The following is a 70,869-nucleotide window of genomic DNA, read 5'->3' on the forward strand; positions in this document are numbered from 1 at the left end:
CCTCCCCTCCACCCCCCAACCCCAAACCACCTCCACCTCCACCCCCAACCCACTACCACCCCCACCCCCCCCCCCCCCCCACCCCCCCCCCCACCCCCACCTCCTCCTCCACCCCCACCCCCACCCCCACCTCCTCCTCCACCCCCACCCCCACCCCCACCTCCTCCTCCACCTCCTCCTCCACCTCCACCGGCACAGGGACAGCCTAGCCCTCGTACAGTCACACGGCGTTGGGGCACTGACCGGGGGCAGGGGCGCCCCACTGTATAGGAAGTCGGGGTTCCAGCCTCGGGGCTCGCTGATGCCGTCTTCGTAGGCGGGCGGCAGCCACCGGGCCAGGGCCGTGTTGGCGGCGCCCCAGCGGGGGTGGTCTCTGAGACAGAGGAGCCCGGTGGGTGGGGATGGGCGGGCAGAGGGGGGCAGGCAGCAGGTGCACCCACAAGCCACCCTCAAGGGAAGCCTCGGGCAGGCTCCCGGACCCGGCTCAGCGGCCTGCAGTCCACCTGCAGGCGTCGGGTGAGGAGGTACCTGTTGTTGCAGGCGCCCGTGATGAGCCGGTACTTGTCGGCCAGGCAGGTGTCCGGGCACCGCGGGGGCAGCATGGGGGGCAGGCACCCCGACACGTTGGCGATGGCGCTCAGCAGCTCCTCCGACAGAGCATCTGGGAACCACGTCAGAGTAAGCCCTCCTGAGGCCACGGCCCCTGACCCCGCACCGCGTGTGCTCCGGGACCTGGGCCCCTGACCCCGCACCGCGTGTGCTCCGGGACCTGGGCCCCTGTGAGCCCTCCTGAGGCCACGGCCCCTGACCCCGCACCGCGTGTGCTCCGGGGCCTGGGCCCCTGACCCCGCACCGCGTGTGCTCCGGGGCCTGGGCCCCTGTGAGCCCTCCTGAGGCCACGGCCCCTGACCCCGCACCGCGTGTGCTCCGGGCCTGGGCCCCTGTGAGCCCTCCTGAGGCCATGGCCCCTGACCCCGCACCGCGTGTGCTCCGGGCCTGGGCCCCTGACCCCGCACCGCGTGTGCTCCGAGGCCACGGCCCCTGACCCCGCACCGCGTGTGCTCCGAGGCCACGGCCCCTGACCCCGCACCGCGTGTGCTCCGGGGCCTGGGCCCCTGACCCCGCACCGCGTGTGCTCCGGGCCTGGGCCCCTGTGAGCCCTCCTGAGGCCATGGCCCCTGACCCCGCACCGCGTGTGCTCCGAGGCCACGGCCCCTGACCCCACACCGCGTGTGCTCCGGGCCTGGGCCCCTGTGAGCCCTCCTGAGGCCATAGCCCCTGACCCTGCACCGCGTGTGCTCCGGGGCCACGGCCCCTGACCCCGCACCGCGTGTGCTCCGGGGCCTGGGTCCCACGTAAAAATCCTCTGGCTCAACCACCGAGAGCATCCCCAAAGACAGGCTTTTACATTTTAGTTTCTCCGATCTTTCGGAAAAGCCGTTCTCAAGAGCTCTGGGCCAGGGAAGGCGGGGTCTCGGGTGACCCCGGCCTCGCTGGGCACGTCTTCGGTGGCACACGGCCCAGCTGAGGCCTGTGTCCGGCCACGGGTGCTTCAGTGGGCGGCGACCCCAGTAGCTGCCCTCCCTGCCTGAGTCCTGCCATCCCGGGCCGTGTCCTCTGACCGGAGGGTGTGTCCACCCACGACCCCCCACCCCCTGCTCCTTCCTGTCGATGTCGGTGAACCCAGAAAAGCAGGCTCTTTCGTTTTCGTGGGGTTTTCTTTTACCAGCTCTACTGCTGTTTATTCACAAATTAGTCTAGCTGGTTCTCCAAATCCAATTGAATAGCAGAGCAATCGTTCATCCTCAGACGAAGAGACACTAAATATCATGTGTCACCAACTGCTGGGCTCGTCCTGCGTGAGTGGGAGTCACGCCTCCCTGGGGCAGCGAGGCAGACCCCGGGGACCCCCACCGGCCCTGAGGAAGGTGTCTCCTGGCTGGCCCTCCCGGGGGCCGGGACCCCGAGGGCGGCTCACCCGCCGGAGGCTGTGACGGCCGCAGGGGCGGCCTTTGGTGTTCCGCCCGTTCGGAGGACTCCGTGGTCTCTGCCACTCGGAGAACAGCCGAGCGTGCCGGCTCAGGGCGTTTGGGAAAAGACGGAAGCTGAGACGGAGACACGATTTCTCTCTTCCTGAGGTTTCTGGGGCACAAAGGGGAGGTGTGAGGCCACTGCTTCCTGCCCAGCTGGCGTTCCCAGTGGTCGAGCGTCGACCTAGGAAGCAGGAGGTCACGGTTCCATTCCCGGTCAGGGCACGTGCCCTGGCTGTGGCTCAGTCGCAGAGCAGAGGCAGCCGATCGATTACTCTCTTTCATCGTGGATGTTTCTCTCTCTCTCCCTCTCCCTTCCGCCCTGAAAAAAAGGTTTAAAAAAGAGAGAGAACATGGGCAGATTCAGACCCAAGGCCCCCGCGAGCTGCAGCTTATCCCAGCAGCCACCACGGGAGGGGGCGTGGCACCTGTAACCCTGTCTCCGCAGCCGCCCACCCGGCAAGACTTCCAACCCCCCTCCCTCACCCCCACCCCCACGCCGGGATCGGTCACCCGTCACCGGTCAGGCAATGACTGTGCTTGGCTCTGTTTTGCCAGAGAAAGACCAGGAGACTGAACACTGCCAAACAGAGACTCGGGCCAGTTTTGGGGGAGGCGGTGAGATAAACTTGGGAGACAGGCGGAGGAGTCACAGACCAGCACGCGGACGCGGGCAGGGCGGGTCCCCTCCGTGGACTCGGACGCACCTCTCCCTGCTGCCGTGGACGGCCGTGTCCCCTGGGCGCCCGCTCTCCTCCGGAAGGCCGGGCGCGTGCGAGCCCTCGGGCTTCCCTGCGGAACCAGAGCCCCCTCAGCGCGGCACCCCCGGCCGGCCAGCCTCTCGTGGGGCCAGCGCAGGCTGCGGCGGCTGTGGCCGCCTGCCCCTGGGCCTGCTGTCTCCCCACCCTAACCCGTGGCAGCTCCTGGCGGGCAGAGGCCGGCGCGGGCACAGGAGGGCCCTGCTCTGGCCGCACGTGGGTGCTGTGCCTTTCTCTCACCCGCCGGCCGCTATGATTCTGTCGCCTTGTCTGAGTAGTTTCGTTACCTGAACCAGCAATACAGAAAATCCAGGTAGTAATTGTCTCTTTCAACGTGTGCTTTTCTTTTTCTTTTCTTTTTTTAAATCCTCACCGGAGGATTTTTTCCCCCCATTGATTTTTAGAGGGAGTGGAAGAGAGAGGGAAAGAAAGAAATATTAATGGGCCCTGGCCAGGGAGGAGTCTGCACCCAAGGCATGTGCCCGTAAGAATCGAACCCAGAACACTCGGGCCACAGGCCGACGCTCCATCCACTGAGCCACACCAGCTAGGGCGTGACTGGGCTTTTAACAGAAGATAAATCTCTCCGATGCACCTGCAGTTCCCATGAAGAGTCCCCTTTTTTATCTTTTAGTCCGTGCAGTGGTCAGGAAGTGCCACGCTCTGGGGTTTGTCTCCACATTCACAGGTTGACATCCCCACACCCCGTGTGAGGGTGGGAGGAGGGGGGGCCCTGACACAGGGCCCCCGGGCCCCCTGTGGCAGCTGTGGACCAGGATGCGGCCCTCGGCAGACCCCGGATCCATGGTTGGGCTTCAGCTGCCAGAGCTGCCAGAATGAGCCCCTGCTTGTTGGGAGCCCCAGGGCACGCGGCCCAGACCCAGGGAAACAACGTGCAAACGTATTTCTGGGTTAAAATGAGGCTCCAATGAAGGTACAAAGTCCAAGGAACTGGGATGAATTTGCCAACTTTCTTAAGATACAACCCTTCCTTCTGGCCACTCCTCCTCTGCTGGCCACGCCTCCCCATGCTGGCCACGCCTCTCCCTGTTGGCCATGCCTCCCAATGCTTGCCACGCCTCCCCTCTGCAGGCCACGCCTCCCCTGCAGGTCACGCCTTTCCCTGATGGCCACGTCTCTCTTTCCTGCTGTTCATCTGTATCTTCTTTTCTTTTTTTTCTTTTTCCTTTTTTAATGTATTTTATTGATTATTTTACAGAGAGGAAGGGAGAGGGATAGAGTGTTAGAAACATAGATGAGAGAGAAACATTGATCAGCTGCCTCCTGCACCCCCCCCCACTGGGGATGTGCCCACAACCAAGGTACATGCCCTTGACCAGAATCGAACCCGGGACCCTTCAATCCACAGGCTGATGCTCTATCCCTGAGCCACACCGGTTTTGGCTGTATCTTTTCTTTCATCAGCCAGGACTTTCTGCTTGAGTCACCACATCTGGTGACGTAACACCCTGATTCCCCACAGGCACCACAGAAGTCACTTAACAGAAGGACCTCATGGCAAAGGACAAGCAGGTGCTCCCAGAGAAACACTGCTGCTCCGCGTAGCTGAGCAGGTACAGGGGCACGTCTGCCGTGTGCTCCTGGGTAAACAGTTCTTTCCCAGAAAGAGCTGTTTTCATTCCCTTCACCTCAAGAACGGCTCTTCTCTCTCTGGGAGAGGGACAGAACCCCAGCGTCTCCACCTGCCCCTGAGCCGCCGCGCCTTCTGCTCTGGCATTGAGGGCGGGGGACTCTGTCAGTCCTCAGACCCATGCAGCTGTCACTTACCCCAGAAGGCCTGGCCCCTCAGGAAGGGGCCGAGGCCGAGGCTGCAGAGCAGGAGGCTGCAGGCCACGGCCAGTGTGGTGGCCGGCGCCCTCATTCTACAACCAAACGGAGAGGCAGGCGGTCAGGGCTGGGGCCCAGGAGCCGCCTTTGGGGGCAGCTTGTCGTCAGGCCCTCTGTCGGCTGACGCTCCCTGTCCCTCCACGGCCACAGGTTTCCAGAGGCTGGCGTGGCTGCGAGGCCCCGAACCCCTCCTGGAGCGGGCAGACCGCCGCCCTGCTGGGCTGAGCCCCCAGGTGCCCTCGCCACTGAGGGCGAACCTGGCAGACTGGCAGCTGCGTCAGCACAGCTCAGGGACCCTTGCCCCGCTGCATGCTGGCTCCATTGTGTCAGTTCCTGGGAGGAGGCACTGGAGCAAACCATCCGCGTCCCAGAGCAGCTCCGTGAGGGAAGTGGCCGTGAGGACCTTGGCCACCATAACCCCAGAGGCCCATGGTTGTCTCTCCTGCTCCTGTGACGACCTCGGCACCACAAAGAAGACCAAGTGCCATCATGCACGCCCCACACCCACGTCCTCCTCATCTCGCTTCCTGGCGCTGCTTGGATGGGCTGTGTCTGGTCCCAAGTTACCTGACCACCCCCCCTCAGCAGAGGTTGGAGGTCACGGAAGCCCACAGTCAGCGGGGCTCGGTGAGCGCCCCACACTGGCCCAAACCCCAGCCTCCCCTGGACCCCGCACCGGTTCCCGTGGCCCATTTCTCCCGGGAAAAGGAAGCAGCATGCTTACAACCTGACCATCTGTCTCCTCTTCCCAGCCGGAGACGAGTGTGAGCCCAGAGCTCCCGTGGCCGCTGTCCGAACCACGAACTCAGCTGCGCCCCTATAAGCTGGCTTCCCGCTCCGGCACCTGCTCAAGTGGCCGAATCGAGTGGCCGTCCCTGGGGTGACCGGAGGTCCGGGCGGCGTCTGTGGGCCCGGAGAGGCGGAGCCGAGAGAGGAACACGCACTGAGGACGAGAAGCAGCTGGCGTCGGCCCACAGCACCTGCGACTCCTCTCTGCCTTCCTGAGCAGATGCTAACGGAGGAGACGACTCGGATGCTCACTCCGCTGGCTGAGCAGCTGCCCGGGGACCAGACTGAGGACGGGCCAAGCTGGTGGTACCTCCTCAGTGTCCCGGCCTCAGTCTCCCCTCCCAGGGCAGTGAGGCTCCCTGGAAAGGCTGTCTGCCCCGTTCCCACCTCCTCTCAGGTTTCCTATGAGATCGCTCCCTCCTCCTCTCGTTCCCTCCTTTCCAGGAGTTTGTGGAGCGGCAGGAGGGAGAGGCGAGGTGACATTCTAAAACAGGACACAGACCCCACCCTCACACCCAGGCCCCAATCTCAGACCCAGGGCCCAATCTCAGACCCAGGGCCCAATCTCAGACCCAGGGCCCAATCTCAGACCCAGGGCCCAATCTCACACCCAGGCCCCACCCTCACACCCAGGCCCCAATCTCAGACCCAGGGCCCAATCTCAGACCCAGGGCCCAATCTCAGACCACAGGCCCCAGTCTCACACCCAGGCCCCACCCTCACACCCAGGCCCCACCCTCACACCCAGGCCCCAATCTCAGACCACAGGCCTCAATCTCAGACCACAGGCTGGGCAGCATAACAATGTCTCCATCCAGGTCCCTCCACAGGGGACAGTGAGCTTGGAGGGAGCTACCCACCCCCCTCAAGCCCAGGGGGTTACACTTGTGCTGCTGATAAAACCGTGAAAAATCAGCCAGAATCAGAACTTGGGTTTTCCCTTGTAATTGGACCCTTTAATGGGCCTGCTCTGGTCTGGGGAATGTTTGGTCCCAGGGGCAGCGCTGAGGGGTCTGTGGAGGAGGGACACCGGCCCTTGGGGAGGAGCAGGCACCCGGGGGCTGGTCACCCTGGGGGGACGTTGGGTTAGAAAGACAACACTGAGGTCTGAGAGGAGACGCAGGCGGCGGGCGGGGCCAGAGGGGGCAGGCTGGGCTCGGGCCTCCCATGGCGTCACCACCCCTCAGGCCGGCCCCCCAGGGAGCAGGGAGGGAGGGCAGGGCCCCAGGTCCCAGCCAAGCCTCAGTCCTGGAGATCTTGCTGCCAGACGCCCCGCGGGGAGGGGGTTGGAGGAGGGACAGGCACCAGGAGCCCCTTCTTGACCTGAGTTAGATGCTGGGAGTGTTACCCACAGGTTCTCCTATCAAAACTCAATTTAAGCCCGGCCAGCGTGGCTCAGGGTTGAGCGTTAACTTATGAACCAGGATGACCTATGAACCAGGAGGTCGCGGTTCAATTCTAGGTCAGGGCACATGCCCGGGTTGCAGGCTTCATTCAAAGTGTGGGGCATGCAGGAGGCAGCCTATCAATGGTTCTCTTCCATCACTGATGTTTCTAGCTCTCTCTCCCTCTCCCTTCCTCTCCAAAATCAATAAAAATATATTTTAAAAAAATATTTGCTTTAAAAACAACATCATCACAGGAGCTCACGGTCTGACGACCCTCCCAGGCCCGTCTTCAGAGGGGAGGAAGGCGAGAGCTGGAGTATGGGGAGGGGCACACGCCACCTCAGCCCCCTCAGCAGCCCGGAGCCCTGCCCGCTGAGCCAGGTGAGTGACAGCCCACGAGCCCGCCTTCCGTGTCCATCCTGGGACCCCCTAGGGCTTCCTGCCCGTCACCGGGACATCCTGGCATCAGCACTGACGTGTCTGCTGATGTAAGTGGCTTGTTGCTTCGGCACAAGTGCCCACAGCCAGGCACACACGCAGCCTCCGCCCACACAGGGCACCCATGTGCACGCCCCGCACACGGGACACGGTCCGTGGTCAGGTGGCAGCAGGGTGTCCTGTGACGGCCAGGTTCTGGGTGCCGCTGGACCATGACCAGCCTCTGCAGTCCACTGGGCCCTGGAGCCCGCCGCATGCTCAGAGGTTCAGAGCATCAGCAGTGGCCGCGGAGAGAGCTGGAATACCGGGGTCCCGGCCCCAACCTTGCACATCGTTCGCTGCCTGTTTTTGTTTTGTTTTTAATTGATTTCAGAGAGGAAAGGAGAGGGAGAGTCAAAGATGGGAATTATGGACCGGCTGCCTCCTGCACACCCCGCACTGGGGATCGAGCCTGCAACCGAGGTACGTGCCCTTGACTGGAATCGAACCTGAGACCCCTCAGTTCACACTCCGAGGCTCCATCTACTGAGCCACCCCAGCCAGGGCTCACTCGCTTATAAAGATTCAGGCAATCCACCTCAGGGCGCCACCTGGGGGTCGGACCACAACAAGCTGCCTTTCCCCGGAAGTAGCGACACCAGGCGGGCTCTGCACTCGCAGGCTCGTCCGGGATCTGAGGACCTCGCTCCCGTCTCGTGTGCTCAGAGACCAGGTCTGGTGAGGTAGGAACGAAGCACCACAGGACTTCCTGAGATGCCGTGCTGTGACCACGTCGCAGGGATGCGCTGGAAGAGGAAAACGTGTATACGTGAGTGCATCTAGACCATCTCCCAGAGGGTGCTGGGGTGGCAAAGCCTCCCCCGGGTGGGGTGTCCATTCCTGGGGGTGACAGTCCCAGGGCGGGGTGACTAGCAGGAGCACAGCTAAGAGCCACGCGGAAGCAGGCACCACCTTAATCCACGCAGTCGATTAGGCGGATCAGCCTCGCTGGAAGCTTCCAGAGGCTTCCGACCACGAGAGCCATTCACAGGCTCACTGAAGCCAGGCGCCCGTGACGCTCTGGGCTGGTCTGATCTACTTGCAAAATGAGAAAACAAAACAACCTCTCCTTTTTGTACTACCACCACTGTGTTCCAGAACACTCTGTCTCTTCCCAGAAACCAGGGGCCCAGGTGAGTGAGCACAGATTTGTCCACCTTTGGCTGCTCCCAGGAAGTGCTGGTGGCATTTGATAGGATGCTAATCAGGGCTTAACTCATCCAGCCCTGAGGTCCCACACCCAGGCCCCTGGCACGCAGGATTCCTGCCCAGTAAATTCTTCTTCTAAAAAAAGGTATGCCCTGACTGGTGTGGCTCAGTGGATAGAGCGTCGGCCTGCGGACTGAAGGGTCCCAGGTTCGATTCCGGTCAAGGGTATGTACATTGGTTGTGGGCACATCCCCAGTGGGGGGTATGCATGAGGCAGCTGATGGATGTTTCTCTCTCATTGGTGTTTCTAACTCTCTATACCTCTCCCTTCCTCTCTGTAAAAAATCAATAAAATATATATATTTTAAAAAGGTAAACTATATACTTTTTCCATCACCCTTCTACACTCTCTAAAAATCAATGGGAAAATATTCTCAGAGGAGGATTAACCAAAATAAATAAACAAACATAAAGAGGAGAACGTATTCTTAGCGGCAAAGCAATGGGCTCCTTCCAGGAGAAACCAGTGTCCAGCTGGTTCAAGAGCAAACAGCCGAGGGTCCTGGCGGCCTCCTCTGGGCGGATGAGATCCCACCTGCGGCTCCCAAGCCTCCGGCTGGGTTCCCGTCTCGCCCAGCTCCCAGCACAGAGCCTGGCTCCCAGCGGGCGCTCAAACACGCAGCACTCCCCGAGGACGTGGTTTTAGCACCACAGGGTCCCTATCCTCCAGGGAAGCCTCCCAGCTGGGAACCCGGCCCCTCCCGGCAGCGGCTCCCCCAGCATTCCCACCCACAGGCAGAGGCGGACCGGAGTAACGTCAGGACCAAAACCAGACGGAATCTCCTTCGTCAGAACCTCGTGAGGCTGTGCTGAGCCTCACAGCGAACCTGTCCCGACTCACCTGGGTCTCAGCGCCCCAGGGTGACGGTCTGAGGGGTAATTTCACGTAGTGAAAACGGAAGGTAATTAAAACGGATGGAGCCATTTGTTGAAGTATAATTACCTGAAACCATTAAGGATAATAATATTCAACAGGAAGTATAATTACCTGAATCATTAAGGATAATAACATTCCACAGGACAAAATTATGTTTTACCATGAACCGTTATGCTGATTTGTAAAATGGATACTGAAGTGTACCTATTATAAAAATATTAAGATGCAATTTTATCCAAACCCTAAATAGCTAATCGTCAACATAAAATTCTCAGTAGAAAAGCCAAAAAAAAAGAAAAAAAAAAAAAAAGAACTCTCTCCCTCTTAGTCCCAGAATGCATACCGTCCATTCGATAAATACTGGTACCATCCATTCGATAAATCTTACTGGCTCAACGGGTATGTATAGGGTGTCCCAAAACACACACACTCTGAATAAGTATTCCTCCCAATGGGCTAGACCCAAAAAGAAAGAAACAGCCATTCAGCCACCAGAGAGAAGTGTGTGTGCGTTTGGGGGGACCCCCTGCAGGCACTGGCGTGGACCTGGCTCCATCACAGCTCCGTCAGAGAGAAGGGGCGAGTCCCACTCGCTCACAGGCAGCACGGTGGGGAAGGCTGTGGCCAGGCCGTCTGCGGGCAGTGCCTACCGAGACAAGTCTGGGGAATTAGCCCGGATCTAAGCCATGGCGTCCCAGACAGCGCCGGGTTCCGCAGGAGAGGGGTGGACAGATGTGGACAGGGAGGGCCGGGCTGTGACAGGGACTGGGACCAGCTGGGCTCGGCTGTGGGGCAGAGGCCAGGGCGGGTGAACGTGGAGGCAGAAGAAGCAGCACGTGCATCGGGAGTGTGACTCAGCCATGACCTGGATGGTGGCCTGAGCCGTGTGGGTGATGCTGGCATCCTGACATATGAAGCCCTGGAAAACCCGGTTTCAGGATTGAGACTGTGATGCTGGTTTTGGAATGGGAGCTCATCGGTCAAGCAGGAGGCAGGTCACTCAGGTTGTAATCATACCATCAAGGCTCTCCTATGTTTGTAGCAGTGCAATTCACCACAGCTAAGATCTGGAAACAGCCCAAGTGCCCATCAGCAGACGAGTGGGTTAAGAACGGTGGTACATCTACACCATGGAATACTTCGCTGCTGTAAAAAAGAAAACTCTCACTATTTGCAACAGCGTGTATGGACCTGGAGAGCACTATGCTGAGCGCAATAATCCAGTCGGAGAAAGATAAATATCACATGGTCTCACTCATTGGTGGAATCGAATGGACAACATAAACTGATGAAAAATAGATCCGGAGACTTAGAAGCATGGAACAGACTGTCAAACTTCAGAGGGAAGGGACGGGGAGAGGGGAGTAAGGGATCAACCAAAGGACTTGTATGCAGGAATATACGCATAACCAATGGACACAGACATAGGGGGGTGGGGGCATGTGCAGGGGGAGAGAGCAGGTGGGGAGAGGTCAATGGGAGAAAAAGGAGACATATGTAAAACTTCCAACAATAACTATTAAATATATACATAGACACATGTACTTTAAAAAAGAAAAAGGAAAGAGAGACTGCAGGCTACAGAAAATAAAGAAAAATTAAAGAAACAAAACCCCTAAAGGAGCACCAACCCCATCCTGCAGCCGCCTGGCGAGCAGCGCCCCCTGGCGGCGCGCCCCGGGATCCACGTTGGCGCAGGAAGCGGGCTCCGGGCCTCGCAGTGTCTGTCTTTGTGGAAAGCAGAGTGACTGCGACCACTCACCCCGGGCTCATCCCGGCGGGATAACCCTGCGCCTCTCCACTGTGATCACAGGATGACAGGCAAGACTGAGCTCCGGTGCATGTGCTGGCGGAGGGCGCCCTTTCAAACCCCGGCAGCGCTTTCTGCCGCTGTGACCATGACCTGACCATGACCGTGGCTGTGGCCGCGGGCTCTGCTCCCTCGGCCACCAGCTGCTTCCGATGCCCACCTCCCCCGCCCCCCCACACCTCCACGTCCTCCGGGTGAGCCAGGCCGCAGAGCACTGTAAGCAGCGGACGCGGCTTTAGGAGATTTAGGTTTAGATGCAGGTGGGAATGGATGGGAGAGGCACTGCTGTGCACAGGTGTGTGTGCGTGTGTGTGTGACTGCTACACCTAGCTGAGTGTGTGTGTGTGTGACCTCTGCACCTGAGTGTGTGTGACCTCTGCACCTGAGTGTGTGTGTGTGTGACCTCTGCACCTGAGTGTGTGTGTGTGTGTGTGAGACCTCTGCACCTGAGTGTGTGTGTGTGACCTCTGCACCTGAGTGTGTGTGTGTGAGACCTCTGCACCTGTGTGTGTGTGTGTGTGTGAGACCTCTGCACCTGTGTGTGTGTGTGTGACACCTCTGCACCTGAGTGTGTGTGTGTGTGTGTGTGAGACCTCTGCACCTGAGTGTGTGTGTGACCTCTGCACCTGAGTGTGTGTGTGTGTGTGAGAGACCTCTGCACCTGAGTGTGTGTGTGTGTGACCTCTGCACCTGAGTGTGTGTGTGTGTGTGTGAGACCTCTGCACCTGAGTGTGTGTGTGTGTGTGTGTGTGTGACCTCTGCACCTGAGTGTGTGTGTGTGAGACCTCTGCACCTGAGTGTGTGTGTGTGTGTGTGTGTGAGACCTCTGCACCTGAGTGTGTGTGTGTGTGACCTCTGCACCTGAGTGTGTGTGTGTGAGACCTCTGCACCTGAGTGTGTGTGTGAGAGACCTCTGCACCTGAGTGTGTGTGTGTGTGACCTCTGCACCTGAGTGTGTGTGTGAGAGACCTCTGCACCTGAGTGTGTGTGTGTGTGTGTGTGTGTGTGTGAGACCTCTGCACCTGAGTGTGTGTGTGTGTGTGAGACCTCTGCACCTGAGTGTGTGTGTGTGTGACCTCTGCACCTGAGTGTGTGTGTGTGACCTCTGCACCTGAGTGTGTGTGTGTGTGACCTCTGCACCTGAGTGTGTGTGTGTGTGACCTCTGCACCTGAGTGTGTGTGTGTGTGTGACCTCTGCACCTGAGTGTGTGTGTGTGTGAACTCTGCACCTGAGTGTGTGTGTGTGTGAACTCTGCACCTAGCTGAGAAGCATCACGGCAAACAGGAATTTATAAAAAGCTTCCCACCTGCTGAGTCTGAACATTTCTCCGTTGGCAGGTCACTCAGGGACCTGGGGTCCGCTCACGGGCCCCACGGTGTTTGCAGGCCCCCCCCCCCCCCGCCCCCAAACGAGACCCCGCCCACCGCCGCAGCTCCCCCACAGCAGAGCCAGCCCACCGCCCACCGCCTCCTGGCTCAGCTCCCCAGACCCCGCCCTGCGCCCCTCAGCCTGCGGCGGTGGGCGGGGTCTCGGTTGGGGGCGGGGCTGGTGGACTGACGGGGCTTGGGGGAGGGGTGGGGGGAGGGAGCGGGGCGGGCCTGCAAACACCGTGGGGCCCAGGTCCCTGAGTGACCTGCCAACGGAGAAATGTCCAGACTCAGCAGGTGGGAAGCTTTTTATAAATTCCTGTTTGCCGTGATGCTTCTCAGCTAGGTGCAGAGTTCACACACACACACACACTCAGGTGCAGAGGTCACACACACACACTCACACTCAGGTGCAGAGGTCACACACACACACTCACACTCAGGTGCAGAGGTCTCACACACACACACTCAGGTGCAGAGGTCTCACACACACACACACTCAGGTGCAGAGGTCTCACACACACACACACACTCAGGTGCAGAGGTCACACACACACACACTCAGATGCAGAGGTCTCACACACACACACACACACACACACACTTAGGTGCAGAGGTCTCACACACACACACTCAGGTGCAGAGGTCACACACACACACACTCAGGTGCAGAGGTCACACACACACACACACTCAGGTGCAGAGGTCACACACACACACACTCAGGTGCAGAGGTCACACACACACACACTCAGGTGCAGAGGTCACACACACACACACACTCAGGTGCAGAGGTCACACACACACACACTCAGGTGCAGAGGTCTCTCTCTCTCTCTCTCTCACACACACACACACACACACACACACAGGGCTCTGTAATGCGTTTTCCAAGTGGAGATAAGTCGACAGGAAATGCTCAATAAGCCCCAGGGCCCCTTGGCTGCTCTCCCTGGGACTCTGTGAAAGAAGATGGTTTCGTGTAGAACCGTGTCCTGTGCCTGTCTGACTCCTTTACAGAAAGAGAAACCTGAACCTGGCAAGTTAAAAAATCAAGAAACTTACATCTTCCATAAAAGATCTACTTATTAGGCAAACCCAATCTCCAGCTTCAGAGAAGACTTGTGCATACAGTTGGATTAATGGGGCAGAAACATCCATATTAGGAAAAGTGATTTGAACTGCACAGCCACACTGATTGGGCCTGAATCAGCTGTAGATTCTGACAAAATGTTTCTGGCCTTTAAACCTTTTTCAAGACTCGATGTTCAATGTGCAATGCAGTGCAAAGAGCAGATGGCCTTTGTGACTCCTCCCAGCCGGAAATAGAAGTGCTGTGCTGTTCTGCACGGCTGACGCACATTCTACTGTGTGCAGGACGAGAGGGAAGCAGAGGAATGCTGTCTGTGCGTTAAAAAGAAGAGGGTCTGGGGAGAGCTGGGTTGGGACATTACAGTAGTAAGTTATCATTTATTAAGCAAAAACATCCACTCGGCACAATGCACGGCCTTTAGGGCATATTGTCACAAACCCTAGAAACCACCTCAGAAAGGCATTATTAGCCACTTTACACATAATAAAGAAGTGAGTCTTTATTACCCATGATTATAGATTTTTCACAAGCACATTTAAAAATATATATTTTATTGATTTTTTACAGAGAAGAAGGGAGAGGGATAGAGAATTAGAAACATCGATGAGAGAGAAACATCGATCAGCTGCCTCCTGCACACATCCTACTGGGGATGGGTCCGCAACCAAGGTACATGTCCTTGACCGGAATCGAACCCAGGACCTTTTAGTCCACAGACTGACACTCCATCCACTGAGCCACACCGGTTTCGGCACAAGCACATTTTAAAGTAATTTTTTAAAAGGCAATCTAATAAAGAACCCCCAAAGTAACACATTTCGCTATTCCATGGTGTACAACTTTCTTGCCTAAAATTAAATGGTGTTGACTAAAACCTCTCAGTTTAACTGCATGAATATGTGAAAACTTTTTGTTGCAAACACCACGGAAAAGGTGTACCGCTTCCCACAGCGCAGGACCTGGCACAGGCCTCGTGCTGCCACCTGCTGGCGCCGCCGTTACACGGCGGCCCGCTGGGAGCCCACGGCCGCCCGCTGGCCCCCTGGCGCTCCCCCGCTCTCCCGGCCTGAGCACCTCGCCGGGCCTGGGGCCGCCTGCAGGAGGGTAGTGTCACCTCCTGGGCGGATGAGGGACGAGAACAAGAATGTCAGCTTGGTGTTGAACACATTCTGGGCTGCACGTGAGGGATCGTTTTGGATATTTCCGGATCTGCCCACTCCGGTGTTGGCAACACTGTGCGCCTGACTTTGGGAAAAGGAAAAAAATCTATCATCGAAAATGAGGCGGACACTCAACTCAAAGGGGCAGCCGCGAGGACAGAGCGAGAGGGCAGAGGCGGGGAGGGGGGACCCAGAACCCGGGGCGCTGGCTCCACCGGGGCGCCGCCCCTTCATCCCATCAGAGTCCTGGGAGCGGAAGCGGGTGCCTGGCGGCCAGACCGGAGCACCGCGGCGGCTGCGTTTGGGCGGGAAGAGGGGCCGGGGAGCGCAGCCCGACCCACTTCCCTTCCTCCCAGGAAAAGCACCAGAAACTGGCGGGGCTCTGGGTGCTTCGCCGTAACCTGTCCCGGACTTCACCTCGGGCTCCCCGGGCTCCCCGCGCCCCCGCTCGGAGGAGGACGGGCCGCGTGCACAGTCCGGGGCGGAGGCTCTGTCAGGCCGCCTCTGGCAGCAGCGCCGCCCGCAGCCTCCGGAGGCCGGCGAGGACTGTCAGCTGTCGCTCGGGCGGCATGAAATACCGCGAGACGTGAGCACTGTCCGCGTTCACAGGGTCACCGCCCACTTCCGGCACCGCAGGTCTCGCGACACCCGAGACACCGGGAGAGGCGGCGCCAGAGGCACACGTACCGGTAGTCGGGCGGGACCAGCCTGACGGCGAGGGCGAGGGCGGCTGTGGCTGGCACAATGCCGTCCGCCTTCTCAGTCACCTCCTTCCCCGACAGCATTCCCGCCGTCATCATGGTAACTCGGCGGCCAGTTCGGTGCTGGTGGTGGAGCTGCCCCGGACTTCCCTTCGTCCGCCGTGGACGCCCCGGCACGGCCCGGGCGTTGGGGGCGGGGCCTGAGCGTGCGGGGTGGCTGGTGGAGCTTCCGGGGCGGGGCCTGAAGCTTGGGGCGGGCCAGGAGGCGGGGGGCGTGGCGCGGTGCTGCTCTTCCCCAGTTACAACCCCCCACCCCCTTGCCCTTCGCTCTGGGCCCTCGGACGAGAAGGGATGGACATAGCTCATGGCCAGCTTACCTGCCCCGGCTGCGTGGTCTTGCGGGGCCCGGCGTGCGGGAGAGCGGCCACACTAGGCCTGAAGGCTTGGGGCTCTGAGTCCATGAGGCCAGATCAGGACAGGGCGTGGATCTGAGCACAGGGGCCATCTGACCCTGGGCGGAGGACCTGACCCCCCGTGGAGCTGAGCAGACCTGGGCTCGCAGCACTGTTGGGAGGCTGAATATAGGGCAGAAGGAAAAGGGAGTCTTGCCAGTAGGGATGGCTCAGATTTCTCAAGGCCTGAAGTGCTAGAGGCTTGAAATAGGGGTTCTGAGGGGGAGTAACCAAATGCATCTCCTGAACTAGCCCCTGACTTCCTCCTCCCTCCTGGGACCATGGCCCTTGGGTTCCACTCACCTCATAGTGTGCCAGGCCACAAACCCGAGGGCCGTCGGGGAGGCCACCCCTCTGTGCTCCAGCATTAGACCCCGAATTCCTCCTCAGTGGTCCTGGTTCCCTTCTTCCCTTCCCTCTGCTCCCCCCTCTTCTGTGAGCCTGGGGTCAGGGCCCCTCTGGACGCCTTGCTCAGTAGCCCCAGAAGTAGGTTCTCAGGAGTGAGGGGCCGTTGACTCCCCTCTGACCCTGGGGACCTGAGGCCGGGCCCCTGAGGGAGCTGATGGTGACGAGTGCCCAATGTGTGTCCACAGCAGACAGACTGGACGGAGCCCTGGCTCCTCGGCCTGGTTGTCTTCCATGCGCTCTGCCTTCTGCTCACGTGTGTGTCCTCCCGGCGATACAAACTGCAGGTCGGGCACTTCCTGTGCCTCGGTGAGTGGAATGGACAGCGCGGCGTGATGTGCCTGTGTTCTCGGCATGTAGTGTGTTCCATGGACCCAGCCCTCCTGTTTTAGGCTCTGCTCTTAGTCGCAGGGCTTGCCCTGATTTCGCTCTTGGGAACTCTGCAGATAAAGTAAATTTGGATGTTGTATTTGAAAGGAATCTACCGAGCACCTACCTTACCAGGGAGGGGGTCAGTACCAGTTACACAAGACGGGTTAGGGTTAGTGAGATGCTGATTCTTCACGAGTTTCTCTCCATCTCGAGCACCGTGCTGCTCGCTCTGGCAGGGAGGCTGCACACTGGGAAGGACTCGGGTACAAATCAGCATCCCTGCGGCTGGATTCCTGCTGCCCGGCTTGGCCCCCAACGCTGCTGCCCCCTGTTGTCGGAATCCCGAGGATGGGACTCAACGGCTCTAGGCCCTGCTGCCCCGTGGACCATTGGCCTGACCTGTGCCGGGGCATGTAGGAAACTGGGCAAATAGCCAGCAGGCGGCTCTTGGTTTTTGGGCAGAAGACTGGATTCTCATGGCTGCGTGTTGCTGACCAGCTCTGTGTGTTTCCCCCGAGACCTGGAGGCTGACGTGTGTGGGCCTGGTTTCCTCTGGGTGAAGGGTTTCCTGGGTTTTAGTTTTATGATTGTTGTCTTACATTGTATCTAAAGGAGGAATGCCATTTATCTTGCTATCTTGTGTGTTTGCACTGAACATGGTCTGTAGAGGATGTGTCCACATGATGAGCTGTCAGTCACGCTCAGTTTCTCTTGCAGTGACCTTGGTCTATTGTGCTGAGTACATCAATGAAGTGGCCGCCATGAACTGGAGGTGAGCTGGTCAGGGCGGTGGCTGTCCGGCTTCTGCTTTCTGGAAAGAGCCCCCACATGCAGCACAGCAGCCCCGCTTGGAGCGCTCCTTACGATTCCTGCTGGCGGTGCCAGCTGAAGACTGGGTGGTGCTGGACATGCCTTGAGGGAGAGAGAGGTCAGGGGCTGTTAAGTGACGTTAGCAGCAGAGTAAGGAAGTGGAGTGATAGTGTGGGTGTGCATGGGCTGCGTGGAGAGCACAGAAGCCTCTCCCCTCCCGGGCCACCCCTCATGGAAGGGGGTGGGGGGTCTGCCTTCGGGACCTAAGACCTCCAGAAGCCTCACACTAAGTAGGGAACGGCATTTAAAACATTGTTTCGCTACACCAAGTGATTTTTTAAATTTTCCTAAAACAGGTCCTTTTCGAAATACCAGTATTTCGACTCGAGGGGGATGTTCATTTCGCTGGTGTTTTCAGCGCCATTGCTCCTCAACGCCATGATCATTGTGGTGCGTACTTACCACGGCTGCATCCTCGCTTTCCCTGTGCGTGTCCCAGTGTGATCACTCTCCAAACCCCTGCTTTCAGGTCCTGTGGGTCCGGAAGACGCTGGCTGTGATGGCCGACCTCAAGGCCCTACAGCAGAAGGCGAAGGAGAGGAGGAAGAGGAGGAAGGAGGAGTAGCCGCCAGGTTCCTGGAGCTGTCCCGCCGTGTCCGAGTGCGTCCCGCTGCCATCCTGAGAACTAAGTGCTGGCGTGGCGGGCCCGTCCCACAGCCACTGTCGTTTGGAAAGATGGCTTCCTCAAGGCGCTGTTATGTCTCAGCTGATTGTGCTCAGGCTCAGGCTGTCTTTGCCAGTTGGTTACTATTACTAACCTGGGGCTCCTGCAAGACTTACGATGTGTGATAATCCCTCACAAGTCACAGCATCCAGGACATCCTCTCAGTCGCCATGATGGATACGCTCTGACCAGTGACAGTGGGTCCTGAGGCTCCGGCACAAAGCCCCTGTGCCGGCGGAGGTGGGCCTCTTGGAGCCAGCCGTCGGAGGAGCCGCATTGCCATCTGGGAGCTGGCCCAGCCGCAGCACGAGCTGAAAGTCCCTGTCGCTACATCGCGGTGCTGGTGGGAAAGGCGCCGGCGTTGGTGGGCCAGGGTTCTCCTTCGCGAGCCACTGAGTCCTCACAGCCCCTGGTATGAAGCTAAGTGTCCATACGTCTCGGCCCCTCTCCACACACTCCGTGGGGATAAGTCCCCCACGGTGCCTCCAGCGCTGGGTACCTGGGTGATTGACAGCTGGTGCCCTTCAGCATGGTGTTACGTCATACTCGAGGATTTGAAACAAAAAACGTACACACAGCAGCCGCCCACGCTATAGACACATCCTACCAAGCATTTAAAGCAAACACCTGTGGGCTGTGTCCTGGAGCCTCCAGTTACACTGAACAGAATCGCTGAGCTAAGCAGTTCGCAGTGTGTCTATGATTAGTGTTAACTCCATGTAAATCCGTCAGACTGACTCACACACATGGGCACCATCACATGTCAACGCTTTCCTGGGCCCCTGGTTGTCTCCCAGCACGTGTGGCCCAGGTGTGTGATACTGAGTGGTCATGAGGGGTGGGCCCCAGGACAGCGCTAAGCATCCTCCGTCCTCCCCAGGTGACCTGACCCAGAACGACAGCAGTGCCAAGGCAGAAATGAGGAGGAACCATGAACGAGACCTGGGAAGTGAGGTCCAGCATCCTGGACCCTCCCATGAGGCCGGGCCTGGGAACGCCAGCTCTGTCCTGGGACGAAGCAGACCAGGCCCCCTTTGCTGCTGCTTTACGGCTTGATTCCTGGTCAGGGCACTGCCCTGGGTTTTGGGCTCAATTCCTAGTGGGAGGCATGCAGGAGGCAGCTGATCAATGATTCTCTCATTGATGCTTCTGTCTTCCATTTCGGACATCAATAAAGATATATTTTTTTAAAAATAATTTATACTTTGCATATATTATAAGGATTCAGTTTTGAAATCTGTTTAGTAGACATTTGTGGACTCTTGTCCTTTAAATTTTTTGTAGCATAACATTCAGCCTCCATCACCCTAACCCTAACCCTAACCCTTCTGTAGTGAAGCTGATATCGGCTTGAGCTGGGCTGGTGCCTGGGGAGAGGTGATGAGATGTTCACTCCCTGGAGTCGGCCCTGAGCAGAGGGACTAAGACTCCTGGGACTTGGGCTCTTTTCCCCAGCCCCAGGGTGAGGGGAGCCCGGTGAGAGTGGCTGCACAGGGTCCCGCCCCCTCCCTCCCTGGTGACTCACTATTGGCTCCAATAGGAACCAGAACAGGAGGCAGGGCTGGCGGGACCCTGTGCTGCTGTGACTGTGATGGAGGAGCGTGTTCTGGCCGCACCATCATCCCATAGGAAGAGCAGATTGAAGGAAAGGGCCCTAGGACACGGGCTGGTCCTCGTGATCCTGCTGTTTTAGGAACCCCGTCCTCGGGCACAGACTGTCACCTCAGACTCCGAGAGGCCAGACACAAGTTTTCAGGACAGCGAGCAGTGAGCTGAGTGATGCCAAAGAAAAATGCTGTATCGTTTGGGATTTCCCCCAGATTCAACTTCAGGAACTAAATCAGTGGGGCCTGTGCCCCAATATCCCGACTGAGAAAACCTCGGTGTCCAGGACATGAACAGTAGGTGGCGCCCAAGCCGCAGTTTCCAAAGAAAACACATCAGTGACTGCGTCCCACTGGCGTGGTTTCACCTGCTTCAGACTTCCCAGCAGCATCTCCACGTGCGGAGGACCTCTGTCTGAGGGCACAGCCTGCCCGCCCAGGGGCCACCCCTTCGGGGAGAGGGCTGGGGCCTGCAGCCTCTCCTCCCCACGGCTCCGCTGCTCAGCCGCTCGTGGTCCCATCCTATGGAGTTTCCTTGTCATTTTTCATGAAATGCCTGCAAAGCCTTTCCTTCCACTTGTAGAAAAGCCACCTCACAGCCCAGTGCTGGGGAGACACGGCTGTGAGGCCGGAGGGGGTGCAGGTCCACAGGCACCCGCATCCCTGAACCCGCTCCTGTGCAAGTCCCGGGGGCAAGCCCTGGACAGCCCACAGGTCTCGAGGTGGGGGAGACACATGCAGTTTCATTGACTTCCATGAATGTTGGTTATTTAAACTAATTTTTGGCTCGTGCTAAATACAGGTCCTTTGCTGGGACAGGTGTGGGGTGAGGCGAGGATCTCCCATGGCAACGGGCCACGCGGATAAGCAGGCAGCATCTTCCCCCGAGAACGTGGGCTCACCTCCAGGTACCAGGGAGGACGCAGCCCCCAGGTGCCAGGGAGGGTGCAGGCTTACAGAGAATGCAGCAGCAGGCGTTGTATCTGGAGTCTGTCTCCCGCCCGACCTTCTGGCCGCCTGGCCCCACCGAGAGGAGTGTGGGGACGTAACAACCTCTTGACGAGCAAGCTCCTCGCTCAAAAGAAAGCAGACCCACCGCTCTGTCCTGCCTCTTTATAGCTGCAGCGGCCGAGCAGCCCAAGCAGCCAGCATGTGGCACTAATCTAGGCTATTATGGCTCCATCACTGACCTGCTCATGGCAACATCTGACAACGCCCGCCCCCTCTGTGCAAACATGTGGATTGGTTCCAGAGAGTCCCTCCCAGGCCCTGGGCCCAGAGAGGCGTTACTGTTCCGCCGAGCACCAAATGCTAGAGGACTTACTAAGTTCCCGGCGTGCTGCCACACATGCCTGGGTATGGCGAGCTGTGGCAAAGGGGTTCCGTAGTTCCCGGAAGGAAGGAAGCTGTCCCATGCCTGGCCCGTGGACGGTGTCCGAGGTCCCAGGACGGTGTCTGCTCCGGCTTCTGGGCGGGGTCCTCACTGCCGTTGGCCTGTGGAGTCTCGTGGACTGTCATGGAGGATGCTTGAAGTACCCTCCCTCCCAGTCTGCAGCTCAGGGTAGGAACACGCCCTCGACACTCAGCACACCCTTGTCCCAGTCCCCATTCACACCGTTAGCTGTCACTGCTTCTGTGACCAGCACCGACCGGCTGTCAGTGGCCTGATGTGGTCACAGCCGAGGCCCACGAAGCCACCAGGACATCTTGACACCTCCTTGCCCCCCATCCCTATGGGCATGCTTGGTCCCAGACCACAGTCACCTCCCCCTCGCCTCCACCTGACCCCTTACCTGACCTCTGGCACTCGTCGCCTGTGAACAGCGTTGGTCTCTGGGCCTAAAGCAGCAAAGGGTCCTTTTGTTCACGTGACGCACGCAGGTCAGGGTGGCCCTCTCCACATGGTCATCGCCCACTCCTGGTCCCAGCCTATCTGAGCCTGGCCTCCACCCACACAGAGGGAGGTCCATCTCCGTGCCTGGGACGCCCTCCGCTGTTCAGAACAGGCAGGGCACCGCTCCCACCCCAGGGTGCCTATAATTGCCTGTAGCTGTCCTTCTGACTCTGCATGGCGTAGGGTGGACGGGAAGGGAAAAGACTGTCCGGGCATGCCCCAGAGCCAACCTCCCATGGTCCCTCCCCTGCCAGCTGCACCTTGGTTCGAAGGGCGTCTGTGGAGTGAGCAGGATCCCTCCGGCAGGTGGGTCCCTCAGCCTGGCCTGTGGGCGGGGGTAGGGGTGAGGAAGATTGGGCTGAAACCAGCTCTCCGACATCCCCTGAGGAGTCCCAGAGTGTGAGAAGGTGGTTCTTGGGTGACGCACCCCAGAATTGGGCTCCCTCCTCTTTGGTTCCGGTATATCGCCGGAGAACCGCCACTGCCATGTCACCGCAGCTCAGCAGCTCCTGCTTGAGCATCTGCCCCCTGACGGTCAGTGCACATCATAGCCACCAGTCAGACGGTCAGATGGTCGCTTAGCCTTTTGTATATATAGATACGCACAGCCCATGGACATGCACAATGTGGGGCAGAAGACCTAGGGGTGAGTGGGTAAGGGCTGGGGGGAGAGGGGGGAGGGAAGGGAGACCTCTGTAATACTATCAACAGTAATTTATATACAAAAGAAAAACAATAAACAAAAAAAACCCTGTGCCTTAAACTGTGCACGCTAGAAAACGCAGGGGCGTGAGGGCCGGGGGGGGCGGGGGGGGGGTTGGTTCACTTTCCACGAAGACAGATGTGCTTGGCCCGGAGCCCACGTTACCACTGCGAACGGCGGCCGTATTGATCGCCAGCCGCGTGGTTTCTGAGAGCCGAGATGGCACCCGAGGTATGCGTGCCTCCAATTGCCTGCAGGTGTGCTGTGCTGCACACATTAGAGGTGCATTTCAGAGTCATTTTGAACAGATTACCTCATTGATGTGGGCGAAAGGTTGCCAGGAAGTGCGGGCTGCGGGGCCAAACCCACCCGATGCACATAGGCCTCCCTGCGGGTCTTCCGAGGCGGCCCGGCTGGAATTTTGATTGGAACATCTCTTAGCGCATCTGTGACCCCCTATTTGCCGGCCCCCAGGTCAGCTCCAATTCCCCTCTTAAAGATGATTTTTGCCATATTTACACGAGAAAAGATGCCACGGCTGCCGTCCGTCCATCTGTGTGAAGACGCACAGGTATGGGGTGATGCTGTGCTTTCCACACTAAGAAGATGATTCTAAGAACTTACGTCCTTAGGTTCTGAGGTTTTGCTGTTTCTAAGGGAAACATAGGCGAGTGCCCCAAGAACGCCACTTCCTCCAAACTTAACTTTGGGGGCTCTGTGAGCTCAGGAGGCAGTGCTTCTGTGCTAAGGAAGAGCAGTTACTCCCAGAGACCCCTGCGTCCTCTGTGAAAAACGTGGGCATCAGCACCCGCACGTACAGGCTGCAGCTCAGAGCTGCTTTGTGAGTACAGAATTCTCCATGTGTTTGATCATTAGGAATAAAATGCAAATTCTTTCGGGATTGAAGCCGAGACATCGTGACCATCCCTCACGGCCGGTGAGACCTGCCTCCCACGATGCCTGCGAGCCCTCGGGCCTCAGAAGTCGCTCTGTGGCCTGGCTACACCGTGGAATACTCCGCTGACCAGTGCAACAGCACGGAGGGACCGGAGAGCACGATGCTGAGAGGAGCCAGCCAGTCTGAGAAAGACAAGTATCACACGACCTCACTCATAGGTGGAATCTAATGAACAAAATAAACTGATGAACGAAACGAACCCACAGACACGAACCTCAGAGGGTAGGCGGGGAGGGTGGTGGGAAGAGACCCGCCGTGACCATGTGTGCACAGATGCCTCCCTCTCGGACACAGACGCCGGGGGGTGAGGGCCTGGGGGGTGGGGGGCGTAGAGGTTAACAGGGTAGGAGGAGGACGTAGGTAACACTTTCAACAACAAAGATTAGGAAGAAGGAGTCGCAGAATCAGAGGTATGGAAGGGGAGTGGACTGATGGTTCTCGGGGAAAAGGGGAGTGGGCGATGCGGGAAGAGGCTGAACATAAACTGTGCACCTATGGATGAGGACAATGGGGGGTGGGGAAAGGACAGAGGGTGGGATGGGAACCTGTGGAGGGGTGCAATTGAAGGGGGGAGAGGAACACATTTGTAATAATCTGAACAATAAAGATTTATTATATTTGGGGGGGAGAGGGGGAAGGAGTCGCCCTAACTTTCTGAGCAGTTTTCTCAACTGTGACATTTACTGCAAAGCGCTGCTGCCCCCGCTGCCCATGGCTGTCAGAGCGGGCAGGAGCTCACAGGGCTTGGCCGGGGGCCTGGGGCTGCTCTCTGCCCGGACCGCCTTCTACCTGGACAGTCAGGAGGCTCTGCCAGCCCTGCCCCCCTCCACCCCTCCCTTCCTGGCACCTTTCACCTCCACCGGTGTCAGAGTCAGAAATACAAATGACATGTGTTTTATTTCACACGTTTCACGTGTATTGTTCAGTCTCCCCATCACCACGGGTCTTGTAATTACCGAGCGCAGCCTTAGAGGAAGATGCCGGCCAGAGAGCGGGGAGCAGAGCAGAGCCCAGTCTGCTGCACAAGGAGCCGTGCAACGGGGCGGGAAAGGCAGCCAGTGTGTGAGTATGTGAGTGTCGGGGGGCATGGGAGGGACAGTGAGTCAGAAACCTCAAGAAAAGACGGGGGAGGGGTGACAAAACTGGCAATGTTTTACCCCGTCGCCATGGAAACTGCAGAGCCTTTTCAGCGCATTTGGGGATTTACCTCCAGCATCGTATCACTCACGCTCTGACCTGTGAGGACGAAGGAACCCAGGCCGGTGACCCCAGTGCTCCCCCCAAAGGAGAGGTCCCCCCCCTCCCACCGCGTCCGAGCGTGGCCCGGCCTCCTGGGGCTGAAGTGAATTTAAACTCTTTACACAAACCACACACAAATGTAAGCGACAGGCGACCTGTCATTTCTCCACAACTGTGCAAGCAACAGTCAGGCTGCCGAGCCCGCCCAGACGCCAAGGCCCTAGGCACAAACCCCAAGGCCCCATAAATGCCACTGCCCCCCGTTCCCAGTTCCTTAATTATTGATTTGTTCCATCCTCCCCCGAGAATATTTTTCCATTGATTTTTTAAAATATATTTTATTGATTTTTCACATAGAGGAAGAGAGAGGATAGTGAGTCAGAAACATTGATGAGAGAGAATCATCAATCAGCTGCCTCTTGCACACCCCTACTGGGGATGTGCCCGCAACCAAGGTACATGCCCTTGACCGGAATCAAATCTGGGACCTTTCATGGATAGGCTCTATCCACTGAGTCAAACTGGTTTTGGCTCCATTGATTTTTAGAGAGAATGGAAGAGAGAGGGTAAGAGAGAAGCATGGATATGAGAGACACACATGGATTGGTTGCCTCCTGCACACACCCGACCAGGGCCTGGACCAGGGTGCATGCCCTTGACCGGGATCTAACTGGAGCCTCCGGTCTGCAGGCCGACGCTCATCCACAGAGCCACACCGGCTGGGCTCCTTCAGGCTTTCTCACGTGTGTTTTCAAACCGAAAGGCCGTTCTCCCTACAGTGTCTGAGCAGAGGGGTTGGGTCTGGACAGATGGGAGCTGGGACCTTCCATTACGACTCAGCTCAGATTTGGAAATGCATTATTTATCAGGGGCATGCTCGCCGGGTCGTCACAATATATCTTATTGGGTTAAAGCCGTTTGACCTTTACAGACGAGTTGATTCATTTCTGTATAAATGAATCAGCCACAACCCAGGATTCATCTTATTACATAACTTTGTTAAAAAATCAGAACTCATTTCCCCTCCTCTCAGTTCTAGTTTGTTTTCGTCGGAAACATGGAAAATGAGCAACGGCGAAGGTCGGGACCAGAAAGTGACCTCCCATACGTCATGGATGCCCCTCCCGGATCCAACTCAGACGACACGGGCAGAGGGCAGGGGGGAGCTCCGATGTAATTCTAGTCACGGGCCTCCAGACCGAAGGGGGACGCTCACGGGTGAGAGGCACATTCAACGCAGTCGCTGCTCAGCGGGTGGCGAGGTGACTGGGTCCCACGTTTCCACGTGAAGTGGGCATGTCACCGGGAAGGGAGGACTCAGGCCAGGCTGCTGCCACCTGATGAAGCGCAGATCGAAGTGCATTAAACCGGTCCTGGCCAGTATGCTCAGTGGGTAGACCGCTGGCCTGCGGCCCAAAGGGTCCCGGGAGAGGATGTGGGTCTGAGGGCGGGACTCGCGAAGGTGCCGCCTAAGAGCCTGTGGACGGTCCGTCCGCCAGGCTCCGCGCCCTCTGGAGGCCCCCTGGCCGCCTCATCTGGCGGACGTGTTCCTTCACCAGGTGGGGCCTTTCGGGGAAGCGCCTTCCGCCGTGGGGCAGCTCAGCGTGGGGCCCTCCAGCCCGGCTGCACACTGGCCCTGTGTCCTCACCCATCACTCACCCCTGTGTCCGGAGGGGGCGGGACCTGCCTGCCTCTTGGAGGTTAAGTTTGCTCTAAATTTCCTACCTCTTCACGAGGGCTGCCCACCAGTTCGGGCAAACAGGGGCGGCTGTGTGCTACAGTCACACACGTGCTGGGCCACGGCTCTCCTGGCCACGGAGCCAGTCCCGCCCCTCAGCCAGTCCAGACTCAGGCCTGTCAGCTCGAAGCGTGAGCCTCGGTGGAGATTTCCGAGGTAACAGAGCGACTCCTCCTCCCAAAGACGATTTAAAACACGGGGGAAAGGAACACACAAAACAGGAAACCGTCCTTGGCATGGTGACCTCGCCAGTGACTTTACACGGAACCTCGTTCTGCCGAGTGTGTTACAGGAACCGTCTCACAGACCTGCACACGTTCCCACGGTGACCCCGGCACAGAGCCCCCAGGAGAGGACCGAGGAGCGGGATGGTTTGTTTCCTGCCCGTGTTCTGAGGCAGCTTCCCGATTGGATGCGTTTGAGGGTTCCTGTTCCCAGTTGGTCAGCACCTCCTGGGTCAGAGCCAGCAGGCCCAGGGGAGGGCGGACACTAAGGACAGGATTTGGTTTATTCTGTTAAAGGACGGTGTCCCCCCTCCTCCCACCGACTGCCCAGCCTCTGGCCTTCGCCCAGAGGCCAGTGAACCAGATGACCCATGAAACTGCCCCTTCCTGAGCCCCAGAGGACCAGAATCCTCACCAACTCCACCCACAGCCAAGGGAACACACCGCTTCTAATCAGTATGCAAATGAGTCTTCCACTTAAAAGGGCTCTTTCAAACCTTTCATCAAATGCAAAATTTCTAATCGTTTTCAGGAAAGCAAAACAGCCCAGGCCTGACGAAGCCCAGACTCCGCATGCACCGTGATTGCTTCCAGAGCCCAGCGCTCCAGCTGTCTGGGTGCAGAGGGAAGATCTTTGGGGAAAAGAAAAAAGAAAGAATCGAGCCACAGCCCCCCTCCTGCGTGGGATCCCTGCCCCAGGGCACGGTGCCCACTGAGCCTGGCCTCCTGCCTCCCACAGAGGGGGTGGGGGGACGGAGGGGGAAGGGCAGGGAGACAGGTCAGGTGCCTGTGCAGCAGGTGACTCCACCTCTGTTCTCAGCGGTGGTGCCAGAGCAGCGGGTGTCCCAGCTCTGAGTGCCGTCCTCCCAGCACCTGCCTGTCCTTCAGGCCTGTGTGGACCCCCCTCTACTGACACCGCTTTTTCAGCCCCCGGAAGGGCACGCTTGGCCCCTCGACCCCCATCGCCCACGAATCACAGGTGTAGAAGGTGTGCTCCTGCATCTCATCCAGGCTCCAACTCCTCGAGGGACAGACGCCTGTGGGCCACCCTGATCTCTCTCCTGCTTTAGAAACATCAGCTGAACCAGCTATCATGTGCTATCATTCCATTCTACCAAGCCACTCGACATGTGGGATTTAAGAGCAAGAAAGCTGCCTTTAGGAAGGAAGGAAGGGAGGAAGAGAGGGAGGGAGGGAGGGAGGGAGGCAGAGAGAGAGCAAGCCAGCCCCAACCTGGGTACAACATGATCAGGAGCCATCGAGGGAAAGGAGCCAAACCCCTGCAGAGCGCGAGACAAGGAACGGCTCCCGCAGAGACCAGAACAGGTCGGAGCTAGAGGGTTTGAGTGACACCACAAACGAGTTCCACGTAAAACAACGTCATGGCAGCCCTGAGGCCCAATCTCTGCCCTGGAGACCCTCCGGCCGCAGCCATGCAGGAGGGAGCTCAGAGGCGAGGGGAAGGGGCTGGCATTACATGGCTCACCTGACAGGCGACGCGTTGCACCGCCCTCCGGTCAGAGCAGGAGACGAGGCGTTAGGGGAGGGCTCAGGCTTCCGCGTATTTTTGCAGAAATCAGGGTGGGGAGGGCTGTTATAGAGGCACACGCTGCAACATGGGTTTGTACCTTCAATACCTTCTCTTCTTGTGAAGAACGTATGTTCACTCTAGAAAAACAGGAAAATCGTTTTCCTGAAACTACTGCACATATTTTAGCGAATCCTAGTACATATCGTCACATGGCCATTTAAAGGCTCATCTCGGACATTCCGCCAATAGACACACGGCTGCTATGGCCTCTCCTCACCAGCCGGGGACAGGCCACCCTGTTATTCCAAAGTGAGGTGGAGGCGAGCAAGGTCATGGAGGTGAACAAGGCCACGGAGGACCGGACCGTTCTCTCAGCACAGATGAAGACTCCATCACTGTGGTGCTGTCAATAGAAGCAGACTGACGTCCAAAGTAAAACCAATGAAAAGCCTGTCCCCATGCAGGTCAGCGTTTTCCCAAAGATGCCAGGATTGGCGAGTAACCAGGTAGGGAACCCCAACCCAGGGCTCTGCCTCGATGCTCAGAGGGTCTGGAGCCTCCAGGCCACAGGGTGGAGGTCTGAGCGAAGCTGTGTGGGCACAAACCTCCGTGTCTGTCTGCTCCTGCCAGATCCCCTCTTCCTCGGCTTCACTGCAGTCCGGCACAAGGTCAGGAGGCACTCTTCCCTGCGGCCTTGTGGCTGCAGTCTGCCTCATTCACCTCAGACCGGGGAAATGTCGGTCCTCGGGCCACGAAGGCGCCCTGTCCTCCAGCTGGCCAGGCCTCGTTGCAGGGAGTGCTGGGTTTCTCGTGAGCCTCTGGCTGAGGCCTCGGGATAAATAGCTGATCAGCGTGGCCGGGGTATTTTTGCCTCTCCAGCTGGGCACTGATGAATGCTGTGCCAGCTGCCTGTGCCCAGGACGTGCAAACGACGTGGCCACGAGCAGAGCGGAGTCAGACGCTGTGAGAGCTCACTCAGAGGCTCCACGTCGGCAGATGTGACACTGACGACAGCGACGGAAACGCGGCTGAGCCGGGCACAGACGGATGGACACTGTGCTGAGTCAGCGGAGCTGTGAACCACGCGCCTACGCCCAGTGCACTCTGCACCCGAAACCACGTCCCATGTTCCTGGGAGAAGCCACGGGGACGGTGGCTCAGCTTCCAGGGAAAAGGTGACCTGGGCATGGAGCCTGGGCAGCCACAGGTGACGGACTGAGAGCCTGTCGTCTCTGGTCCAGTTTTGTCCCTTAGTCTGTGCTCGTGTATCTGTGCACATATGTGTGTACATGTATCTCTGTGTGTACATATGGGTGTATATGTGTCTCTGTGTATACAGGGGTGGGTACAGCAGATTTGTTGTGAGTTTGTGTAACAGTTTATTCTTGTATATTTATTAATACATTATTGTATTACTTATTTGTATTGGTAAACCTACCTTCGCCCACCCCTGTATACACGTGTACATATATACCTCTGAAATAATCAGTTCTCATAGAGCTTGCTTTCTTTATATATATATATATATATATATATATATATATATATATATATTTTTTTTTTTTTTTTTTTTTTTTTTTTTGAGGAAGTTTTAGGTTCCCAGCAACATTGAGGGCAAGGTACAGAGGTGCCCCCTGCCCCCAGGCACAGCCTCCCTGACTGTCAACATCCCCCAAGAGGGTGCACGTGTTACAGCCGATGGACACGCCATCTGCCCAAGTCCAGGGTGGAGGCGAAGGGTCCCTCTTGGTGGTGCACATGCTCTGAGACTGGGTGGAGGTGTAAGAACACACACCCACATTGTGGCGTCGTGGTGTCCCACGGGGAGGACAGGCTCCCGGACGCTGGAGGCCGAGGGGCAGCCCTGCTGGGGCCTCTCGCGTTCCGGGGGCCGCCTCTCCTCCTCTGAGCAAACCCCCGCTTCTGTCAAACCCGCGCAGAGCCCAGGTGTAGACCGCCAGGCACATCCGGTGCGGAGGCCTCTGTGCCGACCTCGCTCCCTGAATACCGAAGCCGATACTAAGCTGCTCAGTCCAGACACCAGGAGCCAGAGCCTGGGGCCGGGGAGGCCGCCTGCCCGGGCCTGTGGGCGGCCACGACTCGCTCCCCACCTGGAGAGGCTGAGGGAGCGTTTGTTTTATTTTGTTATCGAGCGGCTCATGCCCAGGTCCTTAGTGACTTCACTGATCTTCAGAGCCGAGATGCAGGCGACCCCCGGGCAGCGGCCCTCACGCCTGGTCAGCCAGGGCAGCGCCTGTGCATGGTGGCCAGGCCTCCTGGACATTTAAGAACTGGACCTCCCAGAGGCTGGGGGCTCACCTCACCCCAGCCCATTGGGCCCTCGGGCCCCGTCGGCTGTGCATGAGCCGTGCCTGTGGGAATGGAGGCTCAGACCATCCTGGCAGCTCGGGTATCGGGACCAGTTTCCGACTGGAGACTTCTCATCGGCCACCTGTGGGGCAGGGAGCTGACCTTATTTTAGAAACTCCATGTCTCCTGCTTGAAAAGGTCCCCATCAATATTCAGATGATTCTCCGGGACGTCAGGGAATCTAGCCGAGGGCCGTGAGTCACAGACTGAATCATCAGGGGTCGGGAGGAGCTGGGAGCGCTTAATGCAATCAGGCGTGGCCTCTGTGACTGAACCATCGTGGCTCACAGAGGTCCCACGGCTACGGCCCGGGCACGGGACCCCCGCCCACGGGACCCCCGCCCAGGGACTCAGAGGGAAAGGAGCTTGCGACCCCACGGACAAGGCTCCGGAGGAATCGCTCTTCCTCTGAGCCCGAGCCAGGCCCTCCCGATGCCTCTGAAACGAAGTGCGTTTTCCGTCTCTAACGGCTTTGAAATCCACGGTCTTTGTTTCAGACGTGAGGCCTGCCTGCCGGTCTGTGCCCTGCGACTCCGTTCTGTGGTCTGGGCTGTCGTGGTGGCAAGTACAGCTCTTCTGCCACAAAGCTCCAAGGTCAGGGTGTACTTCCCGCCTTTGGTGCGTGGACACACGCCCCGTGCCCCCCGCTGCGACGGCCTGTCCCCCGGGACAGACACCCACCGTCCAGCCCACCCCCCCCCTGGGAGGCTCACGGCCTGAATGGCTTCTGCTGAGAAATGAGCAATATGAGAAGCTGTCTGCATCTCACTCGCCTCACGTGGCCTCGTGATGGACAGACCCCCCAGTGTGAAGTGACCCCCCCCCCTTGGGACTCGGGGACACCTGAGAACGAGCCCTTCGGGGGAGAGCTGACGTGGCGTGCAGATGCGATGCGCGCTCAGCCTTCACCGGGGACCCAGCGTGGGGTCCGCAGCGACCCCCACGCCAGGACCGTCACAGAACATTCCTTTACGTCTGGCAGGGGAGCGGCAGGAAGAGAGATTCGATTACTCCTGGTAACGAAGAAATTGCACAAGTTTCTCATCTATTCATGTTTTTATGCAATTTCCTAGGAGCCCTGGGGGCAGAGACTGTCTCCTTCAAAATCAAATTTGGCAATTACTTGAGCAAACACCGGGTTTTCCTGGGAGGGACAGGAGAAATGCCCGCTGGAAGCGAGTTTGGGGCCCTCACGCTCTGCGGGGGGACCCACCTGGCTCCCAGCAGCAGCCATGCCCGCGTGCTGGGGACCCCGACTCCTCCAATACCACCAGGTCATCGCGTGGTATTTCTCACGTGACCGGAACAGATGGCACCTGTGCACTCAGCGCAGGAAGGTGCTGCTGGCGGCCACAGGCCTGTGCGGCTCCTCGGAGCTAAAGAAATCACCGTGACTGACCCAGGGTCCCGGTGTGCGAGCCGGAGTCCGCCTCTCGCCTCTCAGGACGCCAACCAATTAAGCTCTGTTTGTTAGAAGTTTTGGTTTTGGCCCCGGCCAGTTTGGCTCCGTGGCTAGAGCCTCGGCCTGCAGACTGAAGGGTCCCAGGTCGATCGCCGGTGAAGAGCACAGGCCCAGGTTGTGGGCTTGATCCCTAGTAGGAGGCGTGCAGGAGGCAGCTGCACGGTTCGCCCTATCATCAATGTTTCTCTCTCCCGTCCTCGCTGAGGTCAGTTTTGATTTTGATGTTTAAAAAGTTAGAAAGAAAAGTGCCAGCGACAGCCCCTGTGACGGCATCCGGGCCCTGCATGCGCGTGGCTGACCGGCTCTCGGGCGGGATGAAGCGAACCCGAGGGAGGTTTTTATTCACCGAACATTTACCCCGAAAGAGGCCGAGCCGCCCGCGCCGGTCCCCCCGGCGAAGGAAGTGCCCGTTTTCAGGCGCTAAACCTCTCGTCTGCTTCCCCAGCCCGAGCCCTGGGCCAAATCAGATAACTAACGAGGCAGAAACGCACGGCTGCCAGCTGGCGTGGGAGGACGTGGACCGGGGCCCGGGGGGGCCATCGGCAAGCCCAGCCGCATCAGCCCCGTCCTCCCCGAAACAGGGGACGGGCGCCCGCCCCCAGCGTGTGGGGGCGTTTGGCGAGGAAGGGGCCTGGGCCGAGGGCCTAGGACTGCGAGGAGGCTGTCCTGGCGCTAATTGGAACCAGACGCCGAGGCCCATGCTCCCGCGGCTCTGAGGGTGGCGACCGTCCCGTGCGTGCTGGTCAGCGCGTGCTGGTCAGCAAGGGGCGCGGGGCCTCTGACTCGGGGACGGGCTCTCAGGACAGCGGCCAGTCTGGACAGACTGAAGCGCAAGCCCATAGAGGTGCCCGCTCTCCTTCCTTCTGCTCCAGCCTCCTCCCACTGAACAGCAAACTCGGCTCCCGTCCCTGCCCCTCCATTGACGGACCTGCCCAGGCTTGTCTGCCTGGATTTCTGCCAAAACCTCCAGGCACCCTCCTGTTTGTCTTGTGAGATCCCCTCCCCCAAAACAACGTAAAAACAAACCAAACAATCAAAACAAAGCCACTGCCACCTCTGTTCCGGGGGACATTTCCTTCTTGCTTGATTTTAAAGATTGTTTTAAAAACCAATTCTTAAGAGAAAGAGGGAGAAGGAGAGTGAGAGAAGCATGGATGAGAGAGAGAGAAGCACGGATCGGCTGCCTCCTGCATGTCCCCCTCCTGTGCCCTGACCGGGAATCGAACCCGCAACCTTCTGTGCCCAGGATGATGCCCAACCAGCCGAACACCGGGCCAGGCTCAGGGGAATCTTTCTAGAGACACCCCCACGCAATGTCTTTACACCCGGCCCACTGTTCCCGTCAGGTGTGCCCCGGCCTCCCTCCCGTGGCTGAGTTCCAGCCCCTCCAGCCCCTCGAGGTCACTCACACCCCAGCTCATCTCCCGCACCCCGAGCGTCCCTCCCGCACCCCGAGAGTCCCTCCCGCACCCCGAGCGTCCCTCTGGAACCCCAAGTGTCCCTCCCGCACCCCGAGTGTCCCTCCCGCACCCCGAGCGTCCCTCCCGCACCCCGAGCGTCCCTCCCGCACCCCGAGCGTCCCTCCCGCACCCCGAGCGTCCCTCCCTCACCCCGAGCGTCCCTCCCGCACCCCGAGCGTCCCTCCCGCACCCCGAGCGTCCCTCCCGCACCCCGAGTGTCCCTCCCAAACCCCAGTGTCCCTCCCGCACCCCGAGCATCCCTCCCAAACCCCGAGTGTCCCTCCCGCACCCCGAGTGTCCCTCCCAAACCCCAGTGTCCCTCCCGCACCCCGAGCGTCCCTCCCACACCCTGAGTGTCCCTCTGGAACCCCGAGCGTCCCTCCCGCACCCCGAGTGTCCCTCCCGCACCCCGAGCGTCCCTCCCGCACCCCGAGTGTCCCTCCCGCACCCCGAGCGTCCCTCCCGCACCCCGAGTGTCCCTCCCACACCCCGAGTGTCCCTCCCACACCCCGAGTGTCCCTCCCGCACCCCGAGCGTCCCTCCCGCACCCCGAGTGTCCCTCCCACACCCCAGTGTCCCTCTGGAACCCCGAGCGACCCTCCCAGGCCCGACCCATGGGGCCTGGACCCCAGGAGAAAGGCTGCTCTGACCACCTCGGCTCCTGCGTGTGTTCCTGTCAACCTGGAGCTCAAGGACCAAGAGGGTCTCCACATTTCCCGACACCATCCTGCTCTCGGGGAAGCTGGGTGCACCCTCACAGCACCACCCAGCTCTCCTCCCTTCTGCCTGCAGCCCTCCCCACCAGGGTCGGCCTTCATGGAGCTGTGTTAGGCGATAGAACTTAGCCTTTCCAGACAAACTGCATTTTAAGAGAATCATTAGCAAAGAACATACAAAAATACAAACAAAAGCAAATGAGAAAGGGTGAGCAGCTGGAGAGAGAGCCCAGCCCTCCCCTTCCTTCCCTCACCCCCCTCCCCTACCTGCCCACCCTCCCTACCTGCCCCCCCTCCCCCGTCCTCCCTACCTGCCACTCCACCCTCCCCTGCCACCTCCCTCCTCACCTGCAGCAGCTGCCCATCCAGCTCCGAGTGCTCTCCTGTTTCAGACTTCCTCCAGGCTCTGGACGAGGAGGCCGAGTGACTCCTAGTGCAGACCTGCCAGAAACAGGAGTTTTCTGTTGCCAAATAAATTGCAAACTGGCTCTCAACTGCTGTAACCAGAAAACCTTAATCAAGCATCATAGCCGATTGCATTGTTCTTGGCCGGACTCGGGCCGAGCCAGGAGGCCTGACTGTCCCGAGGCTGAACTCACCTGCTTTGGGCCAAATGACATGCTTTCGACTTCATCTTCCAGGCAGTGACTCTGCCAGACTCGAGTGTGTCCTGCACATTCCTGACCCTTCCCTGACCCTCCCACAAGCCCACACTCGTTTCTTCCTGGGATCAATAAAGCAGAGACTGCCCAGCTGGCCAGCATGGCTCTGTGGTTGAGCCCTGACCTATGAACCAGGAGGCCATAGTTGGATTCCTTTTTAGGACACAGGCCTGGGTTGCTGGCTCAATCCCCAGTGTGGGGCGTGCAGGAGGCAGTGGATCCATGATTCCCTCTCATCACTGATGTTTCTCTCTTTCTCTCTCTCTCTCCCCCCTTTTCTGACATCAATTTTAAAAAATAAAAAATAAAAAGTGGAGACTGAAGTGAGTGCCCTGGTGGCATCCAGTGTTTGGCTTAGACCGATGCCGATGAGCAGCTGCTCCAGGATTGGGGGAGTTTTGGGGGGAGGGGAAGTATGTGCATCACACAGACCCCAGCTGTTCCTGCTGCCCCCAGCCAAACACTGGATGCCACCAGGGCAGTCAACCACGCTGCTGGTTGACTGCAACATCTTCCTCACGATTGCTCACCTGCCCTCCACAGATACTCCCGTGCAGCCGCTCCCCGTGCAGACGCTCCCCGTGCAGACCCTCCCCGTGCAGACGCTCCCCGTGCAGACCCTCCCTGTGCAGACCCTCCCGTGCAGACCCTCCCCGTGCAGACCCTCCCTGTGCAGACGCTCCCCGTGCAGACGCTCCCCGTGCAGACCCTCCCGTGCAGACCCTCCCCGTGTACACGCTCCCCGTGCAGAAGCTCCCCGTGCAGACCCTCCCCGTGCAGACGCTCCCCGTGCACACCCTCCCCGTGCACACCCTCCCCGTGCACACCCTCCCCGTGCACACCCTCCCGTGCACACCCTCCCCGTGCAGACCCTCCCCGTGCACACCCTCCCCGTGCACACCCTCCCCGTGCAGACCCTCCCCGTGCAGACCCTCCCCGTGCAGACGCTCCCCGTGCAGACGCTCCCCGTGCAGACCCTCCCCGTGCAGACCCTCCCCGTGCAGACGCTCCCCGTGCAGACGCTCCCCGTGCAGACGCTCCCCGTGCACACGCTCCCCGTGCAGACCCTCCCCGTGCAGACGCTCCCCGTGCAGACCCTCCCCGTGCAGACCCTCCCCGTGCAGACCCTCCCCGTGCAGACGCTCCCCGTGTACACGCTCCCCGTGCAGACGCTCCCCGTGCAGACCCTCCCCGTGTACACGCTCCCCGTGCACACGCTTCCTGTGCACACCCTCCCCGTGCAGACCCTCCCTGTGCAGACGCTCCCCGTGCAGACTGTGCAGGGTCTGGGTTAAGCAGAGTGAGTCTTCTCCTGAGAAACATACAGGAAGAGACTTTCTGAGAACTTTTACCTATGTGCATCACACAGAAGGCTTTACTGACCACCTGACAACCGGGTACAATGATGAGTGTGGGGATTGGGCAGATCCTACTTTAAGCCCCGCCTTCCCTCACTAAGAGTGACACCTGAGGCCATCTCTTCACCTGGAAAAGATGAGAACGGGGAACATCTCTACATGGGACGCCTGGAGTACCGAGGCGGGGCCCACAGAGCTGGGCGTTCGGTCCGTGTGTGGAGGGTGACAGCCGGTGAGCGTGTCGGCAAGAACACCGCGTGGGCTCCACCTTCTTCTCTTCCAGGGAGGACGGCCTGGCGGGTTCTCTCGGTGCCGCGATCCCATTCACCGCAGGTGCACGTGCTTGCCGCCCTCGCCGCTGCCAGCCAGGCTGGTGTGAGCTCACCTGGGGACCCGCAGACACACCGCCTCTTGACAACCTCCCGTCCTCAGTCTGCTGGCCGCAGGCCTGCCTGTGGAGAGAGCCCATCTCCCAGACCCCGGTGGGACCGATTCCTCGTTACTTATGGCCGTGTCTGGAGGAAAATGGCCAGAAAGAGCGTCCGATGGAGAGTGCAGTGCGCTCTGCGGACACCGCTGCCGGCCGAGGGGGGTTTCCGGACAGGGTGGTCGTCCGGCTCCGCTCAGTCCCTGCGTTCCACTGGCTGAGGGCAGAATTCTGGCTTTAAGCTTTCACTTAAGTATTAGTGAAATCCTGTGGTTCTTCTTTCCCACGGACTTACACTGCTTAGCACGATCCTGTCAAAACCCCTCCGTGCTGTTGCAAATGGCAGTGTTCCCCGTCGTACGGCTGCGTGTTCCGATGTATGGACGCACCACCTTCTTCATCCAGCCATCGAGTGTCCCGTCTCCACTCCTCGGCCTCCGTGAACAGTGCTGAGTGGTCACGGGCGAGCACTATCTCTATAAAGAAACACGTTCAAATCTCCAGGCTGATGCCCAGAGGGAGGGGTGGGGTCACAGCTCCATGCTACTTCCTGAGAGCCTTCACACCGGTTCCACCGGGCCCTCCCAGTTCCCATCCTCGCAGTCAGGAGGGCCCCTTTGCTCTGCATCCTCCAAAGACACACTTTGAACATAAAGATGAGGGTTGGGGGGGGGGGGCGGGGAGAAGATAGAACAGCACGGCTTACAAACCTGCTCACGAGGGTGCGGCAGCAGATGCTCTGGAAGCAGACAAGCACCACGGGACCGACCAGGCCTCTCACAGCAACGAGTCAGCTTGCTAAGAAAACACGATAATTACAAGCATGTGGGCGCCTTCCACAGAGTGAGAGCGTGTGAAGCAGAGTTCAGTTAAAAAGGTAAATACACAAACCACCAGTGGAAGCCGAGGTGCTGTCACTCACTGCTCAGCCACCGAGAGGGCAGCTACACGAGTCTCGAGGGACAGAGACACCGAACACGGCAGTCCCGCACGCTGGCCAATCACAATCACAAGATACCACCGACACCTGGGAAGCACTGTCCCATTCCACCTGACGCTCTCTAAGCGCACTGTTTGCTATACTTGTAAACAAGTCACAATGCTGTCAAGTGACTGGACTCATGAACAGTATGTTCTTCACACAGAATATTCCCTTTAAAATTATTAATAAGACTAGAGGCCCATCGCACACACAGATTCGTGCAATAGGCCTTCCTGCCCTTGGCTTCCAGCACCGACTTTCCTCTGGCTCCTGGGCCCAGGCCTTCACTCTGGCCGGAGTCTGCCACCTTTGTCTTTACTGCGGCCAGAAGCAGCTGAGCAGCCATTTTCCTCCTCCTAATTTTCATATTTCCTCCTGATTGGCTGGTGGCATGGCAGAGTGATGATTAATTTGCATGTTTCTCTTTTATTAGTATTGAAGCTATTCAAATATGTGAAAGTCAAACCCTGCATTTCCAAGTAACTCATGGATCAAAAGAGAAAACACAGGAAATTAGTATTTCCAGGTTAAAAATAATGAAAACACAACATATTGAAATAGGCAGGAAGCAGTTAATGATTCTCATCATTGATGTTTCTCTCTCTCCCTCTCCCTTCTCTCTGAAATCAATTAGTATATATATTACACAGCCCAATGTAAAATACTATATATATATATATATATATGTGTGTGTGTGTGTGTGTGTGTGTGTGTGTATATATGTAAAATACAACTTTGAAAAAACAAACAACCTAAGCATCTTTGAAATGAATGAATGGATAAACAGACTGATGTGGATTATTATTACAAGCTCAGTGGTGAAAGCAGACAATAAGAAAATACTCTATTTTGTTCAAAATTAGAGATGAATGACTATTAATCAGCACATTATTCCACTTCATTCTTCACTGACTTCCAATTCTACTTTCTAAATATATGCTTTGCTCATTTTACTTCCTTCAAGTCTCCAAAGTAACGCTGCTATTTCTCTCTGTCAATTTTCCTGTCTCCTTTTTTCCTCACCCACAGAGGCTTCTGTGGGACTCTAAGGGCATGGTGCTCTGACTCATTAAAATGACTGCACGATGCCTACCTCACCCGGCCGGACCCCAGACACCGGGAGGGCCAGAGGTCACCTGAAAACCAGGCCTGAGTTATGCATTGCTTATTCAGAAGCCTCTCATGGGAAACGGAGAACTTTAAAGCCATCAATCTTACAGAACATTAGTCATCTTTACGGCTCATCTTCCTCTCTGCCTCCACGCCGCTGCCTGTGAGTGTTGGTCCTTAAAGACCTTCGTGCTCACATCCGGTCTGTTCCACACGCTCTGCAGGGCAAACGCAGACAGGCCGGGCCGGGCAGAAAGAGCCTGTGAATGGGGAGGAGAGGGAAGTATTTCCCAGGCCCCCGTTTTCCTATGTTTTTATTGACTTCAAGTCAAACCAACCTCTGGCAGCCCAGATATTAAATACTTTTAACGTCCTGATTTTTATTTTATTTACTTATTTTTTTAAAATCCTCAACCAAGAAATCAATGTTTTTCATTCATTTCAGAGAAAGTGAGGGAGGGAGGGAGAGAAAAACACCCATCAGTTTCCTCCTGCATGTGCCCTGACCAGGGATCGAACTTGCAACCTTCTGATGGATGGGATGATGCTCCCACCAAAAGAGCCACCCACCAGGGAGGGTTTTATTTTATACCGGAGGCTGGTGCATGAGTTCGTGCTCAGGTGGGGTCTGCCCGCCCCAATTGGGGCCAACGGGCCAGGCCAGCCAGGGGGAGGGGACACTGGAGGTTTGCCAGCCAGCCCTGCCCCATGGTCAAACTCCCAGTCTAGGGGACAATTTGCATATTAGCCTTTTATTGTATAGGATTGGGCATATAATAAATCTTTATAGATAAACAGTAAGTTCCCCACCGGCTTTACCTCTGGGAGATGGTGTCTTAGTGACGCCTGCACCCTGCCCCGCGCTCTTCCACCGAGGGCTGGGAGGCAGAGGAGCGGCTGTGTAAACCGCTTTCCGGACCCCCAGCATCGGCAGGGGCACTGGGTCCGGGAAGGTCTCTCTTCTCGGGTTCGAGGTGCTGAGCCCGTTTCAGTCCCAGGAGGCGGGCAGGTGGACACAGAGCCCAGAGCAGCCAACGTTACCCGTTTGAAAAAGGAGAAATAAAGATGCTCACCCTCCAGCCGGGATCCGAGCTTGGCAGATAAACGGACATTTACTTCTGATTTAAGAGCTTGTTTCTAAGCCGAAGTCCATACAGGGAAATCCGTGTGGGGACAGATCTTCAGTGAAATAACTGGTACTTTTTTATTCCCACCACAGGTGTTTTTTGTTGTTGTGTTAATCCTCCTCCGAGGATGTTTTCCAATTGACTTTTAGGGAGGGGGAGAGAGGGAGAGACGGAGAGGAACGTCGATGTGAGAGAAATACAGTTTGGTCTCCTCCTGCATGAGCCCGGGCAGGGCAGAGGGGTTGGGGCTGGGGAGGAGCCTGCAACCGAGGTCCGTGACCTTGACCGGAATTGAACCCGCACCCTTTAGTCCGGGGGCCAATGTTCTATCCACTGAGCACACCGGTCAAGGCCCAACAGCAGTTTTCCATGCGCTAGCTGGTTGATACAGCTTCGGGGGTGTTGAACCTGCTGGCACAGAAAGCCTGCCTGTGGTCTGCCAAGAGCGACCATGGAAAAAGCCGCGGCCTTAGGAAGAGGGGGGCCTGTGAAGCTGGGGTAGACGCCCTCCTGCTCCTTAGCGCCGGAGGGTGTTTCATTTTCAGCGACCACCTGTGTGAGTAACTCATCCTCGGAGGAGGCAGCAGGCGGAAGTGAGGTTGCGTCCCAGACCCCGAGACCCTGGGGCTCCTGGGATGCGGAGAGAGATCTGAGGCAACCACATTGATTTCCTTGAAGCCTCAGAAAGTTTTACCATCTCATGTCTTCTCCATGAAAGTGGACAGAGCGGAATGTCCAGCTGGGCTGTTGAGACGCACAGCGCCTGCCCGGGAGGGTGCCTCACATATCACGCTCTATGCGGAGTCACAGTTTCTTACAGGGAACAATATTTGTCTAATGTAAATTAAACATGCGCGGGGGTTGTCAACCCCCCACTTTAAGCCTCTCTGGAAGGAAACATCAACTGAGAGAGAAAAAGAGGCGGCGAGCGGAGGCAGTGAAATTACCGCCGGGAGCTGCTCCGGCAGAGACAACACGCAAGCCCAGCCAGTTTACTCTTAAACAAAATCCTCCAAGTTTTGGGGAAGAACAGCAGGCAGCGGTCCGAGCAGACCCAGAGGAACATCAGCGCCTCCCACCGCTTATCCCCCTTTGGTGGTTTCCGATTCGCAACTCGTAGTGCGAGCTCAAACACTGCAGACGCAGTCAGAGAACGAGAGGGAGCTGCAGGGATGATCAGGGGTCCCAGTGTCCTGCCCCTCCCCACCCCAGGCCAGTGGTCAGGGTTTCTGCACACGATAGGCTCGAGCTGAGCACACGTGATAATTGCGTGTATTTGAAACACATTCTGGAAACAGCCCACGGGCCCATCAGCAGACGTGCAGCTACACCAGGAATACGATGCAGCTGTGAACAAGAAGGCGCCTCGCCCTCTTCGACAGCGTGGAGGGGCCTGAGAGCATCACGCTGAGCGAAATGAGCCAGTTAGAGAGAGACAAGGATCACATGGTCTCACTCACAGGTGGAATCTAATGAACAACATAAACCGACAAACAAATTAGATCCAGAGACACAGAAGCATAGAAGCCTGGTAGATTTTCCGAGGGAAGGGGGTAGTGAGGAAATAGATTAACCAACGAGCTTATTATACACATGTGCATCACCACAGACACAATAGCGGGGTGAAGGCCTGGGGAGGGAGCAGGAGTGATGAGCAGGGGACCAATGGGGGGAGAGGAGACGTCTGTAATATTTTCAACAATAAAGATACGTTAAAAATAAATAAAAATGGAAATCTTAAACAAAACAAGAATCCATCCCAAAGAGAACTGTCCAGCCTTCTCTCTCTGAAGAATCTGTACCTCCCATGCTCTGCTGGCTTTGGTTAAACCCAGCGGGAAGGAGCCTGACGCATTCGTCAAAAACGGGGAGGCAGCGTGTCCAGGGCCAGAAACTGCCGACAAGTAGGCCGAGCACAGACTGAGCCTGGACACAAGCAGCTGCCAATGCCTCAGTGATGGGCATGGGCCTGGGTGCCCCTCATGTCCTCAGAGAGCCCGTGTCCCCTGGGCGGGGTCCCCCTTGGCAGAGAAGCGATTTTAAAACAAAATAGAGAATTCTGTAACCAACTGTTCTATGTCGATCATCACTCAAAGCACCCTGAGCTGAATATCGCTGTCTTGAAGTCTTAGAATGTCCAGCATGTGAGCATTTTACTTAATCAGTTCTGTTCTTCAGTCATTTCTGTGGACAAATAAACAAGTGTCTGCAGCACGGCTGATGCAGAGGCAAAGGGGCTACTGCCGGCCTCAGGGGCCCAGGCCCCGGGGAGACAGGCACACGGCTCCTGAGGCACACAAGGGCCCCAGATCTGACAGAAAACCAACATTGTCGGCTTTGACTTGTTACTAGACCCGGAAACGTGGAAAGGAGCATGGCCGGCATGGCTCCGTGGTTGAGTCGAACTATGAGCCAGGAGGTCAGGGTTTGCTTCCTGGCCAGGGCAGGTGCCCGGGCCGCAGCTCCATCCCCAGTTGGGCATGCAGGAGGCAGCCGGTCCATGAGTCTCTCTCATCGTGGCGTTTCTCTCTCCCCCTCTCCCTTCCTCTCTGATCAATAAAAGTATATTTAAAAAGATGAGAATCTGAGGCAGGCAGAGGACCCTTACCTGGAGTTAGAAGTCTCAGACAGAGGAAACCAAAGACCCAATCACAACAGGGCAAGGGCCCAGGGACGCTTACCTCTTCACCTCATGGCCTTTCTGCATCTGAATAACTTTCTCCATAGCCACATTTCCCTTAACTTGTCTCTCGCACTGTGACCATATTGTTATACAAATGCCATTTCCCCGTTAGGATCACAATAACTCCCAGCACAAGCAGTCTATACCAGAATGAAATCGGGTGAGGACTGAACTTGGCGTCTCTTGTCAGTGCGTGCCCACAGTGTTACAGGTCACGGGGGAAACGAAGTGGGCCCCGTTAGACGAGACCTGAGTGGGGGACCACAGGACGCAGAGTTCTGATTGGTGTGTTTCGGGGGATGCTGGAGTCTCACCCCGATGTTACTCTCCCTGGATGGACATGAAACGTGCTGACCTGACAGAGGCGGCAGATGTTATCACAGACCGAAGTGGAGCAACAGGCATTCCCGATAAATTATCTCCTTCCCGTGTCTTCCCATCGTCGGTCCCTGGACAGAGCGGCGATGAGGTCATGGGCACGGTGGGTGTGCAGGGATGGGTGAGTCAGAGCACCCACCTGCCCACAATCCTCACCTCTCCCCACCTCCAGGGCGGGGCACCCCACACGCACTTACTCTTTTCTTTGTCTCCAAAGAACCGTTTCTGCTTTTAACAATAGCAACGAGGCCGCAGCCCGCTTCCAGAAAATGCTTTTTGGAGCAAGTTCCCTCCCTTGATCTCTGCAGCTTTTTCTGGCCCATGAATGCTTCTGGGAAGGGTGTACCTAACAGTAAGGAGCCTGGTGTAGGATCAGAGGGTGAGAGAGGACAGGACTACGTGTGCCCACGGCCGGGAAGTCTCTGCCTCACTCCCAGCCTCACAGAACCCCAGGCTCCTTCCCACCCAGGAAACCCACCGCCCACCCCGGCCCCAGGTATGTGACGAGGGGCTGCATGCCCTCGAGTTTGTTATGCTTTCTCTAGATTCCGTGGTCCGCAAACTGCGGCTCGCGAGCCACATGCAACTCTTTGGCTCCTTGAGTGTGGCTCTTCCACAAAATACCACGGCCTGGGCAAATCTATTTTGAAGAATAGATTATAAAAAGTTTATGTTTAAAAAATCTGGCTCTCAAAAGAAATTTCAATCATGTTGTTGATATTTGGCTCTGCTGACTAACGAGTTTGCTGACCAGGCTCTAGGGGTACCTGTGATTGACATGCAGCAGGTTGGTTAGTTAGGGTGTATCATCTCAGGTAGAGCCGATTTCTTAAAAAGCAGTAAAAAAGATAAAACATTTCTGATTACTCATAGGTGTTCTTTAACCATATTCTATCTCTCTCTCTCTTTCTCTCTCCCCCCCCTCCCTCTCCCTCATCCTCTGCCCGTCCGTGGTCCCCCCCCGCCCCTGCATGGAGTGGGTGGCCTGTCCCTTGTCAAATGCCCGGATCCCAGATCCCGAACCCCGACTATGCTGCTGGAAATGGAACCTGCCAAGGGGCAGGCACGGGCGCTCCGGTGGCTGCTGAGCACAAGCAGCAGGCGGCCAACAGAAGCCAGAGAACTGGGCGGAAAGGAGCGCCGTCCCATGGGGAGGCCATCCACTCTGTGCAGGGCCGGGGGCCTCGCGCTGGTCCTGGGCTGGGGCGCAGGCGGAGGGCTGATCGGATTGGCGGAGGCCCACTCGGCAGTCACCTCACACACGGACACGGTCACTCCGAAGGGACTGGCCCGCACCGAGGGGCCCACGTGCCAGGGCCAAAGGCTGAGCCAGCTGCTCAGGGCCCAGGCCAAGGGGTCTCACTCCGTGTGTGGGGACTGGGTGGTCGTCCGAGGGGAAGAGCGAAGCCCCCTCCCGCTGCTGGGGCTCTCCCTCCTGGAGGCTCTTCTGGTGCCCAGTGAGCGGTGGGTGTCAGGGAGATAGGAGGCCATTTCCTCCTCGGACAGCAGGGCATCACGGGTGTGGGTGGGGCCTCATGAGTAATGGGATTCCTGGAGAGCCAGGATTCTTTCCAAGCACTTGGCGGCCCTGCAGAGTCTCCTCCAGTTTCCTGTCTGCAGAGCGGGCCAGGACCTGCCACCCGCAGGCGCTGAGAGCTGGTGATGGGGTCACGCCTGCTCCCTGCGGCTCCTGCCACCGTTCAGAGTCTGAACAGCTCCTGCTGTAAAGCATCTCACCCTCTGATCCTACACCAGGCTCCTTACCGTTAGGTACACCCTTCCCAGAAGCATTCATGTTGCTTCTTCCCAGTAAAATATCAAAATAGTGTATATGAATTCATTGAGATCATCTTTATGGTAGAAAAAGAGATCTTCAGTGGGAGATAAATGGTTTCTGATAAATGGGAGAGTGTTCCCTGGAGAAATAAGCCACGGGATTGGAGGACCAGCCTCTCACTGAAAGCTCACCTGGAACTTGTGTGGGTGGTGCACGCAGGAGCTGGGCAGGGCGGTGGGCGCCGGCCTGTGCACACAGCAGCCGTCCTGAGCCGTGCAGGAGGACCCAGTTACAGAGTTCGCTGTGCTGGGGAGAAAAGCAGAGAGCGTTGGGGTGCAGGGGCCACCCCACTCGAACTGGGGGATCGGGAGGGATTTGGGAGGAGTGTGAGTGTCTGCCTCTTACACCTGTGAGTGGCACCGGCCACGAGCAATCCAGGCCCCAGAGAGGCGAAGGTTTGGATAAATACTCCCCGCCCCAGTATTGTTACTTTAAGAAAATCAGAATAAGGCCCTGGCCAGCCTGGCTCAGTGGACAGAGCATCAGCATCCATGTTTCTGTCTTGCCCTCTCTCTTCCACTCTCTAAAAATTAATGAAAAATATCCTTAGGTGAGGATTAACAGAAAATCAGAATAAGCAGGAATATTTGCCCAGGACAGTGAGAGAACACAGGGCAGGGGCTCACTGCTGTGACTGGCTAAGAACAGGGTGTCAGGTAAGTAGGTTTCTGTTCAAACAAAATAAACGCGACCATGAGTTATTGGACATCACAAGTGGATTTGGGAAGAGTAGGAACAGGCGCTAATGTGGAAAGTTAGTGTGAACTCGTGTTTGCTGAGAAATCAGCCCAAATGTTTACTCAAGGAGATGATCCAATTTTCCCTGTCCCCACCCCCCATGTTAACGGTACTGCCACCCAGCCACTGGGTTATCCGCGTCATTGAGTGTAAGTAATATGAGTATATGTGTACATGCATGAGTGTATATGCATTTATGTGCATGTGTGTAACGAATGTGTGCGTGTGTGCATTTATGTATATACATGTGTGTATGTGTGTATGTGAGGTATGCAGAACACTGGATAGGCGCTTGTGCAATGAATGGGCCCTATGTCTCCACTGGTTCCCTTCTGTCTCTCTTCCTTTCTACACGGTTCCCTTCCAGGCTGTGACATTCTGCTCAGATTGGACTGTTCGTACACACCTGAGCTGTTCCTCACAGGCCTGGAGCCTGGCACATTGGCAAGCTCATGAGTAACCTGTTCTCTGCCCGTCCGTGTTGGCGCCGCCCAGGTCGCCCAGCCTGGCCCCCTCAGCCTCAGTCCCAGCCGAGCACCGAGCCATCACCTGTCTGAGCAGGGGCTTGTCGTGCTCTAACCTGCCCCGCGCTGTTGCCCAGCGGCTTTGTGAGGTCTGGGGGAGGGAAGGCCTGGGCTGCACGTGCTGACTGTGAAAGAAACACATTGTGGAGTCTGAGGAATCAGGTTTCCCAACCGGAGTGCGGTGCAGGTGCTTGCCACCATGAGTGATGGGGCTTTAGCTCACTTCCTCTGGGGGAAGTTGGGCCCGAGCTGAGACGGTACCGTGACATAACATGACAGGGAACTTGGCTTTCCCCGCGTCTGCCATCAAACACCGTGTGGCCTCAGGCAAGGAACTGAACTTCAACATCAACGTCAGTGCCGATCCCGCCCTTCCGTCTGGCACCTGTGACACCTGGGGAAGCACCTGTGAGAGGCAGCCGTGCTCCCTGCCTCCCGCCTCCCTGGCCCTGCAGAGTGGCCCCTCCATGCAGCTGACAGCCCACTTAGATGGCAAGGAAGCCCAAGGGTCTCTGTCCAGAGACCCAGAGGTCCTCCCGCCCCCAGCCATCCAGAAGCAGCTCCGCTGTGTGAAGGCCAAGGCCGGGCAGACCTCAGAGCTCCATGCTCCGGAGTGTTGCTCCCTCTGACCCTTGACTGTGACTGAGCTGGTCACTGCAACCCCATTTCCAGTGCCTGCCTGCTCAGCAAGGGTAACCCACGACACTCGCATCATGCCCCCACGGAGGCCTGCCACCACCTCCCACCTTCCTCACTGCACACCTTCCTCCCGGCTCTGTCATTCACTCATCAAAATCCTTACCTCGCGGTGAGGCACCCCTCCACCCCAGGCTTAAAATAACCAAGTTACTCAGAAACATCTCTGTGTGGACTAAAATACATAGTCTTTTTTTAAAGTAAGAAAATGAGCCCAATACTTTTATTTTAAAAAAATATAACTTATTTCAGAGAGGAGAGGAGAGAGGGGAACACCAATGATGAGAAATCATTGATAGGCTGCCTCCTGCAACCCCACACCAGACCAAGCTGGCAACCTGGGCATGTACCCTGACCAGAAATGGAACCATGATCTCCTGGTTCATAGGTCAACGCTCTGCCACTGAGCCGCACCGGCCAGGCTGTTTTTATACTAAAGAAGTGCTCACTGCAAGGGCTGGCCATGCCACAGAGGATGGCTGATGCTGGAGAACCTTGTCCCCAGAAGCACCTTGTTCATAGAGAAGGGGGCAGGGGCACTGCTGTCCTGAGGGATGATTCTCAGGAGTGGGGTGAGGAGGACTTGCTCTATTCTGAGCAGACCTTCCAGGCCCGGATGCGAGAAATTACCCTTTCAAATGCACGTGGTGACAGTCATGGAGACTGTCACAAAGGAACAAAAACCATCTTTGAAAATGGGAAGATTTTGCATCTATTCACAGACATATGCTCACACAACCCAAAATACCCACAGTGTCGCTTGATTAAGGGGGCGGAGCGCACGACGAACAACCTTAAACAGAATCATTTGGTGCAGGAAGTCCCAGTTCCGCCGCTGCCTCACCGCCTGATTGAGCCTCAGAGCAGCATGCGGGCCTGGGGAGTGGCTGGGATGCACAGCTGTTCCCGCATGCCGCTATGCGTGGAAACCTCGTGGGTCTGAGCGTCTTAGTAACTGTGAGATCACCGAGAACGTAGCTGGAAAAATAGCCAAGGGAAACTTAGAGACACTGTGCAGTCGCTATGTTTGTATTTTGGAGGAATTTAGAAATTCCCCTATACTCAGTCACAAGCCTAATAAGCATAGTGGTTAACAGACATTTTTATTTTGAAATGTCTTTTCATTTTTTTAAATGTCTTGAAAGTTTTGGTAATCTGTTAATACTTCCTATATATAGAAAATATTTTTAATATACATTTATTTATTTCAGAGAGGAAGGGAGAGGGAGAAAAAGAGCGACCTACAGCTCTTTCTGTTGTAAACCCGTTATCACAGGAGCTAGAGTGATGATGAGAATCATTGCTCTGCTGCCTCCTGAATGCCCCTCATAGGGGATGGAGCCCACAACCCAGGCATGTGCCCTGACCTGGAATCAAACCCTAAGCTTGTGGTTCATATGTTGACACTCAATCCCTAAGCCACATCTCCTAGGCTAAAAGCATCTACTTCTTACAGAGTTTCAGTGTAACCATTTTAAATGTTATGTCTATTGTATAAACTGATTACAATATCATTAGCATTTGTCAGGTTCTGCAGTGCAGAACCAACAGGAGATATATGCACACATGTATGTAAATGTCTCGTGTGTGTGTGTGTGTGTGTGTATGTAATTGACCCAGGTGACATGGGGGCTGAGAAGGCCCAGATCTTACGGCCTGAGAACCAGGGGAGGTGGCGGTGAGAGCTCCATCCCCGTTCCATGGCCGGAGGCCCAGCTCTCACTCACCTTTGGCGCCAGGCAGCAAACAGACCTCCTCCTCCGCTGGTTTTCCGAGGCTTCCAGGCGAGGATAGGAGGCCACAGACTGTGGAGGGTGAGCTGTACTCAGTCCACTGACTTCATCTTAGTCTCATCCAGAAACTCCCGGACACACCCAGAATCACATTTGACCAAATATCATGCCCCCTGGCTAACATAAGATGTACCATCACAATGGGCATATGAGTTATGCTTTTCACCCAAATGGATAATGAAGCATTCCTTGAAGTTTGCAGCGACTGTCCCCTTCTCTTCATGCTGCTCTGTCACCCACACCTCTGTCCGCTGCCTGGCTCTTCCTGTTCTGGCTGGAGGTGGTCTGGCTTTCCGAGCTTCTGGGGCTGCAGGCCACTGCCCTCCCTGCACCTTCAGCACCTCAGCAGGGCTCTGGTGTGATAACGGGTTTACAACAGAAAGAGCTGCAGATCGCAGACACAGGTTATGAAGTCTCTACAGAAACCGAAAGGGAAGATGAGAGCGACGGTCAGCAGAGGGAAGTTTGGCTCTGACAACACTGCTGCAGCAGACAGCGCACATGCCTTCCTCCTGGCCAGGTAAATACAACCACACGCTGAAGGATTACTGACCTCAGTTACTTTAATCCAGTGCATCATGTCCAGCCTCCAATAAAAAACGACATGACATGTTATTAGGCAAAAAACATCATCCGAAGAGATAAGGCACATGTCAGAATCAGCCATGATGATCAGACCACAGATTCCAAACAACTAGGATTTGTATTCCACTAATGGAAAAGTGGACAACACTTAAGAAGGGGTAGGTAATATAAACAGAGAAATGGAAACTAAGAATAGAAAGGACATCCAAAAATTCAAAACACTGTAATAGAAATGAAAAATGTCTTGAGAGGATCACCTGTAGACTGAACATAGCTAATGAAAGAACCAGTGAGCTCAAAAATATGTCAAGAAAAACTTCTTGAACTAAAATGTATAGAGAGGAAAAAAAGAACAGAATAGCCAAGAATTGTCAGACAATTACAAAAAGTGTAACAAATATGTAATGGGAATGCTAGGAGAAGAAAGAAAGGAACAGAAAAATAAAAAGTAACAATATCTGAGAAGTTTTCAAAATTACAGACAGACACCAAACCACAGATCCAGGAAGCTCAGAGAGCACCAACCAGGATAAATACCCAAACATTGGGACCTAGCATATCATAGTCAAACTTCAGAAAACCAAAGACAAAGGGTGTGGGGAGTGGGGATCCACCTCACTTAGAGGAACAAAATAAGAATGACATCAGACTCATATTCACAAACTACACAAGCAAGAAAACGGAGTAAGATATTTGAAGTGTTGAGAGAAAAGTCAGTCCAGAATTCTGTAGCCAGCAAACACATCCTTTGAAAGTGGATAAAGACCTCCTCAGACAAACAATGGATTTGATTCCCACAGTTCTGCCCTGTGAGAAACATTGGAAGTTCTGTCGAGAAAATGAAGTTATATAGGCCTGAAACTTGGATCTGGGTATTTGAGAAAGAATAAATGAGGGGGAAATGAGGGTAGTGACACTGTTCTGTGTAGTGACACTGTAATGATGAATACATGACACTATATTTGTCAAAACTCATAAGCTGCATGCACAGAATGAACCCTAGCATAACTGTGAGCAGATTTTATTTCATTACCACGTTCAGTAGTAACGCACCAACTGTTGTAAGTGTACATCACTAATGCGATCTTTTAAGAGAGAAACTTTGGGTCAGAAGTGAGAAGGGGTAGAGGGGAGTTGCCATTACTTTCTGACCATTTTTTCTGGAAACATTAAGATGTCTAAGAAATAACGTCCTTGGCCCTGGCTGGTTTGGCTCAGTGGACTGAGCATCGGCCTATGGACTGAAGGGTCCCGGATTTGATTCTGGTTAAGGGCACATGCCTGGGTTGCAGGCTCCATCCCCAGGTAGGGGTGGGCAGGAGGCAGCCGATCCATGATTCTCTCTCATCATTGATGTTTCTATCTCCCTCTCCTTTTCTCTCTGAAATCAATAAAAACATATTTAATAAAGTCTGTTAATGAAAAAAACTAAATGGCAACAAATGAGGCGCATCCCAACTGGCCTCCAAGCAAATCCTATCAGGTGTCCCCCCCAAAACCACATGGACCACAGACGATCCCGGACAATGCTATATAACTGTGTCAAGAGAAAGAACTTACATTCCAGCATTATTTTTTCCATCAACACTCGTGCGTTTCTGTGTCTGTGTTCCCATGTAGACATGTACACGTGTGCGTGATGCAGGCTCAGTGTCCTGGGGGAAAGTGAGCCATATGATATGTCAGAGTAACCTTCCTGGAGGGTATCGGGAGACAGATGGGGCTGACTTTGGTTACGATGCTAAACCTGCATCTTTCCACTGGTGCTCGTGTGCATGTCTCTTCTGTCAGGGAAGTAGCCAAGGGGGTCTGGTGGAACATTTGGTGATTATTAGACGTCATAGCTAAGCTATAAATTTGGCACCGTCCCTTCCTGCGATGCCAGATGGGGCTCAGATACATACCTCCTTACTGCCCGCACTGTACCGCTACCACCCTGTTAAATTTTATTAACTCCAAAAATTGCCTTGAAGAACATAAATCATGAATGCACCCAGAAAGGGATCCAAGCTGTTTCATGTTACACTTGGAGTCCAAGACAATTAAGGATAAATACTCTCTTTCTATGGGACTGAAGTAAATCTAAGTTGGGGGTCTTTTCAGACTATAAGGTAAACCCCCAAAGTGAAGGAAAATCGAGTGTAAAGCACAATGGCCTTTTCACTGCATTCCTTCCATCCTTGCAAACAGCGTGTAGGCATTTCAAGAACCATCGGACCACATGAACCCAGGACCACAAAACCACATGGACCACATGGACCCCAGAACCACATGGACCACAGAGGGAACAGCTCTCTTCTTTAGAACTAGAAATGAGACAGGCAGATGCAGCTATTGGGGTGTTTGTTTTTTAAAAAACTCCTTTGAGTGTAACTTTCCACTATTTCCCTTTCTCTCAAAAACTTGGAGTTGCCCACAGTGACATGACTGCTGTACTAGTGCCCCTTTCCCGTCGGCTGCTCAGAGTTCTGCTGGTTAAACACAGTCGCTCAGCGTGCCAGCCAGTGGGTCTGGGGTGGGGCCACAAAGTGAACTTTCACACGATTCCAGGTGATTCTCAAGCAGATGGGTCAAGAGTCCTATTCTGAAAAAACCTGCCCTGGACAATTTGAACACATGTAAATACCCAGTTTACCCTGTGAGGACGGTCCTTTGCCCCCAGGATCCAGCTCTTCTTCCTAAGAGGCATCTGAGCACACATGCCCATGGGCAGGAGTCAGACACGGGGAGTGGGAAGACCCCCCTACAGTCGGAAGGCCCCCACATGAGGTGCGCCCCTGCTTTGGGTTGGCAGGAACAGCGGGAGTGTCTTTCCATGGCATCCTCACCCAATGCAGACACTAGCGACTCTTGCTGGGTCTTGTCAGCCTCCCCACAACCATCACACGGCTGCTCGCTTCTCTGCTGGGATGACCCAGTGCAGGTATCAGTAAAACATTTAAGTGCCGAGGCACCATCTTCCCCCAGAAACAGATCACAGCTGATGACAGGTTAATGGGACACAGGAGTGCAGGGCTCGGCTTAAATGCAGGACAGGTTGGGAAGATCAGCAATTCATTCTTGAGCACTGAGGTGACCCTCAGCGCAGGAATTATAATCCTCTTCAGATGCAGCATCCTTTGGAAATTATAACCTACGTAAAAAGCACAGCCCCAGCTGTTTGGCTCAGCGGATAGAGCCTGCAGACTGAAGGGTCCTGGGTTCAATTCTGATCAAGGGCACAGGCCTGGGTTGCACTCCGGATCCCAAGCTAGGGACATGCAGGAGGCAGCCAATCAATGATTGTTTCTCATCATTGATGCTTCTCTCTCTCTCCCTTCCTCTCTGAAATCAATAAAAAACATTTTTTAAAAAGACTGAATTATGGCAGTGGCCTCCACTACTGATATCTGTTAAGATGATTACTTAGGGGGTTGTGCTATCGTGTGTATAGGTAAGATTATGGTTGATTTATTGAGGATAAAATAGTTTCATATTGCCCTTATTACATGACTTTTTCTCGAATTGACTGCAAAGGCTCTCGCCAGGACAGAGGGCAGGGAGGAAATACCGTCCCACAAGCCATGCGTTTGCTCGATGACCTGCAGCTTCCGTGGACGTGCCTGCAGGGCTCACCAGGAGCCGTGGGAACACAGGTCAAGTGTCATGACCGAGTTTTGGGGTCTCACTGTCTCACAGGAAGCCAGACTGATGCAGGCCAAGTCTAGCAGCATCTTCATCTGTGAGGGTCAAAGTGGTCAAAGAGGGGAAATTTCAGATTAGGGTTGGTGAGACCTGAGGTCACTTCCTGGGAAGTGTGGCATTCCCAACTGAAAATAAATGAAAAGATGTGGGTGAAGAAGGTGGGGAGATTAGAATTCAGGTGAACATGAATAGAATAAGGATGGTAGGGTCCAGCCAGCATGGCTCAGTGGTTGAGTGTCAACCTATGAAACAAGAGGTCGCAGTTTGACTCCTGGTCAGGGCATATGCCCAGGTTGGAGGGCATGCAGGAGGCAGCCAATCAATTATTCTCCCTCATCATTGATGTTTCTCTCTCTCCACTTCCTCTCTGAAAAACATAAAAAATATATTTAAAAAGGAATAAGTATGATAGTAATAGTCTACACATTATTATACTGGATCTCTGTAAGAATTCTATGAGGTACAAGTTTTCCAAATATTTCATAGAAGGAATTGGTTTAGGAAATCAAGACTTTTCCAGGGTCATTCTCAGGGACACCTGGCTCTCGGGGAGCGTGGGCCCCTTTCCCACAGTCCTGATTTGCTTCAGACCTTCCCTCCCTCAGATGGGACGCCGGAGCAGCAGCAGTAGGAACTGTTATCGGAGGCAAATGTGTTGGACGAGCGGACTGGGAGTCTTGTCTCTGCTGTGTTGTCAGGCTGAGCAATTTCAGGGCTTCTTCTCGATGGCAGTCCTCACGGATCTGAGGCCACCACCTGGAACCACTTACAGCAGATGCCTGGCTCAGAGCGCTGCGTGGGGCACCTCACACCTTCCAGCTGAGAGCAGAGCTCCCACGGCAGGCCAGCTCCCTGACCAGCGGGTTCCACTCCCCTGGGACGGAGGTCGCCTGGGAGTGGGGGCAGCTGAGCCTTTGCACACAAATAAGCCGGCAACCTTCTCCTCTCCTGGAGCAGCATCTGAGGACCCTCCCAGAGATTCTGGGCATTTGGTGCCCAGATGTTTGGCTCTTCTTGTATTTTAAGGGGAAAAAACATACAAAAAAAAAAAACACCAAAAACAACAAAAAACAAAAACAGAGAAGAAAGCCTCTCTGAGGAATGTCCAGCCTTGTCAGAGAAGATGAGCCGTTTCTTAGCAAGTTCATCATGAAAAAGCTTCTTTGTGGTGGCCGGGGCCAAGGCCCGGGGTCTCGCCCTGGGTCCCAGGTGGTGGGTAACAGTGTGGCTTTGAGTGAGAACATCCCCTGCTGAGTCTTTGCTATTTTGTGTCCTCAGCCAAACTTATGACAACTTACTCCTGGAACTGCTAACTGACGAAAGGCCGGCCCAGGTGCAAGGGAACAGGGAGATTTGGTGGAGAAACTGTCTGAGCCTCTGATAGAAGAGGAGGAGGGGACAATAAAAGATGAAAGGGTTCTATGAAATTGTCGCATTTTATAAGCAGAATTATAAAATTCTGGCTCAGTGGCTGAGTGTCAACCTATGAACCAGGAGGTCATGGTTTGATTCCTGGTCAGGGCACAGGCCTGGGTTGCAGGCTCCATCCCCAGTGTGGGCATGCAAGAGGCAGCCGATCCAGGGTTCTCTTTTCATTGATGTTTCTCTCTCTCCCTTCCTCTCTGAAGTCAATGAAAAAGTATTTTAAAAAGTGACAAAGCCCCAACAACAGCAACGAAGCAGGTCTGGCTTCCCTCCACCTGTGAGCCCAGGCCCCGACAATGCCCGCGTCCTTGGGTTGTTGCCTGGACGCACGGACTCCCCACCTGCACACACAGGTGCTGCGCCTTCTCCCTGACAGGCATCAGGAAGTCAGCTTGTGGACAGTGCCAGTCGACAGGGACGGGTGCTTCTCTCTCAGTCCTTCCCTGTCTCCTGCCCCTGCCCCTGCCCCTCCCCCGGCCTCCAGCCCCAGTGGTGCCGCTCCGTGAACCAGAGCCACCTACATGGGGGCACAAGGGTCCGTTTCAGACTCCTTTCCCGCCCTCTATCGCTTTCTGACCGGCTGGTCACAGTGTCCATATTGGATGTTATCCGATTCGTCTCAATTGTTCATGGGCAACACTCTCACCCTCGGCTTTCTCTGCCTGAGAACTCTCGTGGGCGGGCGGCATATTTAACCAATTTTAACCTTCGCTGCATTTCATTCATCTACCACACAATCGTCGCTCCGGGGTACCTTGAGGCCCAGCGTGAAATACCAGCATTTTAAATCCCACAAAACCAAGATAAGACTCCAGCTCTGAGAAGGAGGAGCGTTAGCGGGGGAAGAAGAGTTGAGGATAAGAGGAAGAGAAGGGGTAGGGGGAGCAATTTGGAAGGGATGGGGAGGACCCCACAACCCTGGGTCACCAGCCTTCACATCCACAGTGCAATGCCTCATGTGCCCACTAATTGAAAACACGTGGCTGTCAGGGAGCAATTATCATGACATGTCACGTTAACACATGTATTTATTTTTACGAAGCCACTTCTTGACCCCAGAACCACAAATTTTTACCAACTCAGTGTTCCGGAGAAAATCTCATTACACCACACGGGGATGCGAGGCGCAGGAAGAGATCTGAAGACCAGTCACCCACAGGGGCTGCCGCCTGCATTGTCTCCATTAAGAACCTGAAAATGAAAACCCTACAGCAAGGCCACACGTCCAGGTGAAGGCAACACCTGCTGGACGCTCTTCCGGCCTCACCCAGTGGGCAGTGTCATCGTTCCCACGACTGCACTCAGTCCCAGAAAAGCATGTGCTTGTCACTCAGGTAACAGAGGGGCCTCAATGCTGATCCAAGCGGAACAGGGCCGGTTTGGCCCAAGCTCATGGGAGCGCGTCCCATGGTGTGCCCGCCTCTCTTGGGCACATGTCTCCTGGCCGGACAGTTGAGGTTTGGTTTTCGTTCCACATCTCTAACCTGACGGCTTCCCTCTCTGCCACTTCCAAAACCCCCGTTGGAGGGATTGGCCCATCGTCCTCCATGCTCCACCCGCTTCTAGGCCGACTCACCTCAAGAGGAGTACGGTAAGGTTCAATTTCCAGCTCAGGCCCTCTCTCGAGCTCTGGTCCTGGTCACTAACCATCCACATGTTCACATCATCACCATGTTACCATCATCGTCAGCATCATCACTGTTACATCAACACTGTTACGTTTGTAGCCATTATCTTATTTAAAATCTGTATTTTTATTGGTTTCAGAGAATAAGGGAAATGGAGAGAGAGATAGAAACATCACTGATGAGAAAGAATCATCCATCGGCTGCCTCCCACACACTCCCCTACTGAGGACTGAGACCTGGAATCAAACTGTAACCTGGTTCACAGGTCAACGCTCACCCACTAAGCTGCACCCGCAAGGTGCCATTACCTCTTTTTATCCTAAAAATTCTGAGATTGATATGACTGCCACATGACTCCCTGTCAGCAAATGTTCACTCTGACTGGGCTGTGGCAAGCATGGGAGCTGCTCAGTGGTACTGCCCAAGGCTCAGAGGTGCCCGTCTCATTGGGAAGATGGACACATGGCAGGTGAAAGCAACAGCAGGTGAGAGGGGACTAACAGCAGGTCAAGGACCAGGGAGGCGGGTCTGCCCAGCTAGGGAGTCCTCTGGGCTGGTCCCCAAGATGCATAGGGAGCACCCAGGGTGGGGGTAGGGTGTGGAGGTGATTAAAAGGCATCGGACAGACAGCACTGTGCGACCAGCAGGACCAGGAGTGAGGAAACCCAGGCGAGAACATGTAAGATTTTGTTGTTGTTGAGTCGACCCCAGGATATTTTTTCCATTGATGTTTAGGAGTGGGAGGGAGGGTGAGAGAAACAGTGACATGAGATACACATTGATGGGTGGGACCTGCAACCCTTGACTGGGAATCAGTGTGTGGGCCACACCAGCCAGGACTGAACTTGTCTGTTTTTACACTAGCTTCATCTTAAAAAGAACACCTGGCCCTGGCTGGTGTGGTCCAGTGGACAGAGCATTGGCCTGTGAACGGAAGGGTTCTGGGTTCGATTCTGGTCAGGAGCAGGAGCCTCTCTCACGTTGATGATTCTCCCTGTCTCTCCCTCCCCCTTCCACTCACTCTCTCTCTAAAAAATAAAATAAAAATAAAAAAAATAAATCAAAATTCATGGAAAAATATCCCCAGGTGAGAATTAACAATAAAAAATACTTCTCTGGACAGAACACGCTTCTCCACAGAAAGCCATTCCCTTCGGAAGGAGAATAGGCAGCTTAGTGAAAGCCCAGAATTCAGGAATTCACACCACACGTGGACGGACCTCCTCCCCAGCGAGGGGCTGCTGACCTGGCAGCTTCGTGACCATGCGGTCTCTCCATGTGGCTCCCGTGCAGCAGACTGGCTGAGAGGAAGCTGCTGTCCCTGACCTGGCAGAGGAATGAAATTCAGGCAGCCCCCTCCCACGGTTCCCACTCGAGGCATCGAACCCCAATGGGGTCCTTCCCCGCAGAGGGCAGCATCCGGCTCATTGACTTCCTGTCTAATGGGTCTCGCTGTACAAATTGGACTTTTTAGGTTTTATTGTCCCCAGAGAGGTGCTTGCTGGATTATGTTCCTTTACTCTCTTTCATTCTTTATCTATTATTTACACCAGGAAACATTCCTGTGTTTCGGTCTGAAAATGCCATTGTTCCTGGCACTGGCGGAAGGAAAAACTGTTATAAATGACCCATTCCTGTGGGTCCCCATCCGGACGTGGGAGAGGCGCCTGTCATCCCACCACCTTCGTGACTCAGACTGACATTGGGGAAGGATGTGGCCCTTCTACTTCCAGGCTCAGCACCGCGAGTGAGAATTACTCTGGGGACCTTCTGCCCGGCTACATAGGAGCTGATCTACAACCAGGACAGCTCAGGCTGGTTTGAGTTGGACTGGAACACAGGTGTGTCCTCGACTCTGCCTGCCCTGGAGGGACTGAGTGGCTGTTTTAGAAACCTGAAAAGGTCAGAATTAATGAAGATGTTTTTCCCCATCCTCAGGGAGGAGTGCATGCCTGGGGAGATACACAGAGCAGCTCATGCGAGCTTGTGCAAGTGGCAGGCATCAATTTAAAAATAAGAAGCATATTTGTAGAAAAATACTAAAGCCAGAACCACTTTTTATTATACATAACATGTGTCACTTTTCTTACTTCAAATAAATTTCTAAGCGACTCGTCCTTAAATTAGCGCTCTGACAACCACACACCTGACACCGAGCAGGTGGCTGCATGGGCCTGAATGGGGAGTGACGTATGTCCCCGAGAAAGTCCTGTCCTAAAGCTGTGGATCTTCTGCTCTAAGTGTTATGGGTGAGATCCAATTCTTCTGTGAACATACAGGTGGCTGGAAAATAAGCACAGCCCAGATTTTGCAGACAGAAATAGTAGCCAGCATCGGCAATGCCGGGTCCTGTTCATTCGTTCCTTCAACACCTGCGTTACTCGGACGCCGTGGACAGGGGCCAGGAACAGGACAGACACCGCCCTGCCTGTCCGGGGCTTTGCTAGAGAAACGAATCTTAACCTAGGACTCTCATTGGTCAGGGCCCTCGGGGTCAGGTGACAGACTCAGCGTAGGACTGGGATCACTGTAGCCTGCCTGCGTCTCAATGCTGAGAGCATGCTGAGGGCTGGTAAGCCGGGCTCTGCTCCTGCACCTTCTCACTCGGACCTGGAACTGGCCACAGGGAAGCCTCCTGTTCATGTGCACGGGGCAAGCTTGGGTGGGCCTGTGACGTGCCCACCTCAGCAGCAGCAGAGCCATGATGGACACCAGGATGGGCACGGACTCTTAGAATTCCGCATTCCATTGTGAGGAAAGCATGCCTGCCTGCTATTCATACACAGAACGAGTCAATTCCAGGGAAGGGCATGCTGGTCAGGGCAAGTTCTGTCATCAGACTTGGCCTTTGTGTACAGGTGCTACTGCGAAGGCGGGCGTACAGGTAACTGTGCGGCCCAGCAGGGTGACCATGTGTGCAGGGGGGGATGGCTGGGACCTGGCTGAGTGTTTCCCACCCCAGGTCCCAGGAGGAGGGTCCCAAGCAGCGGCCAGGCAGCTCCTAGGGCCCCCGGTCCTGCAGGTTGTTCCCCAGGAAAGCTGGCCTGTGACGAGACCTGCCTCCCCAGGGACATGGAAGCACCTGAAGGCTGGCCGAGATCTGCGTCCTGACCTATCAACCCAGGTGGGTGTCCTGTGACCACAGGGATGTGAGACCTAACAGAGTGTGAGCACCGCGTCCATCCCTGCACCCCATCACCCGCCTACGAGTCCTTGCGCCCCCTCGCTCCCCCATCACAGCTCAGGTTTCATGTAATGCACGTGAGGAAACAGCTCCACACAGCTTCCTCCTTCTAATTGGGTCGTTTATAAACAGGCTGCCATGACCCTTTCTTTGAGACCATAAACCAGGGAGTTTTTCATTACTGACTTTACAGCCTTTAAAAGTGGTCTGAGCACATTTTGGAGAACAATTTTGGCCACTGAGGTTAATTTGTAAAAAAATAAAAAAATAAAAAAATCATTCATTAAAATGTTCACATCAAAACACCTCCCCCCATAAAACAACAAAACAAAATAAAAATAAGTGTGTTTCATTAAACATTAAAGAAAATACATCAAGCTATTTGAAGAGAAACTGTGATTTTCCGATTCACGGCCTGTCCCCGAAGGCATGTATCTCCGCAAGCACCTGGAAATGCTGGCTAATGATGTGTGCCGTTTGCCAAAGCAGCTTCTACCGTCCTGGTGTCGGGGGACTTACCCTCCTCAGCCATCAGTGTTCGATTTAATGCTCAGGCCAAACTCAAGGCAAGTGCTTCTCACTGAGACAGAAAAGAAAAGGAATTTAGTAAATAAGAGATGAAAATGTACATGGGTCACCCGGTATCCTTACATTTCATACTTGAACATGATCGTTCAGTCAGGTTTAATAAATTACAATATGTATAGATGTCTATTCATAGTACATTAATTATTTATCTACTATTGAACGTTGTTAAAATTCCTTCTCAAGTCAAGCTGACCAGAACAACACTTTAATAAACCAAAATAAACAAGCAGCTTCCATTCCTGGAGTTGTCACCATATTCCATGGGAAAGTAACAACATGAAAAACGGCACCTCCGAGAGTTAGGAAGAGACCAGCCGAGCAGGCTTGTCAAGTACATTTATCTCCCTTGGAAACACCTATGAGCATATGTACCTCAAGTCCATCTCTATCTAAAACCGCAAGTAATTCAAGAAATCGCTGTTATGAAACACGCAGGCCCTTGTCCCTGAAGCTGTGAGGGGCCCCGAGGGGCTTCGAGGAAGGGGTTGGGATGCATACCTTCCTCACACTTGAGGAGAAAAAGCCAGACAGAAGAGGGTACATGATACATGACTCAGTTTACACAGAATTTAAAAAACAACACACACACAGGCAAAATGAAAATATGTGTATTTAGAGAAGCAGCCTTTATAGCTATAATTGGAAATCAGAGGAACTTTCTTTTAAATGGAAACAAAACTATTGAGATTATAACCCTGAGAGGAAATATTCTTCCTGCACGTCCGTTAACTGGGCGGTTGTTAGGAACACAGACGCCAGGAATGCACAATGCTGAGCCCACGTTCCCAGTGGGGCTGCGCTGTCCATGCATCCAGCTCCATATATAGTTATTAGACTCTTCAAACTTATATATTCTTTTTTTAAATGCTACATAAATCCCAGGAAACAAAGGTGTGGGCAATGTCTGGGAAGAGCTGAGGATCACGCTTTTCCTCACCACTCACAACCCCAGGCACCAGGGCAGGGCCGGCTACAGAGCCTTGACAGCAGTGCCCACCACACGCTGATCCATCCCGAGCCACCCCTGCCCTTCAGAAGAGCAAGTCTCCGGTTATGTGACAAGCCACGTGCTCAGCAGGTCAGGAACTGGACACCCAAATGCCGACGGAGGTGCTGCAGAGTAAAACCATCTCTCTCTGCGTCGCCTGGACCTCCCTCGGCCGTACACAGTGACACTGTAATAACTGCTGGTTCTATGAGTGACGGGGGTGTGAATCTGACATCACATACATGATTACATGGAGCCAAAAGTTAGTGTGCAGCCGTAGCCGGTTTTGACTCGGTGGATATAGTGTCAGCCTGCAGACTGAAGGGTCCTGGGTTCGATTCCAGTCAAGGGTCCATACCTCGATTGCAGGCTCCGCTCTGGCCCAGGCCCTGGTTGGGCATGTGCAGTTTTTCTCACAAAGATGTTTCTGTCTTTCTCTCTCCCTTCCACTCTCCCTGAAAATCAATGGGAAAATACCCTCAAAGAGAATTAACCAAAAGTGAGTGTATAGACTTTATCCCAGAATGAGACTTTCCCTACGAAGACATGTTTCCTTATAAAAACAATGGCATGTTTTGACTTTAAATTGAGACTCATGAGAAATGAAGATGAGACTATCACATTTACATCAACGTTGAAGCAACCAAGCCACGAATCACATGATCACATCCAGAAAATGCAGTCAAGTAGGTTTCAGGATGCTGTGCTAAAAATCCATGCCCCAGGGCCACTCACGGGGACTGATGCTGTATTTGAAAAGTTGGGTAAACATAAGGAAAATGGTTTCTCACTAACCTAATGTTACATGACCCTGAGACCATTCCTTTCACACCAGAGACATAAGGTAGCCTTCCCTCTGAGTTCAAGAGGAAGCAGCACATCTGAGAGATTGTGGGCATCAGAGCGAGAGGAAGGAGCAGCTGGAGCATCCCAGGGGAGGGTGTGAGCACATCTCAGTCACCGAGCATCCGCACGAGCCAAGTCCCACACCAGTCCCACGGCCACTGCCTCCGGGAGCCTCAGCCATTTACTCCAGAGATCTCTGCTCTCTGATGATTTTTCTCAAGAGTTTGTAACGGTAATTACACCCTGAAACAGTGCGCTGCTTCCCAACACACCCCTTTCCTGTGGTTTGGCTCACACTCGGAGGTCCAGTCCTGGGTAGTGCAGAGAGCTTACAGGAATGAGGGGCACACTCTGCAGGCCTTACAGGCAGTGGGACCACATCCTGCATTGAGCACACACCTACTGACCACACACCCCTGGGAGCAGAGCGCCCCACTCGCCCTGTGCCTCTCCTCTTCCCTCGGGAGGAACATTGAATACAGCCGGTCAGCTGACTCTGCAGCTCTGCCAATAGGATGAGCCACAATTGGGACTTTATTCTCTTCCATCCAAGCTGGTGAACCAACCAGGGCCCAGCCCCTAGTGTACACTAGAGCATCTTTCTCTACATCCTCTACCTCTGCCTTTCAGGTCTGCCTATGGCTTCATCTCAGGAGCCTCCCATGTAGCCATCCCAGGTTAGGTTTGGGTTCAGATGATCCAGAGACCTCACATCTCCCTGGGCCTGGTGACCAGAGATTCAAACTCCATGTTCAATCTGTTAGTTACTTAAAAAAAAAAAAAAAAAAAATCCTTACCTGAGAATATTTTTCCATTGATTTTTAGGGAAAGTGAAAGGAAGAGGGAAAGACAGAAACATCGATGTGAGAGAAACACATCGATTGATTGCCTCCTGCACACACTCCAGCCAGAACCCAGACCAGGGAGGAGCCTGAAACCCAGGTATGTGCCCTTGACTGGGATGGAACCCTTCAGTCCGTAGGCTGACACTCAATCTACTGAACTAAACTGGCTAAGGTCTGTTACTTCCTTTCTGCCATTGTTCCTCCCTGCATGTCACTTGTCTTTGCACTGGAGAGAGGAATGAAGAAGAGGAGAGAGGGTAGGCCTGGGATGCACAGCTCGGGCTCCTTCTTGTCCCCGCCCCCCCCCCCCCCCCAAGGCTCTATTCCCCGGTTCCCAGGTTCTCCATCTTTACCAGACACTTAGTAAGTTCCTGTGTCACCACCCCACTTCCTCAGTACAGATGTGCTCTCTGACAGTTTTCACCCCGTGACCCAAGAAGGGTGGATCTCACACAAACATGAACCCCACCATTTTACATCCGTCTTTCTGTTCCAATGCCATGCTTTCAGCCCTGGTCTTAAAATGAACACTGATGAGAACAGGAAGCGGCCGATGAGGAGGCCAGGAGACACTGTGCTCAGCTGCAAGTCAGTGCTTTGTTCATGGGTCTCCTGATGACCCCGGGAACGAGGGCCCACAGCAGGTGCTCATAGCGAGATGGAGATGGGCATTTTCCTATGTGCTCTCCTATGCGCCACTGTTGGTCTCAATTCTTCCCTGGGGAGCGGATGGTGCTCTGGCCGCTGTTGGCGGCAGCATGCCCGGCTCTGAAGATGCCTAATAAATAATCACAGTTACAGACCCTGGAACGGACTCTGTAAAACGGACTCTCAAGGGGTGTAGAGATTTTCTGTGCACCGGGATGTGGATGGCATGCTGCCTGGGTCTCTTAAGCCCTGAGACACCAGACAAAGCAGGTTTCCTTGGCTAAGCCCAGCAATGGTCGTGTGCCCGGCTGCTAGCACTGCTGAGCCCTGGGCCGGTCTGGCTCTGCAGCGGCCGGGTGTTACCACGCTGGGCCCGCCGCCGGGAAGCGGGCCATCTGGAAAGGCTGAGCTGAGTGGTGGCTAATGCACTTCTCCCCTGAAACATGAAATGCAGTAATCTGAAACTCTCATTTTGTCTTCCAGGAAGATAGGGCTTTGGTACGGAACTCGAGTTGTGGAAGTGGCATGAACCTTGATTAACTCAGTTTAATGCAAAAATGGATTGTTCCTGGTTTCACGTTATGAAGAATTCCTATTCAGTCCAATAAGCCTATGGTGCGGCCACCAGAAGTCCACGGAGATCAGACAGCTTTTTATGAGGTGGGAATGGAAAGGAGATTGTTACCTCCTGGCCCCCCATCCACTCTTACTTCACCTGCTCCACATATGCACCTGCCATGGTCCCAGGTGGGGTCCCTGGTGCCTGTGGAATGCAGAGAGAGCACAGGTGGGCACAGGTGAGCTGTGGCATCAACATGGAGCTCCAAGGTGCTAGCCATGCTCATGGGGCATCACAGTCACCACTTGAGCTGTAGCAACCAATGCTCATCTATATTTTCATCCGGAGAGTAGTCCCCTCTTGGGAAGTCAGGCTTTTTTCCAAGGCAAAATTTCATTTAAAAATTCTAATCCACCAGCAAACCAAAGTTCTTACTTTGGAAATAACCAGAGTAATAATGTTCTAAGGAGACCACAATGGACCCTCATGGCACAGCTGGTGATTCTTCCTGCTGACATTCCACATCTTCCTATGTCTCACCTGTTCATCAACAAAAACTCACCGCCTCAAGACTATAGGCCGGCTGGTGGCTCAGTGGTGGAGCGTTGACCTATGAACCAGGTCACAGTTAATTCCCAGTCAGGGCATATGCCCAGGTTGTGGGGGGTCAATCCCCAGTAGGGGGCATGCAGGAGGCAGTCAGTCAACAATTCTCTCTCTCTTTCCCTCTCTGAAATCAATAAAAATTTATTAAAAACAAAACAAAACAAAAAAAACTATGGCTCAATAAGACTTGCCTAGAGTCAGAGAGTACATAACCATAAGCCAGAAAAAAGTCACCTTCATGCGAGAGGTACACTGAGTGTCCCCACCGGCTCTGACAGCCGGCTGTTCCCTGATGCCAGCAGAAGCCCTGCTGGCCACGGCCACACCACCCTGAGCACACCATCTCGTCTGGTCTTGGAAGCCCTGATCCAGTGCAAGTGCCATCAGAGCAACACGGCATCTGCTTCAACCCTGGCTAGATCCCCGTCCACACAGGACCGGACCCGGAGCAGGCGGCTCTGGAGAAGGTTGGTTAGGTGCAGCAGAGGGGTCCACAGGGGCCCGATGAGGTGTGTCCTGCTGGCTGGTGTGGAACGTGGGTTAAGGACTGGCTCACACTCTGTGGGGCGAGTCTGAAGTCTGCAGGGCAGGCTGGAAACCCTGGTAGCAGGAATACAGAATCCCCTCCCAGGAAACCTCGGTGGTGCATCTCGGGCCTTCCCCTGACCGCACGAGGCCCACCACGTGGTGAGGGGAGCCTTTCCCCAAAGTCCCTGATTGAACATGTCACCCAGTCTACAGAGGCCTTCAGAGCACACAGACTTGGCTTGTGAGAAACCGCTGGGCTCACAGCAGGCTCTCTCCCTGATCCTGGGTCTGGCCCCTCCCCCTCATGCCAGGCACACAGTAGGTGCTTAGGGACCTATCAGGCAGGGTCAGTGGACACAGGGTAGGGAAGGAAAAGAGGGTGTGGGTCTCACAGAGCAGGGGAGCTGTGTGGCTTTGAGGTGACACAGCAGTCTTGCCACCATAAACAGAACGAGGTGTGTGAACACTTAGAAAAAATGGTGGTTATTTTATTTACCGAAAACGGTTCTTATAAAAATAGAAGGAAATGTTTAAAATTAGCACCAAGTAACGAGAATTTGCTAATTGCCAACATGAACTGTTAAGTGGTCGGAAAGGACCATGGAGGAAATCGCAGAGCAGACATCGTAGGCCCAGAGGAGACGCATTAGCAGAATGAACTGCTTTCCTGCGGAACAGGAACCTCAGAGGGAGAACGAGAGGACCGAGTAGGCTGTGCCTTAGGCAAGGCCTCTCCGAAGCCCTTCCCAAGAAAGGCGAAGTGACCGGGTGCCACACAGCCCCTCCACCCTGGTCTTCCCTTGGGAAGACGTTATGGGTCTAAATCTCTCCGTGCAGGGAGAAACTCTGCCCTGTGTTCATCACCGTGAGGGCGGACGTATGAACCAGAAACCAAAACATAAATTAATAAGCAAAATTAAAAAAAAAATCTATTGGGGAAGGTGCGCTGCTTTACAGAGACACCACACTTTGAAAAGCACTTTAGTTCTGGAATTTATGTACAAATGTCTGCCACTATTTTAAATATATGTATTTTTTGTTGATTTTAGAGAATAAGGAAGAGGGAGAAAGAGTTAGAAACATCCATGATGAGAATCATGGACCCAATGCCTCCTGCATGCCCCCTACTGGGGATCAAGCCTGCACCTCGGAGGATGTGCTCTGACCAGGAATTGAACCACGACCTCCTGGTCAATAGGTCCACACTCAACCACCGAGCCATGCTGGCCAGGCAACGTCTGCACACTTTGACCCACGTTTCCAATCCTGGGACTAGACTCTAAGTTAATTATCTGCAGCTCCAGGTGCTCCCCTCAGAGGTATCCCCAAGCATCCTGCTCCCCCGTGACTTACAGCCCATGACGGTGCCGCTTTGCACGTCACTGTAAAACAATAATCAAACCAGGACAAGCAGACTACTCTGTCTAATCACTGTTACTGGAATTTCAAACAAAGCCAAGAATAAAATGCTCCTCTCCAAAACTGTGTTGTTAGACTGAGTTCTAAATAATTGCTGAGGCTGCTATTGAGTTTTAATAATACATGTAAACTTCAAATTAGGGTCTTTATTATGCATTCTCTCATAAAACTCTATTCCACATGCACGTTAATTCTGAGAGCGTGTGGAGTTGGCTCTTGTCACATGCAAATGCAATTAGACAAGTTCCTCTATTGGCATTTAAATCATAGACTCGCACAGTCCCGGCTTTCAAACAATAGGGTCAGGATCAACCGGCACAGTGATTGCAAACACAACAGCAGCAGAGAACCTGGGTCTATGCAGGACATTTGCTTGCAGGTTTTGTGTTTAAAATTTAAAATGGTGAAAAAACAAGATTTGAAATGATAAAACAGTATGTACTGCATGGTATAATATTTTTGTTTGAAAAGGGCAAATTCTGTCATGCAATAAAGCTCTTACTGAAATAGAATGGTTTCTTCAAAATTGACATTTATCCTGTTCAAGCATTAGTGGCTGCTTTAAAACAAGATAACAATTCAAAAAACTCATTATCAGTGATTGTTGCCTGTGTATGAACTGAGGATGGGTCGTGTGGGGAGACAGGAACGCTAACAGAGGACCCACTGTGGTGCCATGGAGTCTTGGGGGCACAAACACATACAAGAATGTGCACACAAACACACATCACACATCACACATCACACGTAGATACATATCACACACATGCAGACACACATCACACACAGACACGCATCATGTACATCACACACATCACATGTCATGGTTTACATTTTCATTTTCTCTGTGTGCTTTATGAGGTTCAGTTATTGTTAACCTTGATGTAGTTGAATTTAGCAATTTCCCTTACAATTTTCAGGGTTTCTTTCATGAAAGATGTGCTTCTGTAACCGAGTCAGGAAGCTTCCTCCCATTTTTATTTTGTGAACTCTCAGTGGTCACCCTGCAGCCCAGAGGGTGGCTTTGACCCAGGAGCTTCAAAATGTAGCTTTTGGAGAGAACCGTAAGGAGGGAGCAATATTGTTCCCACAGCGGGGCCAGAGGAGAGAAAACAAGCCAATGTGACTGACAAAAGGCAGAGGCGCACCAATCAGAGCTAATCCGACTGGAATACTGAACTTCGCTTCTTCCTAGAATTCATTACCCGATGGCTCACCCAGGAGGTTGCAGAGTTAACCTGGGAACATGTGACACGGAATCCGCGGGAAAACACAATGTTCCCTCTCCCAGGGCCCAATGCGGTCATTACAGCGACTCTGCCTCCGACATTAAAAACTAAAACGGGGGAAATGATGCCACTCTGGTGACTGTGCCAGCCCAGGGCATTCCAGCTTCCTGTTTACACCAAGGCCTGACGCAGGGACCCTCACCTCCTGGGCTGCTTGCTGTGTGCTCGTTAGGCCTGTGCACACTGCTTGGAACACTTTGCTCCATGACCCATCCTGTTCCCTGACGCCAGGTCATTCTCTGCACCGAGTCCTGGTTCACAGTAACCCACCCCGTGCTCATGCTTCCTTCTCCACCTCCCTGGACATGGTCACTCTCTCAGCATGCCCCTGCAGGCTGGGCCTTAGTCCCGACACGGCCACCCAGGAGCACCTGTCGGCTCAGGGGTGTCTGTCCTCCCAGCACCCGAAACCCACATGTGGCTTCCCATGTCTTCACTGAGCAGAACTGAGATTTACGTGAAGCCCTGGCTGGTGTGGGTCAGTGGGTGGGAGCATCATCCTGTGCACCAAAAGGTCACAGGTTCAATTCCCAGTCAGGGCACATACCCGGGTTTTGTGTTCAGTCTCTGGTTAGGGTGTGTGCAGGAGGCAATCAATGATGTTCTCTCTCCCACTCCTTTTCTCTCTTAAATAAATTTTAAAAATTTCAAGTTAAAGCTGAGAGGGTAGGTGGGGGACATTTACTCCAGGAGGAGGTATGAATGCCATGCCGCCAGCCTTCGCTTTGCACACCGCAGACCTCGCGGAGGTGACTACAAAGGTCGCAGGATCTCCCCCACCCCTCATCCAGCTCCAGAAGAGCCTCACGGTTCCTGCAGATACTGGACCTGAGTCGGAAGGCAGGCCTGTCCTTGGCAAGAGACACCAATAGAAGCCTTCTGTCTCATCTCTACTGAATGTTCCCACCAAGCAACGAAGTCGCTATCAGCTACGGGCTTTGGTTCAATAATTGAACAAATGGGCTCAGCTGGTTGTGGATCACAGGGAACTGTGTGGTGGGTGGGGGTAGAAGAGAGGATGGTGAGCTTGACATAAATCTAAAACTGCTATAAAAATAACATCTAGTCTGCCCAGCGTGACTCAGGGGTTGAGCGTGGACCTATGACCCAGGAGGTCATGGTCCGATTCCTGGGCAGGGCACCTGCCCAGGTCATGGGCTCGACCCCCAGTGTGGGGCGTGCAGCACGCAGCTAACCCATGATTATCATCATTGATGTTTCTATCTCTCTCTCCCTCTCGCTTCCTCTCTGAAGTCAATAAAATTTTTTTTTAAAAGATAACATCTAATCATCTAATTAAAAAAAAAAGGAAATGAATAACCAGTCCCACTGAAGCGCTCCCTCAGGGTGTAAAACCCGATGGCGTCTGGCCCTAGCGGGGAACGGGGCTGGGAAGAGCCGCAGGCCAGGCAGAGCAGCTGCTGCCCCAGGAACAAGCTTTCCCAAGGATACAATTCCAAGGCCTGAGGAACAGACTATTTTCCCAAAGCAGCACCACTGCTGATCACGGCTGGGTTCCCCGAGGATTCTTTGAAGAGCGGCTGATGAGACTGGTTAGTGTGTTCCAGCCATGATCCGAGCCTCCTCACCCCTAGGGAAGGTGGACGGGGAGGGAGGCCGCTGGGCCAAGCCCCTCACTCAGATTCATCTGCTTGTAAGTATGCGATCCGATCTGCTAATTACCACCAACATCCCACACTTTGGGCCTCACTGGTGTGTGCTTAGTTTCAACCCAAGATGCATTTGGGTTTTACTAGTCCATCTGCTCTTGTCCCAACATGTGCTGTTATAATGCACATATATATGTGTATGTGTATGTATACACACACGCACTTTTATAGAGAGGAAGGGAGAAGGAGAGAGAGAAACATCAATGAGGGAGAATCACGGTTCGGCGGCCTCCTGCACGCCCCACCCCGGGGATCTAGCCCACAACTCCGGTGCATGCCCTGACCCGGAATCGAAGCCTGACTTCCTGGGTCATATAATAGATCAACGCTCAGCCACCGAGCCACCCGGCCAATCATACAACACCTGACGGTTGTCTTCATCGGGCACATGCAAACCTGAGGCACTGAGCCTGGCTACAGCTGTTGCCTACCGTCCTCATTCTTGGTCTCAAAGTATCACCTGTAGCAACTGCGTGTGGGGGAGACACGGACGCAGACGCCTGTGTTTGATGACAAAAAGCTGGTCCGTCTACAATGGGGGCCGTGGGCGGGCTGTTTAGTCTCACACCTGGCCTCCTGGCTCTGTGCTCGCCCCTCGTTCGGCTGTTTTATAAATATTGTGGCAGGAACACCTACTGAGGCCGCCATTTGCGTGTTTTTCACCACCACAGGAATGAAAGCCAGAATATGAAAAAGCTAAAGACTAAAAAGCAAATAAAGTATATCCTAAAAGGAACTATAATCCTATCTCTGAACTTGAAATTTTTCTCAACTTAGCGTGCAAAGAAAGAAAAAAGCAGAAAATTAAAGATCAACAGATTTAACTCTGAGAAGAGGACTTACACGTCAGGAACCCCGCGAGCAGGCGGAACTTTCCAGAGACTCCTCAGGCCCCAGGACCACACCGCGCAGGGCGGGTCAGAGAGCAGGCGGGCTCCTCCGGAGGGACGAGAACCTCACTCTGTGACGGGGCGTCGCTGACTGCGCAGAGGAGCGGGTGGCTGAGATTTACCTGGAAAGTTCCAGGGCAGAAAGAGACCATGAGGTTATCTGGTTGCTGCTTGACCCGCGGTGGGAGCTCAGCGTGTGTGGATGTGAGGATGGCGGGGACGTGGGGACGGCGGGGACGTGGGGACGTGGGGACGTGGCGTTATATTTATGGACGTTTTGCAGGTGGAGCTGCAGGCCCTGCTGTCAGGGGGACTATGACTGGGCAGAAGGGACACGGCCATGATCCCCAGGACTCCTCCGGGGAAAGGATGACGGTGCCCATGGGTCTTGGGGAGAGAAGGGGCTCCTGCCCTTTGCACTCGGAGCCGCGCCCCTTCCGCCTGAACGCCCTGCCTTTCCTGGGGGTCCGGCTGTTCCACAGGCGACCACCCGCCGGTGCTCCGAGGGGAGCTCTGGATGCCCAGACCCACATCCACCGGCCACAGGCCTGTTCTGCTTCCTGGACAGCTGGTCCATAAAGGGAACGTGTGCTTCCGCATCCACGTGGCTCAGTTTCCCGATAAAAGCGCTGTTTGTGGAATAAATGCTGAACTGACCTGTGCCCCCATGGACCCAGCTTTGTGTGGATGTACTCACAGGTGCTGTGGTGCACTGGCCCATGCACTCAGCACACGTCCTGCTACCATCCTTGCTGGCCTCCCTCTGGATTTAGATTGGCTGTGAGTCCCTTCAATACCCATTTCTCTGATCACCTTGGCCTTCTCCTAGGTTCGTCGTTAGAAAGACATTTGCTTGCCCTTGTCAGTGTGCTCAGTGGTTAGAGCATTAGTCTGCACATCCACGGGTTCCATTCCAGTCAAGGGCATGTACCTTTGTTGCAGGCACATCTCCAGTAAAGAGGTACAGGAGGCAGCTGATCGGTGTTTCTAACTCTCTATCCC

At 54.9% G+C, this 70,869-nt stretch overlaps 1 protein-coding gene across 2 annotated transcripts; it reads left to right on the plus strand.

Annotated features, from left to right (window-relative positions):
* The first annotated feature begins 15,455 nt into the window (after positions 1–15,455).
* Positions 15,456–18,990, plus strand: TMEM18 (transmembrane protein 18). Of its 2 annotated transcripts, XM_045582233.1 has the most exons (6): positions 15,456–15,608; positions 16,554–16,674; positions 17,455–17,509; positions 17,904–17,997; positions 18,077–18,196; positions 18,265–18,990. In XM_045582233.1, exons 1-5 carry the CDS (start codon positions 15,552–15,554, stop codon positions 18,170–18,172), a joined length of 423 nt encoding a protein of 140 aa, XP_045438189.1. In that variant the 5' UTR covers positions 15,456–15,551; the 3' UTR covers positions 18,173–18,196; positions 18,265–18,990. The 2 variants fall into 2 exon arrangements, with proteins under 2 accessions (XP_045438189.1, XP_036295276.1); XM_036439383.2 differs by having other exon boundaries at positions 18,077–18,990.
* Positions 18,991–70,869: the final 51,879 nt, after the last annotated feature.

This window comes from Pipistrellus kuhlii, unplaced genomic scaffold (assembly GCF_014108245.1).
Source record: "Pipistrellus kuhlii isolate mPipKuh1 unplaced genomic scaffold, mPipKuh1.p scaffold_m20_p_150, whole genome shotgun sequence".
Taxonomy (NCBI): domain Eukaryota; kingdom Metazoa; phylum Chordata; class Mammalia; order Chiroptera; family Vespertilionidae; genus Pipistrellus; species Pipistrellus kuhlii.

Bases quoted from the DNA above. Each gene is read 5' to 3' on its own strand.
- TMEM18 (XM_036439383.2), top strand. From the start codon at position 15,552: ATGCCGTCCGCCTTCTCAGTCACCTCCTTCCCCGACAGCATTCCCGCC. The intron at 16,675-17,454 runs GTGAGTGGAATG...TTTCTCTTGCAG, and splicing joins CGGGCACTTCCTGTGCCTCG to TGACCTTGGTCTATTGTGCT. The intron at 17,998-18,076 runs GTGCGTACTTAC...CCCTGCTTTCAG, and splicing joins TCAACGCCATGATCATTGTG to GTCCTGTGGGTCCGGAAGAC.